At 48.5% G+C, this 70,457-nt stretch overlaps 3 protein-coding genes across 3 annotated transcripts; 2 read left to right on the top strand and 1 right to left on the bottom strand.

Annotated features, from left to right (window-relative positions):
• Positions 1-10,922: 10,922 nt before the first annotated feature.
• LOC141986407 (solute carrier family 2, facilitated glucose transporter member 1-like) lies at positions 10,923-16,403 on the top strand. The gene is made up of 3 exons (XM_074950881.1): positions 10,923-10,995; positions 11,797-11,999; positions 16,245-16,403. Exons 1-3 carry the CDS (start codon positions 10,923-10,925, stop codon positions 16,401-16,403), a joined length of 435 nt encoding a protein of 144 aa, XP_074806982.1.
• A 12,625-nt stretch (positions 16,404-29,028) lies between these two features.
• Positions 29,029-37,146, top strand: LOC141984936 (homeobox protein NANOG-like). The gene is made up of 4 exons (XM_074948517.1): positions 29,029-29,206; positions 33,628-33,902; positions 35,996-36,085; positions 36,646-37,146. Exons 1-4 carry the CDS (start codon positions 29,029-29,031, stop codon positions 37,006-37,008), a joined length of 906 nt encoding a protein of 301 aa, XP_074804618.1. The 3' UTR covers positions 37,009-37,146.
• A 5,165-nt stretch (positions 37,147-42,311) lies between these two features.
• Positions 42,312-46,491, bottom strand: LOC141984932 (homeobox protein NANOG-like). The gene is made up of 4 exons (XM_074948503.1): positions 46,305-46,491; positions 44,433-44,701; positions 43,416-43,505; positions 42,312-42,731 (listed from the first exon to the last, which is right to left on the bottom strand). Exons 1-4 carry the CDS (start codon positions 46,489-46,491, stop codon positions 42,312-42,314), a joined length of 966 nt encoding a protein of 321 aa, XP_074804604.1.
• Positions 46,492-70,457: the final 23,966 nt, after the last annotated feature.

Below are 70,457 nucleotides of genomic sequence, written 5' to 3'. Positions count from 1 at the left end.
GGTGGCTGGCCCCTGCTCCCAGCTGGGAGCGGAGAGGCAAGAAGCACAGGGTGCAGCTGGGCTCCTGGTGGGGAGCTGCGTGGAGCTAAGAGCCCTGGCTGGCAGCCCCCCACCCTGCCCCTCTTCAGTCAGTGGAAGCACTCCTGGTGAGGACACGCACCACTGAAAGAAGGAGGGTAGTGTGGACATGCATCACTGCAGTGATGGCCTAACATAGGTCGACTTAGGGCTGTGGTGTCGACATGCCCCGAGTCTCACTCACTTGTAAGGTGTACAGAGGGAGCAAGGGATGGGCTTTAGGGTGGCAAGGAGGAAACCCCATTGGATGGAGAAGTTACTATTTATCCTTATTCCTGGGGCAGCTATGGCATTTCTGACATATGTGAGTTGGTGTAGAATGCCATGCTCGCCCCACCAGTCCCTCTGCTGAATGTGAAGAGCAGATGTGAGATGATGCAACACCCTCACACCTGCAGCAGATAGACTGCACAACAAGAACCGCCTGGAGCAGCTGAGAACTAAGTAAATCCTTTCCTACCTCAACAGGCCCAAGGTAACACCAATTTCTCTCCAGACTGGGCCTTCTAAAACCTTATGTTTTGGAGTGCTGTGGTTTTCCAGCTGACGTTTGTTTCTGCGGCTGCGGGCATGTACTTAGCGAGGAGATGGTTTAGGGGTCCAAGAATCAGCTAAGGAGCATTCACTGGGCAGAAAGCCCAGTTGAAATCCCAGCAGAGTTGTCTTGGCCCTCTTCTGAGATGGATCATTCGCGTTCCATGCTGCGTGCAAGTGTCTCAGATGCAACCTTAAAAACTGAGCTCATACCCTTGAATATTAAGTGTCTCTCATAATATGTTGTAAGAGCAGGGATTAGCAGTGGGGATGCCTTTTTACAGCTAGACTATCCTTCATTCCCTGTTGTGCAGCATGGTGAGCTCTGGCTGCTTGCTGCCTTCCACCAGAGCTGGTTGCATATCAGTGCTGGTAGAGTGCACAGTCTTTGGGATGAACAAAACCAGGGAAGCATTACATGGTGTTACCTGGGAGAGAGGAAGGAAGGATGAACATCCTCCCCAGCCTCCTGTGTTGTGGAACCTTGAGACGATCAGAGCCTTTTGTGATGTCATAGGGCAGGTGATGGCAGAGTCATGAGAACATAGGGCCAGCCTTGATGCCAATCCCACCTGCTGGCTGATGGGCAGTGATGATACCACACACAAATAAATCCCATGTTGCCAGAAAACCGGGATCTGCTTTCTCTCCCAGGAGGCCCCAGGGGGTGGCTGAGTGAGCTGACCACCGAAGAATCCTTTTAAGGGGAAAATATCCAGAGAGAAATTCCCTGCCAGGGATTGACAGGGTCACACACAACCCCATTGCTTCACACATCGGCCAGGACTGAGGGTGCCGGCACCATTGTATGGGTTGGAACAAGGTAGATACGATGCAGATTTACTGTGTGGTATAGGGATCCTTACATCAGACAAGAAAAGTAGTTCCTTTTATGTGAGACTGAATGTGAAACTGGATTGTACTGGGGCTAAATGCCCTCCTTTCCACCTTCTGGAGACTGGGGATATCACAGGAAATTAACAGCATTTTTTGGGGGAGTAGAGGTGTGAGGGGGCAGAGTCCCAGGCAGGGCTAGATTAAGGCAATTCTAAGCCATAGTAGGCATACCCTTCAGTGAGGCCCTCAAGGCCCCATGCTGCTTGGGGTAGTAGTGGCAGGAGCTATCCAAATGAGAGCCATGTTTTGGACTGCCACCACTCCCTGTTTTCAGGTGGGCTTCTGCAGTCCATCCTGGGAGGGGAGAGGGCTCAATCCCACCCACACAAAGAAAAGGTACTGTGTGGGGATCGTTGTTGACAATACCCCAGCAGAGCTGTGATGGGGAGGCAGCAGAGAGGGCTCCCCATTATAGCATCCTCTACTGGGGTAGAATGAGTGAGTAGGGCCCCCACCCATAGCTGGTTTCAGACTTAACACCCAATTGAGATGCATGGAGCAGCTCAAACCTCTCCGAGTATCGGTTCAGGCTCTCCTGAATCAGGCAGGGATCACTGCATTAATAACACTCAGGTCACATTTTCAAGGTTTTGGTTCACAACCAACAGGGCTAGAAACAAAACAGCTGAAATTCTGACTCGAAGAGCTGGGATGCTAGACACAGGCCTGTAATGCCTATGCTTTAATCTGTCCCTGCCCTCAGAGGCAGGTGTTATGAGAAGGGCGGAAGTACCCTGCAGAGGGTGAGGCTTTGAGGTAGCAGAGCTTAGAGATGGGGGATGTCTGGCATTGTCTAGACTAGAAAAAGAAATTGTGTTTTAAAAACACATTTGAATTAAGTACTGGTTATAAACATATTAGTATCTAGTGTAGACAGGGCTTAACACCTTTAAAAGCTGGTCATGGCTGACCCTGTGTGTTCACTATCTATACTACAGGACATTGAGATGTGTTAAGTGGTATATTTTAAAACCCATGCTTTCCCTCTAGTGTCTGGTAGACACATGACTGAAATGCTGAGTTCCTGTTTACTGACCATGTTGTGCAACTATTTTCTTGTTTAGCAAACAGTCACACGGACCCTGGTGCATTCAGTGATGGCCTCAGTGCTGGGATCGTTGCAAATTGGTTACTACACAGGAAACATCAATGCCCCACAGATGGTAAATGACCAGGAGAAGGAAATGTGACGTGGAGCTTGGAGAATGGGATGCGCAGTGCTGAGGAGAATAGAGGGACTGACTCCTGCAACTAAACGATAGGAAAACCATACATTAGGCCTCATCTCAGGCCCACCTTGTGAAAGGTGGGCGCTAGCACACTCTGAAAAGCAGGAGAGAGTTCACTCAATTTCTTGCATTATAATAAAACAGTTATTTAATGTTCACCATTGCAGGAAAGGACGTAGGTCTGCTCTGAGCAGAGCGCCTCCACAGAACTTCTCATTTAACAGGACATTCTCTCTGTAGTACTTCTCTGGCCCCCATTACCATATTTATCTGAGCGCCTCACAATCTTTAATGTCTTTATCCTCACCACCGCCCTGTGAGGCAGGGCAGTGCTATTATCTCCATTTTACAAATGGTGGCCTGAGGCAAAGGGAGACTAAGGGACTTGACCAAGGTCACAGAGGAAAACCAGGGACATGAACATAGGTCTTTAAAATCCCAGCTTAGTGTCTTAATTCTTGGACAATCCTTCCTCTTCATTACATGATATTTTCTTCACTGACGGTGAACTTAGGCCAGCAGCTTTAAAAAGCACAGTATTAATTTATCTTAATAGTGTTATCTAGAACAGTCCAACCCACCCCCACCAACCAGGACAGGGTGGTTCCCTACAGTTGTTCTCCAGGGCTTTGTCCAGTCCTTGTTTTAACTATCCCAAGCAATGGGGCTTCCACCTCTTCCCTTGGGGAGACTCTAGTCTCACAAACGCCTCACTGTCAGGAAATGTTTCCTGATGATCCAGTCTGAAATCTTCACACTTGGCTCAGTTTCATCCTGTTTGCTTCCTTTGCTTTACCCATCCCTGAACAATTTCTCTGCCTCCTTGGTGTCAACACTTTTCAGTCACTGAAAGCTGAGGGGGAGTAAAAGGGGGGCTGATGTGGAGGAAGCTGGGGAATGAGGGGGTGAAGGCTGAAGGGAATTGAAGGAAGATGGAAGGAAATGGAGGAGGCTGAAGACTGTGGAGATGGTGAGGAGTAAGAAGGTATGACGAGATGATCGCTGAGAGGGGGCTGGGGAAAGCTGAGGAGGAGTGATGAAGATTGAGTGAAGGAGGGATGGGATGAAGGATGAGGAGAGGAGAATTAAGGCTGATGGAAAATTGGAGACATTGATAAAGTCTGAGGAGAAAGGAAGGTGACTGAGAGAGGAGGATGGAGTTGGAGGGGAAAAGGGGCTGAAAGGAAGGAGGGATAAAGGTGGATGGAACAGGAAGAAGGAAGATGAAGAGAGAGGGAAAAGATTGGTAAGAAATATGGGGTTGTCCTGAGATGAAGGGGTGGAGGCTGAAGGTTGGAGGAAATGGGGACTGACAGGAATGGAAGGAAGGCTGAGCAGAGGGGGATGTGAGCTGCGTGCAGTGATGACAATGGCAGGTGGCAGCTCGAGTCCTGCCTGAGATGTTATCGCTAAACTGATCAATGAGGAAGTGAGTGGTGTCACCAGCAAAGCGGAATGCAGATTGGGCATAATGTAGGTGCAGGGACGACTGCTGAGAAGAAGTTGGCATGAAATGTTTCTCTCCTACACAGGTGATAGAGGAGTTCTTCAACCAGACCTGGAAGGAGCGGTTCAAGGATCCCATGTCTCTCCATGCACTTACCATGCTTTGGTCCTTCACCGTCAGCACCTTGGCTTTGGGGGCCACTGTCTCAGCACTCACTGTGGGCATAGTGGCTGATCATTATGGAAGGTACATGCAGTGGGACTGTTTAATCACCACACAAAGGCAGAGAAAGTGCAGAGTCAATATTAGAGAGAAACAGGGTATTCCCAGAGCAAGTACCAGAATGGTACCAAGTATCCAGGACCGGCTCTAGGCACCAGCAAAGCAAGCACGTGCTCGGGGCGGCACATTTCCAGGGCCAGCGTTCCGGCCATCCTTTTCTTTTCTTTTCTTTTTTTTTGGCTTGGGCAGTTGTGCTCTAGGAGCTTGGGGCAGCAAAAAACTTAGAGCTGGCCCTGCAAGTATTTACAGGGGCCATGTCAGAGAGGAGCTGTATATTTTCAGAGCCTGGGTCAGGGAGAAGGCTGGGCATGTTCAGGGTAAGAGCCAGTGTCTTTGTGCCAGACTTTAATGTATTCCCTTCCTCCATAACCCACCTTGCTATCTCTTTGCTGTCTCAGATGCAATTCCATCCTGACTGCTAACTCCCTCTCTCTCATGGCCGCGGCATTCATGGGCATCTCCAAGATTGCAGGCTCCCTGGAGGCACTGATTGTGGGGTGCTTCCTCACTGGACTCGTCTGTGGACTCAACATCACCCTGATTCCCCTTTATATCCAGGCGATATCCCCAACCAGGGTCTGTGGGGCCTTCTCCACCATGAACCAGCTGTCTCAGACAGTGGGCATCTTCATTGGGCAGGTAAAGAGCTGGCCCTGGGCAAGGATTACAATTATAATTTCCATCTAGAATTTCACAGCAAAACTCAGATCCTTCTGCAACAGAGCCCAGGCCCCTGACTAGCTGAGCTAAAAGAGAAATAATGGCATTTCTGTTAGCTCCAGCAATGTGAGGGCTTATGACTCATAGGCCTGAGCCCATCAGAACATGAGGTGGGGAGCAAGGAGGGAGCATGAGGAAGGATATATCCAGTGATGAGCTGCCAGAAGCTGAAGAACTGGTTCCTTCAGTCGCTCCAAGCCTTCGGCGGCACTTCGGCAGCACGTCCTTCAGTTGCTCCGGGTCTTCGGCACTGAAGGACCTGACGCTGAAGTGCCGCCGAAGGCTTGGAGTGCTGCCGGGTGAGTAAAAATTCACAGGGGAGCCTCCCCAGCCAGGACGGACAGGACGGTCCCTCGGGCCGCAGTTTGCCCACCACTTTAACAACCGGTTCGTGCGAACCGGTGCGAACTGGCTCCAGCTCACCATTGGATATATGCCTCTATAGGACACACTGAATGCCTTTGCAGACCTATGCATCTGAAACAGAGCACTGCTGGTACAAAGGCCTGGCACACCTAGCAGCATGACTCTCACCTCTTGGTCCAGACAGGTGCTGGGTTTGGGTCCCTCAGTCTCAGGGTTTATGACACAGGGTAATGTTGGTGGGACAGAGATGGCTACTGCCTCCCCCTACTGGGCATGAGATAATGTTCTCTGGAAAGTTTCTCTCTGTCTCTTGGTTTCAGATCGTGAGCCTGGAGAATGCGTTGGGCACTAGCCGATGGTGGCCACTCATGCTGTCCTTGTCTGCCCTACCAGCCATCCTCCAATACCTCACCCTCCCTTTTTGCCCTGAGAACCCCCGTTACTTTCTCATCAATTGCCACGAAGATGAACTGGCTGCCAGAGGTAAGGCACAAAATGCCCACTGAACCTCCAAAACTGCAGGACTGTGAAACCTAGATCCACAGGCATCAGAGAGATGGGATGTAATGCAGTTGTTCCTTACAGCCTATTCTTCAAGCTGTTACCTATTCCCATACATCAGGGCATAACTGATTTCCAGCTTGCTGGAGAGTCAGGAATAAATGCCTTCTCAGAGGACAATATTGCACAATGAAGGAGGGCTTTGTCTTCTTCTGAAGCATCTGGCATGGGCTACAGTCAAAGACAGTTTGTGGGACTAGACAGAACAACGGTGTGTTCCTGAATGGCCATGGTTGTGTTCTTATGGGTCATTTGGAACCAGGGGAGTTTCAAAGGATATCCATGAAAGGTTCAGAGGTCTCATTAACTCATTTGGCACTGCAGATCAGTTGTGGAACTGTGTCACACTCAGAACCAGGGAGGATTCCAGAGACACCGTCTAGTTGTTCTTCCTGTTCTCTGGTGCCTTACAGAACTCCAAAGGCTCAGAGGTACCCAGGACATCTTGGAAGAGATTGAGGAGATGAAGGAAGAAGCAGCCAACCTTAAGGGAACAGAGGATGTCACCATGCTGAGACTATTCATTGTCCCCAGCTACAAGCAGGCCATCCTGATTGCTCTCATTCTTACTGCCAGCACCTAGCTGTCAGGGTTCAATGCTGTAGGTGGCTACAGAAGGAGCAGAACTTCCAGGGGCAAAGAGAGAGAACAATGATTAAGGGTTCTGTACAGTGTGAGTGTGTGGGACTGAATGTAAATACAGGGGAATCTCTGGGAGTGGTTTAGCTGGCATTCAGGATGAGCTTTGAGGGGCAGACCCTACAGCTGATTTAAAAGGGGAGGAGCATTTTCTCATCATGTTACTTTGTGTCTTTTTCTCCCAGGTAATCAACTATTCCACAAAAATATTCCGGCTAGCTGGTGTTGCCCATCCCACACACACTACCATGGGAATTGGGGCCATTAACATCCTTTTCACAATATTCTCTGTAAGTGGGCTTCACACGGGGCTTTAATTCTGTTTTCTGGCTGTTTGGCTGATAGGCAGTCAGTCTGTCCTGGCAGACATGCCAGCCAGTGCACAGGGGGCAATCAGAACATAGGACTTGCTCACCCTATAGATACAAAACAATGGTCTGTTCATTTTGATATCCCACCTCCTGCCAGATGGGAACAGACCAATAGACTAGCTAGTCTGAAATCCTGCTTCCTGCTATATCAGATCCACACTGCATCTATCCCGTCTAGTATTCTACATTCTGCCTTACCATCTCAGATCCTCTGGTTCATCTAGTCTAGTATCTCACCTCCTTCTAGTCCTGTATTCTACATCCTACCACTCGGAAACACACCAGTTAGCCTGTCTGATCTGTTATCCACCCTCTTTCCATATCAAACCATATTACTCATCCATCTATTCCAACAGTCCTGCCTGCCAGAGTGACTAGACCAATGGGTCTAATGTTGGGTACTTCATTAGAAGGAATAAAACCCTGTAACAATTTTGCATCACTACATCAGAGTATTGGAGTTGGACAGGGGGTGCGAAATGTCTTCCTTTCCCACTGCTGGTGAGCAGTCCATGCCCTGAAGCATGTGGGTTGACACCACTCGTAATTTTCACTCATTTATACCAACATATTTTATGCATTTTTTAAAAGTATTTTCTTCAATAATATCCCGGTAAGGCAAGCACCACAGATTAATTATAATGTATATCCAAAAGTATTTGCTTGTATCCATTTGAAATCTGCTGTCTTTTAGTGCCCTCTTCTTCTTGCATGAAGGAGAAAGGGTATAGTGGAACACTCATATAACCTTCTCTCTACCATTCATTATTTATAGTCCTCCATTATGTCCTGTCTCACTTTTACCTCTTTCTATCGCTGATCTATAATGCAAGGTCAAGGCCTGATGAGCAAATGGAATCTTTCTTGGTTCTCCACTGAAATTTACCCTGGTTCTGAGTGACCCATTTCCCGGGTTCATCTTTAACACATCATTGGTGCCTGCTAAGTGCATGGTGCTGTTCAATGTATCATTGAGAGCATGGGTGTTTATGGGTTAGATCAGTGGTTCCCAAACTGAGCGTGGCAACCCTAAATGGGGTCATGCCATCAGCAGATGGGGTTGTGGGGATCCCTAGTGTGTGGAGAACACCATTTTGCTCCACACGGCATGACTTTACATTAGGGTTGCCAATTTTGGTTGGACGTATTCCTGGAGGTCTCATCACATGACATAATCTTTAATTAAAGATTAATCTTTCGTTCCTGGAGACCCCAGGACAATCCTGCAGGATTGGCAACCCTACTTCGCATGCATGGTGCATGCGAGGTCACGATGCATGGAGGATGCCATTTTGAAGAGCAAAATGGCATCCTCCATGCTGTCTGGGGTCCTGGGAGGATATAATTCATTAAAATGCGGTCATGCCAGTAAAAAGTTTGGAACCCCGTGGGTTAGATGCTTAATACAAATGTGCAAGGGCTAAAATAAAATAGCAGAAAGAACCTCAGGACTGTAAGAAGGTTCTTCTCTTTCCTTTCCAGGTCTCCTTGTAGAGAGACTAGGCTGGAGGACCCTGCTCATGTTTGGCCAGTTTGTTATGGCTTTATGCAATATGCTGCTCACCCTTTCCATTGGTACGTTGGTTAAGTCGGTACTCTTGCATTCTTCTGGGTTTAAACAAATGAAGCCATGTTCCATCTTCCATCACCACAGCATAGTGTCGAGGGTGATGGGCTACTGGGGAGATGTTGCTCTTCATTTTCTTAATATAAAAGCATGGTGTTAGGAGTTTACCACACTACTGGAGGTGGTGTCTTTCCTATCCTACTTGGACTTGCTCCATTCCCAGGACCTCTGCATGGAGTTAGGAGGAGCTAATTTGCTGGAGGTGCCATTCTTCATAGTCTCCAGCTGCCAGTTTCCCAGCATGGAGTGTAGTGGTTGGTTGTGCTGCTGGAATAGCCTTCCTTAATAACCAGGCCATGCTGCATCCCCTAGCACCTTAACATGGCAGCAGGGATGTATGATGCTGCTAGAGGCGCTGTCCTTTATATACTAGCTATGCACACTCTCCCAATGCCCTCCTCCCCACCCTCCACAGCAGTAGGGGATGCTGTCCTGCTGCCCTTCATATCCTATAGTATAGTCCATCTCCCCAAACCTACCAGGGTATTGGGGGCCCAAAGTACTGCGGAGGTGCTGAGCCTCATAATCTTGACATGCTCTGTCTCCCAGCATGCCTGCCTGGTGGCTGCATTTCAGTGGGTGGGTGACTGGTCTTTAGAGCTGCAAACCGTGGATCTCTAGGATACTTCAGGGTGAAAAGTGCTCTGGAACCACCGATGCTGCTATCTCCCTCTCACTGGCGTGCTTGAATGTGGATGAAGTGGAGAGTATCCCACTCTGAGGGGCAGAGCAGTCTAAAAGCTACCGGTGCTCAACAGCAGTCTCAAGAGTAGAGCAAGTACAGGAAGGTAGTTTTTTTTAACTATCCCAAGCAATGAGGCTTCCACCTCTTCCCTTGGGGAGACTCTAGTCTCACAAACGCCTCACTGTCAGGAAATGTTTCCTGATGATCCAGTCTGAAATCTTCACACTTGGCTCAGTTTCATCCTGTTTGCTTCCTTTGCTTCACCCATCCCTGAACAATTTCTCTGCCTCCTTGGTGTCAACACTTTTCAGTCACTGAAAGCTGAGGGGGAGTAAAAGGGGGGCTGATGTGGAGGGAGCTGGGGAATGAGGGGGTGAAGGCTGAAGGGAATTGAAGGAAGATGGAAGGAAATGGAGGAGGCTGAAGACTGTGGAGATGGTGGTAAAATGGCTGGCGCAGGGGAGTGGAAAGCAATGTACTCTATTGACTGGAGCATGGAACTGGGCAGCTGGCAGTGTGTTTAGTGGGTACAGCCGGGAATTGGCAGGCGGTGTCTGATGGACAGAAGGGGGCAGTCAGGGACTGCTGTATAGTGAATACATTAAGTGTGTGAGAGGCAGTGTAGTGCAGTGACTGGCACAAGAGTTAGCCAGATACTGAATGTAGTGGTTAGCGCAGGTGACAGGGAAGGGGTGCTGGCTAGTGGTCAGGGCAGAAAGCTGACAGGCAAGGTTGTCTAGTTATTAGTGCACAGGACAGACCTGCAGCGTGTCTAGTGGTTAGAGCAGGAGACAAGAGGAAGTTGTGCGTGGTAGAGAAGAGAGACAAGAAGGAAGTATGTGGTGAGAGGAGGTAGCTGGGAGGTAGCTGGCCTCTGAAGTGCAAATTGTGGGAGAGACTGTTACAGAAGAGATGTGCGGTTGTGATTACAGCGAGGCAGTCAGGCAATGTGGCTGTTACTTAGAGAGGGCACCGGGGAGACGGTGTGCTCTTCAGCCCCATCTCTCAGTCTTGGGATCATGACTTTAAGGGGGACTGTGAGAGGCTGGCTGTGGGGTAAGAGGCATCCTGCTCTCACTCTTCTCCTGCTCTGTCTCCATGACTAGGGGGTGGGCACAGGGCAACGGGGTGTATAAGCCAGAAGGAGAAACTTGCTTCCTCCTCCTTCTGCTGCTGCCCCACTCTGCAACTTCCTGCCTAGCCTTTGCTCTGGCCAGAAAGGTGCCCGCTGTAAAGGTGGCATGGTGCTCAGGTGCCTCATCACTCTCATGAAAGGGCCCCGTCCCTGGAGCTTAGCAGAGAACACGTGGGGAGGAAGAAGGAGGTATTGGGGTCAGCCCTGCCTGCTATCCTCATCTCGTCTCTCACCCTTCAGCACCCCCACCAAAACCAGCCAGGGCTTACTTGCCAGGCTCCCAATCCCACAGTCCTCAGTGGCCACAAATGATTATGAGATACAGCTGCTAAGGATTGTGGGAGTGCAGTCATGGCAAGAGACCACAGGGCTTTGGTGCGGAAGGGCCGAGACATCATGTTCCAGTGGCTAGATCAGGAGACTGGTAGCCCCTGGGTACCTGGGGGCAAGCAGTGTCCTCTCAAGGTGAAAGGACGGGTCCATAGGGCTCTGACCTAGTGGTTACAGCAGGATGCAGAAGGATACAGGATACAGCAAAGATGTGGCATTTGGTGGTTAGAGCTGAGGCCAGTGAGACAGTGTGTCTAGTGGCTAGAGTGAAGGAAGTGGGTGGTGCTCATCTAATTGTTAGAGCCCGGCTTAAGGAACGAACATGGCTACTGATCAGAGCAGGGCACAAAAAGAAAGTGCTGGGGAAAGCCAGTTAGTGCAGAAGGAAGTGGGAGGAATTTGTCTGGTAGAAGAAGAGGCAGGCCGGGAGCATGTTTAGGGGTTAGAGAAGGGAACAAGACAGTTCATCCAGTGCCCGGCTAGGGAGAGGGAAGCGGTGACGTATAACGGTCAGAGTAAAGGACTTGGAGGCACTGTGTGTAGAGCTAAGAGCACAAGCAGAGCAGAAGTAGGCTGAGGGCAGGATGTGCTACTACTTAAAGCAGGAAAAAGGATGGAGTGTTGTCTATTGAATAGAGAAGGGACTGGGAACCAGCTCTGCCACAGATTTACTGAGTGAACTTCACTTCAGTTTCCCTTTCTATAACATGGGGAGAACGTGTCTGTCTTGGGGAAGGCTGTGAGACTAACTCCATGAATGTCTGTATAACACCTTCAGCTCTTCAGATCCAAGGGGTAAAGCAATATAATGAATGGCAATGGTGGTTTGCCCGGTGGGGCAGGGCACCGGTGTATTTCAGTCCTTCCCATCTCTCTGCATCTGTGTGCACGCAAGGTGAAGTGCCATGGACAAAGTACTTTCTCATCTTGGCCCTTTTCACCATGCTGGCATTCTATGAGATTGGCCCTGGTCCCGTATCTTGGTACATCACAGCAGAGCTCTTCAGCCAGTCAGCGCGTCCTGTCGCCATGGGGCTCACCAGTAGTTGGAACTGGTTTCATAAATTCATCGTAGCCATGTTCTATCAGACGCTCCTGGTAAGGGATATGGGAAAGGATGGGCATAGGCAGCGAGTTATATGGGACCGTGGTGCCCGTACTCCACCAGTATTCAGAGCATGGGGGCCCGGATCCACCAATGTTAGGGGCCGAGCCTCTCCCCTGGCCTCACCCGCTGCCCCGTGCGCCTCCCCAGGAGTGTCCCTGTGCCTTGGGCAGCGGCTGGCTGCCGCTCCCCGTGCTGCGCTCCCTCGCCGGCCACTGGCTGGCTCCTTTCACGCTGCACCCATCGCGCTGCTCCACTGCTCCCACTCCAAGGGAGTGGGGCGGGCTGAGGCAGCGGCTGCTCTGGCTGCGGTCTGCGGAGGGAGGAGACACGTGGGACGTGATGGCAGCCCACCCCCGGGCCCCAGGGCTGGGCAGTGCATGCAGTGTGGCGCGGGGTTAGTGTGATGCCGGCGGCAGGCCCACTGACAGCAATTCTGGGCCCCAGGGAAGATCAATCAATGGGCCCCCTGCCCCACTCCCTTGGCCGGGGCCACAAGCTCCCCTGCCCAGAGAAGCCCCGAGCGCACGCTCCCCCACCCACTCGGCCAGAGGTGTCCCAGACCGGCCGCAGCCCCGTCCCCCACCTGCCTGGAGGAGCCCCAGGGCATCTGCAGCTGCACTGCACTGACCCAACCTGCTCCGGGGAAAAGCTGCAGTGTCTTTTGATTCAAAGACGCTTTTGATATGCCCCATGCAGGTTCCAGGGCGGCTGAGGCAGCCTTCAGCCAGAGCCCTCATCCCCGCACACCCCAACCCTCTGCTTTAGCCCTGAGCCCCCTCCCACACCCCAAACCCCTCATCTCCAGCCACACCCCAGAGCCCTCACCCCCAGCCAGAGCCCTTGTCCCGCCACATCCTCCACATTGTGCAATATAGGGAAACTGTTAAATGCTTACTCTTTCCAGTCCATTTTTACTTTATTTTTAAAAATATATATCGGCTTACAAGGCAGGTGTTGGGGGGGTGGGACTTGGACCCATTCTGGACACCATCAACAATTATACAAACCTGGTGCCCATGAGGATGGGTGACCTTTGCCGGTTTCCAGTGAGAACTCCAGAGACAGCAAACTATGTTTTCACCACAAAGCACTCAAGCAGTGTCCTCAAACTTGGTATATGCAGCATAGGCGCTGACTTCGCGGGTTCTCTGGGGCTGGAGCACCCACAGGGAAAAATTAGTGGGTACTCTGCACCCACTGGCACCCAAGCTCACCTCCCCACCTCACCTCATCTCCCCTCTGCCTCCTCCTCCTCCCCTGAGCGCACCGTGTCCACGCTCCCCTGCCCACCTCCCAGTGCTTGCCCCCACAAAACAGCTGTTTTGTGGTGTAACAAGCTCGGGGAGGGAGGGCGAGGAGTGGGAACACGGCGCGCTCAGGGGAGGAGGCGGGGAAGAGGTGGGGCAGGGGCGGGATTTGGGGAAGGAGTAGAATAGGGGCAGGGAGGGGGTGGAGTTGAGGCGAGGACTGTGGGGAAGGGGTTGGAATGGGGTTGGAACAGATTTCCACTGGAAAATTCGGTTTCATCTAAATCAAAATGTTTTGTTGGAAAATACAGAGACAAGGTGGGTGAGGTCATATTTTTTATTGAACCAACTTCTTCTGGTGAAAGAGAAGTTTCTCAGTTACACAGAGCTCTTCTCCAGGGGACCAACATAGTTACAACAACACTGCAAACAACAATTCTCAGAAATTCTCGATTTCAGCAATATTTTGGAGGGGAAACTGCCAAAACAAGTAATTTTGAAATTTTTGTTTGATTTAGATAATGCTGAAATGTTCTTTTTAATAATGTCGAAACATTTCCTTTCAACAAAGTATTTATAATTTCATTTCAACTTTTATATTACAATGTATTATTAATGTTAATATTATAATGCTTAGATGTTGATGTTTCTGAATTGAAAGTTTTGAGAATTTCCATTCTGCGACAAATTTCAAAATTTCAACTTTCTTCTTCCAATTTGGAACAAAAACCAATTTCAAAATGTTATAATTTCCCCCGGGACAGAAATTCCATCTCCCAACCAGCTCGACTGGTGAAGACAAGACAGTCTATAGTGTACACACTAATTAGCAAGTCAAGGTAAACCTTAGGCTCCCCTGTAGTCTTTAACTCAACCTGCAGACTCACATGAAAACTACAATCTGCCTTGTCTTCACTAGGATTTTTCCTCATGTTAGCTAACTGGAGTTCAGAATGCAGCCAAAACCAATCATTACAAATTAGAGCTAGAAACTGGGAGATGTAAGACCCAGGAGAAACCTGAGGAAGACTGGCTGCAGTCACTGTGATGGGAGAAACTGAGACATTTCCTGCATCTTTAAATGTCAAGTGCCAGAAAGCTGCTTCCTTGAGCTATGAGAAGCAGGACAGGACTTTCCACTCCGAAGGGAGGCAGGAAAGCACTGTAAAAAAAGTATGTGAGGGCAGGAAAAGGATCACAGTATGGCCAGCTGCCACTGAATCAGAGCTGGATGCTATAAAATCACATTAGCACAGAAAAGGATGCCACGTACACAGGATACCTGATGTATAACTGTCTTTGGCAGCGCTTAGATGCATGCTGATACCAATAAAACTATCAAAATTTACAGAAGGAGAAGCTTTGGGTCTGACTTACCACTGCCTTGCCCCTTGTGTTGTCCTTTACCCCAGTGCAACGTGGATGTGAAATGGGAACAGAATGGTAGCGTTTTATACCCACTTTGCACTGATATAAATGACTGCACAAGGTTAAGGGTGATTGACAAGCAGGCCCTATATTGCTCGTGGCTAATGGAGATTCTCCTTTAGTCCATGTACTCAGACACTGGGCTTTTGGAACAGGAGTGTTTGAGATCTGTCCTGGAGTGGAACAGTGACAACCACCAAGTTCTAAGTGGCCAGAGGTTTGTTATTGTATACAACCATTACCACTGTGAAACCGGCCCTAGAAACAGGTATGGGGTGGGGGGCTCATCATTCCCTTGGAAGCATAAATGTGCACAGGGAGAAAGATCTGCCCCAAATGTGCATGGCAACAAAGTAGGGCATGTTGTACCCAATCATGCCCTGTGAATGTGGCTCACAGCTGAGCTCCAGGCCTGGGCAAGGAGGCAGGAATGGATCTGAGGAACCAGACAGTGCCACAGTCCCCCTGATGGCAGGCTTGTTGCAGGCCAAGCACTGATCCCAGTCTGGGACACAGACACAGGAGCACTGTGCCCTGGGAGGTGTGGTCAGCTGGCATGGGATGCTCAGGGGCCTGGCCACTATACGAGAAAGGAGTGAGTCCAACTGAGATACTACTGAATGGGCTGGTATAGCACAGGCCATGCCCCTGTCCTGCCAGCCACCTTCTCCTTGCAACTGGGGTGTGGATCCCAGCAGCCACTGAGCCCTGGCTGTGGACCCTGCTTGGTGAGTGAAGCAAGTCCTGAGCACAGCCATACCCAACAGCCATACAGGCCATACCCTGATAGGCTTCTGTGCCAGAGGGGTCACTGGCCTGAAGGCCCCATTGCTCTTTATTTCTAAAGCACTTGTGACCTGCTTTAATGTGTGTGTAATGTAGTGCCCCAGGGTAGGGTGTCAGCAGCAGGTAGGGTGACCAGGTAGCAAGTGTAAAAAATCGGGACGGGGTGGGGGGTAATAGGAGCCTATATAAGAAAAAGCCCCCCAAATCGGGACTGTCCCTATAAAATCGGGACATCTGGTCTCCCTAGCGGCAGGGACTGAACCTGGATCTCTAGATCATAATACGTGAGCTTCTACTGCTTGATCTAAAAGAGAGAAGGCTATATAGGCAGCTCATCCACTTCAGCCTGAGGCCCAGTCACCACTAGAGGGAAACAGAGAGCCACAGTGAATGGGTTACATGCAGTTTCCTCCCCCTGGAGTCGTATGCTGGGGCTGGGGCTGGGTGTGCACTCCCCAGGCTTGTAGAGCCAGGTCCACCCTGGAATGCCTGTCCCTACGCTCCATAGGAGCCAGCAGTGCTCCTGCAAAGATTATAGGGCCCCTGATGTACTGTGCCTACTTTTGCAGCACTTGAAACCCTTGCCCTCCCGGTGCTAATAAAGGTACTGACACTGAGAGAAAAAAGCGAGAGAGGGAGAAGGCATAGAGAATAAAGCAATGGAGAGTTAAGTAGACTACAGCACCCTCTTACTCCCTTCCGTTCCTTTCGTGTCCCAGGGGCCTGGGGATGTGTGGTACCTTGCTAACCTGCTCTCCTCCCTTCCCTTCCTAGCACCTGGTGGGCCCCTATGTCTTCCTGCTCTTCACAGGCTTCCTGCTGATGGCCGTTCTCTACACCTACTTCCGAGTGCCGGAGACCAGGGGCCGCACCTTTGAAGAGGAAGCCGCCGAGTTCCGCGAGGCTGATGCCATCCTCACCAGCCGCTTTTAGCGGGTGGGACAGATGGACCAAGAGGGCCCATCTTGAAGAGCCTGGCAGACATGGCCTCTGCAGCCTCACTCCTGTCCTATCCCCCCAGTCACAGCCCTTCCTACTGCCCGCTGCAGGTTTCCACATTTTTACCGTCCCCCAATAACTCCTTTACACCTCCCTCTGCCACCTCCCTGGGGCAGCTTTACATACACATAGTACAAGGAGCCATGGTTCTAGAGCAGTGGCTCCTTACAGGCCCCCAGCTCCCTCAAAGCATTGGGAACAGAATGGAGGGCAAGAGGGAATTCACATCCCAGCTCCTCATCTGCCACTCTAGTGTGGTGCGGTCCCTGCCCATTCCACCCCTGGACCTCCCCCCATTTCTTCCCCTTCTCTCACTCCTACCCGCTCCACAAATTCCCTCCCCCAGCCTCTCATCCTGAAATCCCCCTACCCTGCCGAACACCCCTCCCAACCTCTCTGGAGCGCCTAACTCCTACATTCACCCCATGCCCTTGGGGTTCCCCTTTCCCTTCTCCATGTTGCCCCACCACCAACCACTATTTCCTCGCCCCCTCCCTGAGCTCCAACCCACTTCTCTTGCTCAGTCCCTGCCTTCTTGATCCCCCACTTCCATCCTTTTCTGATCTCCTTTATTCCCACTCCCTTTCCCCATCCTCAGTTTCTCTTCAGGCCTAGGAAGTGGCTGGGATGAAAATGCCAGGGGGAGGCTGTGTGCAAACAGCTCAGGGGTTTCAGAACGCACACAGTGGCGTGACATTGACACTGCATGGGTTACTAGGGAATGGCGTGAATCCCTCTTCTCCCCTCCCCTTTCCCCCCAAATTGTGTCCATGGATTTCTCTGTCCTAGGGGAGGTCGTGGAGGGCAAGAGTGTGTCCCCTTGTAGCCCATGCCAAGCCCTGTGCTGCTGGGTGACTACAATAGAGAGGATCCTCTTGCTGTAATTCCCTCATGCTTAGAGTGCCCTGGGCTGGCTGGAGATGGTGGGTGCGGTGGCCCTGCCGTTGTATTTACTATGTTAAATGGGGAAATGAGCTGACATTAAAGATTGTTTTAATCTGGGTATGAAGCAGTGTGCTGGGGTGGCACCTGGAGGACAGAGGGGTGCATTACATGGGTGTGGCCCCTGTGCAAAACTCCAGGCTGTTCTCTATTTTGAAAAGATGCAGTGGGTGGTGAATGGTGATGTGACTGCCAGGGGAGGTGTTCTCCATAAAGACCCCCAGGGACTGACCTGTGTTTACAGGTGAGGAGAATTCCAGGGCTGTGTTTGCTGTGGAGATCCCAGCTGATATACCCCTACTGCAGATCCACACACAGATATGCTTATTCTTCAACAAACAACATGGTATTTCTTCATTTTTGTTCAAATAAAGGTATACTTTTTGAAATCCTCAACTTGTTGTTCCTCCACCTTGAGAGCCTTGCGTACTCCTAGCATGGTCCATGTTAGCAGGCTCTTAGCCAAAGTCAGCATAATTAGTCTCTCCTCATAAATAATCCCCTTTTGGGCTATGGTTCAGTTTTGTTGCTTTTCTCTGAACTCTCTCCAGTTTGTCTAGTAGTGGGGTGCTTGGAGCTGAACATCACATTCCAGAGGCACTCACACCAGAGCTAGATGGAGGGGGGCTTAGCCCCTCCTCTGCGTTGGCCTGTGTGTATGCCACCCAAACCTGCACTGGCATTAAGCAGCCATATGCCACTCGAAACACATCTAATTTGCTCACAACTCTTGCCTTTCAGCATCCTGGCTTCCTAGGTTTCTCCTTCCCATTGAGTATTTTGTAGGTGAGTACCATATCCCACATCCTTCTCTGTCTTGGTTTGGCCCAGCTACAGATATTTAGCTCTTAATTTTTTTTCCTCTCATGGATCTTGAATCCATCCCCTCAAAGTGCAGTGCTACACTGAAAAGTGACTATCTACACCTGGCCCTAAATTTAGCAGCTCTGCTCCCTGTGTGGATTCAGCGCGAGAGCCACTGGCTTTAGTGACAAGTGTGTTTTTGGACAGCTTTCTGTTGCCTGTTTGCTCTGCAGAGCCAACACAGCTCAGAGAGAGGAAGCTGTGGGCCATTAACGGAATTGTTTACTAGGTTCCAATCTGTGACACCCCTTCGCATCCATTGGGGACACTGGAGTTTCACAAGTATCCCAGAGGCCACTGATTGCCCTGCGGAATCCTTATTGCTGGTGGTGACATGTGAGAAGGCAAGAGGCTAGTTTGACTTTCAGGCCAGGTCTACGCTTTGCCAGTACAGCCCTGTTGGTCAGGGGTGTGATCCCCAATCAAGCCAACTGTGCTAGCAAAAGCCACTAGTGGACCAGCAAATGTGTGCTTTTACTGGTATAGCTTGCTTCACAGGTGGGGGTGATTTTGCAATACCAGTACTAAGCTATAGCTACCTCCAGCCTAGGAGCACTTCGTGGCTGTAGTGTACTGGTATTCCTACACTGGTGAAGCACTCCTAGCATAGACACAGCCTCAGGCTTGTCTAGGTTACAAAACTGTACTGCATTTGAACAAGGTTATGAAGAACTAAATTAGCTAAAGTGATGCTGAACCCAATTTACCTTGATCTGAGCTGATTACAAACTGGTGGTTAGCACAGCGTCAGCTAACTTGATTCTCTCTTCCTGGGTTCTCGCAGGATTTTGTAGTGTGGCAAACCCTCAGAGTCTAGGCTGGCGGTAAGAAAAATCCCCCTTTAACTGTAAATGTAGCACTAGATACAAATGCCACTGGAAGACCATAACCACGGGATCCTATTATTCTGTCTTTACAGTCCCTTGGCAGAGAAGAACTGCCCTCTAATAGTGTTTGTTGATCCTTTCTGAGCTCCTTTATTCAAGCAATGCCCAGAAAATTGAACACCGTTCTCTTTGTGTGACCTCACCGCAGCTGTGCATAATCTCACCCCTTCGTTCTGAGATGGCCTCCTTCTGCCTATGGGGCCTGATGTTTTTTCCTAACTGTAGCTGCAGCACTTACTGTATAACCTTGGGCAAGTCATTTAGCCTCTTTATGCCTCAATTGCCTTCAATCTGTAAAATGGGGATAATTATGTTTATTTTGGTCACGTGCTTTGAGATCTATTGATGACAGCTACACAAGTGTAAAGTATTATTGCTGTTTCTTTAATTAGATTTATAATTATCATTTGCAAACACATATCTATTTTGCTGTCCACGCTCTAGGTCTCTTTCACCATCACTGCTTTCTAGAGATCTCCCTCCCATTGAGCAGCTGTGTTTGGGATTATTTCCCCCCAGATGTATTAGCTGTTGTTTTCCCCAGCTGAATCTGGTGTTATTTTCAGCCCCATCCCTTGTCTTTCTGCATCCCTTTTTGTATTATTTCTTTGTGCTGCCTGGTATTTACAATACCCTCCTACTTTAGTAGCATCTGTGAATTACACAGCTCTGGAATTGTGATTCCTCTGTGTATACAGCACCCCAGAATCACATGGGCTTTTGTGCTGTTGTTGTTGTTGTTGCCAATTGAACATGACACTGGAAGGAGAGAGAGGCTGGGAAAAATGCTCTGATGATTTGACCTTGGGGCATTGAGATTTGCTCCTTTGATATCAGATCAGAGCCCTGCTATGTGAGCAGGAGACATCATTCCTAGCACATTTGGTCTGGGGGACTCCCAGATACCAGAGTTGGCAACTGAAACAGGGGAGGGAGCCTAGCACACCACATTCTTCTCTCACTCTTAAATATGTGAAGGTGTTGGGGGGATTTGATCCACCAGGGCTTGTTAACCCTCAGGATACACTTGTCTGCAATACACTGAATGGAGGAACTGTGAGGCTGGTCTCAGACCACCCCACTCTTTCCTCAAGAGACCCCCCTTATCTTATCACTCCAGAAGTGCCTCAGCATGACTTCCCTTCTCCCTCCTCTTAGCTCCCTCACTCTGCTTTTCAGTTTCTGCCTGAACTGCATGCCTGATCTTCCTTAACCCTCGCCCCCATTCTTTGCACTAGCAGCCTGGTGCCCCTCTCTGACATGCCCCCCTTGCCAGATGGTCTGGAGGCAGGAGAAGTGAGGAGCATGGTGGGTGTCTAATAACAGGAAAGTGAAAAGTGTGGGGAGCATATCGTGGTGCTCAGCTACCATGGGCAAAAGCCAGATTAGTGGGATAAAGCAGTCAGTGAGGTAGCCAGAAGGTGAGTAGCATGAAGAGCATATGTGGGGATCTTGTGTTTGAACGGCCAGTCGAGGTTTTCAGAAATAGAGAAGTGGGTTATTTAGGAAGTGCACAGAGACCAGGGAGGGTAGAACAAGGGGGAGAGCTGGGGAGAGTTCAAGCCTTGGGAGGTGCCTGCTGCCATTTGGAGAGGGTTTCCAAAACAGCAGCGAAATGAGTCATACCAGGATCAGGGAGGGTCTCCAGCTGTGGAGAGAAGCTGGGTTGAGAGCATAAGGTGACTGACTCACCCTTTAGCTGCTGGCCACCATTCCCGGTCCACTAGTGTCCCCTCCCCAAACAACCTGCCAAACCCCTAATCACAGCTCATTTGCAGGTTCCACTGAGCTGTGCATTTCCCACAGAGCTGAGTTCAGAGGTTCCCTGGGCCTTTCATGTCTTCTCCATGGCAGTTTTCTCTTAATGAAGAAGAAAAGTGGTTGGTTGGGGTTTGGCAATAAGAACACTTCACAGGTATCCTGCCCTGCCCTTCTTCAAAGACCTTTCAAAGCATCACACCCCACCCCACTGCCCCAACCCCCTCCTCCCTTCCCAAAGAGAAAGACACCGGATTCTTTTCACTGTGGGAACTGATCCAAGTGTGATTCACGCAGAGGGTGTAGTCTTGGTTTGGGCCAAATACTATTAACTCTTAACTGAGACAAAGATTTCAAATCACTTAACCAAGGATGAGCATTTTATCCTCCCCATGTTACAAATAGGGAAACTGAGGCACAGGGCGGGGAAGTGACTTGTCAAGGTCACATGGTGTGTCAGTAGTACGGCTGAGAACAGAACCCAGGTCTCCTGACTCGGCTGCCGCTACATGAGGGATTTTCTGAATTTCTCCCACTACTGGTGTAAGGCCTTGCCTATGCTAGGAAATAGCATTCAACTGGTGCTGACCTGGAATTACCTTTAAATTGTGCTTCCGCTAAACCAGCTGCTGGCAACTAATTGCTGAAGGGGTGCTATGTCCGGGGCTAGACAGGGCCTTGAACTGGAGCAGCTCCACTGGAGCTAACTGCAGTGAGAGCATGTGGGTAGACCAGCTTCTGGCATTTTTAACCACTGTACTGTCTCACCCTGCCTTGTTTACATTAGGCTTGTCAAACATGTATGCACTTTTATTCTAGTCTAGGCAAGGCCAGAGGGGCCAGCTATGAATTTATGGATCAGTGCTTTCTCAAAGGCGGGGCATGTGCTTGGCCCTACCTATACCCTAATCCTTTATTACGAGAGGATTTTCAGCAAAGCCAGGAAGAAAGAACAGCAATGGACAAGCAAAGCATCTTGAAAGGTAATCTACTAGTTGTTTTATTTTAAAGGCAGAGCTGCTGCAAGGAAGTGTGAGAGGAATGCTCAATAAACACCAAACAGTGACCAAGCATGGTTAGACAGAGATCGTGAAAAGAAAAGAAAATGACCACTACAACCCATACAGTGACACTGAAAAGTGCCCTCCGGATAGCAAAGCTTTTCAAGGCAATGGTGTGAGCTCTTTCTCTTTTGGACTGTTGGGTTTCTGCATAGTCCAGATGGTTCAGATTCCTTTGTTTCTCTTCAGGAACTCCACACAAGAGGTTTGCTGGGGTCCTTAGTTCATGCCCAAACACGAGGAGTTCCGGGGTACACTTTGTACTCTCATTGAGTGCTGTTCTATAAGCCATCAAAAGGAACAGGACATGCTGGTCCCAGGACCTTTCATGCTGTTCTACAATGGTAGCCAGGCCAACCTCCAGAGCCTATTGATCATTGAGTGGTGAGGACACTAACCTAGACCTTAAAAGTCCTAGATTCAATTCCTGGCTCTGCTTCAGACTTCCTCTGTGACCTCAGGCAACTCACTTAGCCTCTCTGTGCTTCAGTTCTCCATCTGTACAAAGGGGATAATAGCTGTGCCCTACCTCACAGAGGCATGGTGAGGATACAGGCATTAAATATCATGAAGCACTTTGAGATCTACTGATGAAAAAGCACTGTCGAAGAGCTAAGTATTAGTCTTCCATATATTACTACTAATGAAAGGATCTCAAAGCACTTTACAAACATAGCTCAGACTCAGGTCCCCCATTCTACAGATGGGGAACATGAGGTATAGGGAGGTGAATTCAAACTGACCCAGCAAGTCAGGGAATCAGACCCTGACCCCCAGAGTTTACAGACCTCTGTAACCATTCAACATTGCTGCCTCACAACATTCAATAAGGAACTACAGAGGTGAAGTGGCCTCCCAGCCCTTTGCTATGAATGCTTTATTTGTTCAGTTCAATACAAAGGTAAGTAAACAGGTTTGTTGCTGATTAACCACATCATTTGGGAACTTTTTCAAAGTACATTCCAAGGCTTTGGGCCTGCACTGGAGTAGAAGCCCAAACTGCTATTGTCATCAACAAGAGTGGCCTCTTTACATGTGTTAGACAGGGACAGTGCATGTTTTTTCAGCCTCACCCAGCTCACGAATGGCTGAAGGGATTTTGTTCAATCCTTCAAAAAATCTCCTGTCAGAAAGCAAGCCCAGAAAATATCAAGCCCCCCAGAAGAATGTTACTGGACAGCTGTGAGCATCTGAAAGGAGTAGAAAGGGTTTTGCAGCCATAGAGTAATTAACCATAACATATAGCCACTGTCTGGCACCCACCCCAACAATGAAAAGCCTTCTGCTAATCCCTCGGTGACTTTAGCCCCTCTGTGCTTCAGTTTCTCTACCTATAAGGCTGGGATAATACTTCCAGCCATCTGAACCTTGGCAGTTTTGGGTCATAGAGATATTCATCTGAATATTTGCTCCGGGTAGGTCCCTTCCCCTTCCTGAATTTCATGTTGAGTTAGGGGTTTGAAGTAAACCTGAAATTCAGAGCAAAACTCGACTACCAGGGAGAATAACTCTGGACAATCCTAACGGAAATGCAGCATTAAATATTAATAATCTTCATGCGCTGTAATAAAAGTATGTCACCACTTCCCTCCGAGGCATAGAATTAGAGCCGCTCATCTCTCTGTGTTATAGGACCCGCACTGCTCATGGAGATTCTCCTTTAGCTGAAGTGTTTGGTTTGGAGCCTCTGTTTTTGTAGGATTCAGAGTAACAGCCGTGTTAGTCTGTATTCGCAAAAAGAAAAGGAGTACTTGTGGCACCTTAGAGACTAACCAATTTATTTGAGCATGAGCTTTCGTGAGCTACAGCTCACTTCATCGGATGCATACTGCGTTTTTGTAGGAGGAGCTGAGTTCTGTTCCCTCTGTCTCTGTGATGACAGCAGCAGTTCACACTTACACATCACCTTTTCTTCAAAGATCTCAAAGCACTTTCTGAGCATTAACTCAATTAGCCCTCTCAGCCCATCTGGCAAGCAGGTCTGTATAATTAGAGCAGGGTGACATTTTTGTTACAGCCCCTGAAACTGGTCTGGTTTCACGCTTGCTTCATAATAATAATAGGTTTCAGAGTAACAGTCGTGTTAGTCTATATTCGCAAAAAGAAAAGGAGGACTTGTGGCACCTTAGAGACTAACCAATTTATTTGAGCATGAGCTTTCGTGAGCTACAGCTCACTTCATTGCATCCGATGAAGTGAGCTGTAGCTCATGAAAGCTCATGCTCAAATAAATTGATTAGTCTCTAAGGTGCCATAATAATAATAGTACTTTATGTGTCTAGAGTATTTTTTTCACTTCAAGCTGCTTTACAAACAATAACTAATCTGCTCAATGCAGTTACAAACGTCACCGTTTGGAGCGAATCTTGGCTCAGTTTAGAGCTAGCCCTGGCCTGGCTGCAGTGATTTTGAGCTCAGTGCTCTGACTGAGTTTCAGACGAGCCAAAGTCCTGCATCACAGAAGTCAGAACCCAAAGCCCCGTGAATATGGCCTAACTTGAAGCAAACTCAACCCCTAGGCCCACTGGGGACCAATCCTGGGCTCAATATCTAGCAAACCCGGGCATGGTTCAATCAAACCCAGGCCTGGATCAGAACAAAGGTTTGGCCCATTCTGAGCTGAACTTGTGCCCAGTTTGGAGTGAACCTGAACCCAGGCCTAGTGTTCAGCAAGCCAAAGTGTAGTGTTCAGTGAAACTGGTTCCAACTTGGTGAGATACTCGACTTAGATGTGTGGTTTTGCATTTAAACCATTGTGGGGATGGGGGGGAGCCTATTGTGTTACTTCCCCTTTGCCATTTGGTCCCCTTCTCCCTCCCTCCCCCGTTGAGCTGACTCATTCTCTGCTCTGCTGGACTTTCTGCCTGTCCTGACAGTTCCAGTTCCACTGGTGGTTCTAGTCCCAAGGGCAGCTCCTGTTTCCTCTCCCTTCTTACGTATCCGTAGTTTCTAGTACAGGCTGCTGGGCTGGTTTTCTACTGGCCTGTAGGCACTTTGCACTGAAGAACTTGGACATCTGAAGAAGTATCTGGAAACAAGGAGAGCCAGCACCAATGCCCAGATCGTCAAAGGTATTTAGGCTCCTAACTGGAAGGATCTGGGCCCAACTGACCGGCCAGCTCAACTCAGACCACCAGAAAGTGCTCTGAGGCTACAGACCCCATAGCTCTGGAGCCAATGTCTCTGGGTTTTGTCTAGTTTTACTGTGGGTTCAAATGAGTCTATTGATAAGTTTCAGAGGAGCAGCCGTGTTAGTCTGTATTCGCAAAAAGAAAAGGAGGACTTGTGGCACCTTAGAGACTAACCAATTTATTTGAGCAGAAGCTTTCGTGAGCTACAGCTCACTTCAGCTGTAGCTCACGAAAGCTTCTGCTCAAATAAATTTGTTAGTCTCTAAGGTGCCACAAGTCCTCCTTTTCTATTGATAAGGCTTCTAATACTTTCTTGGGGATATTTTCTCACGGTCTGCTATATGTTTTTTTCTTCCTTACCCATACCGACAGTCAGTCTAACATTAACATCTAAATATTTCAGTGGCTAGTAGGTGTGTGTGTATGGATACAGACCATTGCCCTCAACTGGATGGAATCAGAATTGCTCAGCTGTGTGACATAGGCCCTATACTTCTCAGAGAAAATTGGAGATTCTCCTCTAGCTCAGGTGGCCTGAGGCTTGTTTTGTTTATATTTTGGTTTGTGTGTGTATGGGGGGGGGGGGGGGGGGATGTGGATCTGGAGGATCTGAATTCTAGCTCTCAGAACTGTGTGAAGTTATTCTGGGGTGCAGCACCATGACAATCATGATGTGAACCTCAAGGTGGATGTACAGCTGTTAAATTATGTTCAGCAGAGCCACGTTCTGGTTGCAGCATTTTGAATTTCCATCACTTTTGTGCATTTAAAATTTCAAGTGAAAACCTGCACCCAACATTTTTATGTGCGCTGCACTTCCCCCCCCCCCATTACACTTCATTTTTAAGATTGCATTTATGTATTGCCCTAATTTAAGATTACATTTATTTATTGCATTTATTGCATTGTTTATTTTACGACTTACACAATGCACCGGAACAACATTTCAAACCACGCGTACAATTTAATAAGTGTCAGAGTAAACAAACTACAACCCAACCATTAGTTTTTTACGAAAAGAAAAGGAGTACTTGTGGTTAGTCTCTAAGGTGCCACAAGTACTCCTTTTCTTTTCGCGAATACAGACTAACACGCCTGCTACTCTGAAACCTGTCATTAGTTTTTTACACGCACTTTACTCTTGGGAGGGCGGGGGGAGCTGATGGCCTGTAGACTATGCCCTGGGGGATGAGAATCAGGCTGCAATGAAGCAGCAGAGGATGTAAATTCCAAACTTAATGAAAATCCCGGCTGTCAGGCCTCAGATATTCGTGGCGTCATTTTCAAAGGCACTGAGCACCCTTTACTTCCATGCTTGGCCCCTTTGAAAAGTTGATCACTAGGGATTGTCAGTTCTAGTGTCTCAGGTGATCTCAATTGTCTTGGAAGCAGTTGGGCAGAGAGCTGGGGCTGTCATCAGGGAGCCAGAACCCAAAACTTAAAGACGCAAAGACTGCAAATTGCATAGGAAGCTAGCGCAGTCTGTGGAGAACTGGAATAATGTGCTTTCTTCCATCAATGCCTCTAAACAAGCAGGCACTTGTATTCTTCTCCAGCTGTCGCTTGGAAGAGGTCTTCCAAGCATCATGTAAGAATCAGCTTTGGAGGTGACAAAGGCCTGGATGACAGTGGCAAGATGGATGACAGAGGAAAGGCCTAAAAGAAGTGCTTCTCATCTCCAGTGCCACCTGGGAAGTCAGGAGCCTCCTTGACAAATGGTGGGCCAACCCCCTCCCTCTGGGGCAGGTATTGTTGCTGCTACCTTCCCGCATCATACCTAACTGGTCTGGACTGAGCGGTCTCAGCCAAAGTGTTCTCACCCATGTCCCAGTTTCAGCCAGACCTTGGGAAAACAGAGCAACTGCACCACCCAGCTCTGATGAAGAGATGAACTTTGTACTGATGGCACCCCAGCTCTCACCATCCCCCACCATCCCCCACGTCCATGTGGCACAGGAGAGGTAAGGGAAGGCAGCCCACAGAGACCTGATGAGCAGTTATCCCACACAGACAATAATAGCGCTTTGCTCTTACAGAGGGGTTTTCATAGAGAGATCTTGCAGCACATTACAAGAAGTAGCGTTGTCCCCATTTTATAGATGGGGAAACTGAGGCCGAATGATTCACCCCCAGGGCACGCAGCAAGTCAGTGGATGAGCAGTGGTTAAAACCTTGGGCTTCTGACATCCAGCCATTTATGGGTCCTCGTCTTTGAAACATGACAATGCTTTGACTGACTCACTCACTAATGTTTGTAAAATGCTTTGAGATCCTCAGAAGATCAAGAGGATCTGAATACACTTTACGAACATTAGTGGCAGCTTCCCAATGCCCCTGTGGCTTAGGTTACTAGCATTATATCTTCCTACCTCTGGGGAAGACCAAAACAGAGAGGTGAAATGACCTGAACAAGCTCCCAGAGCAAATCACTGGCAGAATCACGAAAAGGAAGAAGGTCTCCTGACGTGCTGGTCTGTGGGTGAACTACAGGACTCTCTTGCCTGTGATTATTTCATGACTGCTTTTGTAGGTGCTCATTCCCTTAGCCTCTGGGTGTGCAATATACTGGTAAATGAAATGCCACAATGCATTACATGAGGCTGGCCATAAGAGAGGACACAAGCTGCCCCTGTCCTTGGATCACCTCATCCAACCTTGAATAGTCCAGCAACAGTCTGCAGCCAAGAAAGTGCTTAACTACACAGAAGTGTCTCTGAAGGAGAAAGAAAAGGAGTACTTGTGACACCTTAGAGACTAACAAATTGTTAGTCTGTAAGGTGCCACAAGTCCTCCTTTTCTTTTTGCGAATACAGACTAACACGGCTGCTACACTGAAATCTGAAGGAGGGGTGACTACTACAGCCAGGGATCCCTGCCCCTACAGCTCCCCATCCTGCCCCTCTCCCCGACAGGTTGTATCTCTAGCTCCCAGCACAATGATACCAAAAAAATGCCTCATTCATTCATATGTGAGCGGAGAGCACATGTGGAGAGCGGCCTGCTCTACAAAATTGGATCTGGGGCCTGATATGAACTTCCCCTAAGTTGAGGGCTTCAGTTTAGCACCTGGCACTGGGAGACGGGCTAGGCCCCTTCCTGGCACTTCTCAGCTGGCCCCATCAAATTCCTATCAAATTGGAAATTTTATTTGAAAGAAGAAAAAAACACCCCAATGGGTTCCAGCCCCTTGGGCCTGATTCACTGTTGTCCTGCCACCTGCGTTGTCACTTCCCCCAGCGCAGAGGGTATCGAGGGCCACCATTCTGCCTTGGTAGCATTTTATCCTGCGCTGGTGTCATTGTGTCTACAAGCTGCAGGACAGCCGGGAATCAAGCCCTCTGCTTGCAAACCCCCTTTGGAATGGGCTTCGGTGTGCCCCATTATAGAGCTATGGGCCAGGGGTGAAGTTCACCTCCAGAACCAAACGCCCATGGATTTGGAAGTAGGGAGGAGGGTTGGCTGGGGCTGTGAGCATTTCTCCTCTATGGCCTCCTTTCTGGGATGATTTTTACACACACAGGGCTTGAGCCAGAGCCCAGTGGAGTCAGTGGGAGGCTTTACCTTGACTTCCCTGGGCTATGGACCCATGCAGGGGTGGACTGTAGAATGCCAGGAATTCAGGGAGACATTTTTTAATCCTGATGCCACCATGTGTCACTTTCCTCCCCCACCCCCTCCTTCTCTCACACCGTTCCCTCCCCACCAATCAACCCTCTTTAACATGACAATGTGCACTGAAGACCTGGCTGATGCAGGATATTGTACTCCTTTGAAGGGAACTGCTAGCTATAAAGGTAGACTTTCTAGGGCACCCTCATCCTGGGTGGTGAGCTTCAGTCCTTGAGTGAGGTGCTGTCTACTGGGAGGTGGGGGTGGGGAGCACCCGGGGGGGAGCACCCCTTCAAACCAAACCCACATGAGTGCTCACTTGGCTGTGCCCCCTTACCAGCCTTACCCAAGTGGGACTGGCATGGGCTACGGGGAGTTTTACTGGAACTCAGCAGGGGGCTCAGAACGTGCTATATCATGCCCGGGAAGGGGAGCAGAAGCAGATGGTGATGCCCAGTTTCCAGTGGAGGAAAGCCAGAACTCAGGTAAGCCATCAAAGTTAAGTCAGAGGACTGAGATTCAGGACACCTGGGTGCCAATCCTAGATCTGTCATTGACTCAGTGAGTGACCTTGGGAAAATCACTTCCACTCTTTGTGCCTCTCTTTCCCCTTTATAAAATGTGGATATGAGCCTAATTCATTCAGACTTGCAAAGCATTTTTTGATCCTCAGGTATAAGCACTGTAAAGGCAAAGTATCCTTGTCTGTCTGTAACACTTTATCCTGGCAGGCTAATGGCCAAGGGGTGTAGGAGATGATCAGGCCTCACTTAAACCAGAGCTGTCATATTTATGGAGAGAGGCAAAATCCATGTTTGGTCCATGGGCCGGAGCATGCATTTAGGGTTCTGTACACCCATCACCCACAGCACCGCTCCCAGTGCTGGCAATGGGGGCATTGCAAAGATGACAGCCTTTACACAGTGACTGAATGTGTAATTGTCATTGTTATACTTGTTCAGGTCTCATTCAGTATCACAGTGGGAGGATGGGGAATCCTGTTAGGATCCACTACTGCTTCTGCCCTCTGTTTCTCTCCTTTCCCCGTCCTCCTTTCTCTGCTTGTCTCTTTCTGGGTTTCCCTGTCTTCTCTCTCCATTTCCTTCAATTCAGCAGCTCCCAATTCCCACCCCATGGGCTTCACCCCTACCTCCTTCCCATCCCATCTGCTCAAATGTTCATCAGTGAAATAGTTAATGCAGACAGGTCTTTGCCTAGTGCTATCCTTACACTCTAGAGTCAATGCCCCAGTGAGATTAATGGGAATTTGGGGGTGGGGATTCCACCTCTCTTGAGTCATTGTAAAAATCAGCATTGTTGTTTCAGGCTATCTGCAGGCAAGGGGTTACATCAGTACACAGTGGGCTCTCATTTTGTAGGTTAACTTCCTGACCGTAAGGACTAGAGACGTACCCTTTGTTTTAAATGAAATCTTAGATTCTTTATGCTCCATGGGCCACAAATACATCAGGCAGGCTGGGTGTTTCCCCCCACTCCACCCCAGGGGAGGGTTTGGATGTAGAGCTTTGAATGTGGACTCAAAGGTCTGCAGAGATGAAGAGCTGTCAAGACCTGGGCCTTTCTCAGTTTTTAGTGTGAGGGTTTGTTTAGCTGCCATTCATGCTTCTTGCTGACTCTCCTGTTCCTACTCCTAGTCCTCCTAACCCTTCAGTCACTGGCTAGCTCCCCATCAGGGCTTGGGTGGCGAGTTGGGTAGCAGATGCTAGCCTAGGTACTGAGGTGTGTCTATGACTGTGTGGAGTTAGGAGCTTTTCTTTGAATGGAGTTGTGCCTTTTCTCCAAGCTGACTGAAATCCCTTCTAACCCCACACCCATGTCCCACTGGCCGCCTGGACATACCCTCCTCACCTACCCTACCTTCACCATTGCTGCAAACTCACAGATCCCCCCCACCAGACATGCAGAGCCCAAGCCCCACTCACCCTCCTGCAGCCCCTCTCCAGCCACCCTTGTATGCAGGTCTCACATGGGCCAGTTCCCCAATGGGTCTGTAGTAAACCTGCCCTGCTCTCCCCACCCCCCACCCCCACATGAGCACCGACTCCTTCCCCACCCCCACCCCAGACCAGCATTCCTTATGCAACCTGCCTCCTTGCAGCCACAACTTCTCCCTATCCTGCACCACCCAGCTCCCCACAGCCAGGAACCTGCCCCACTCCCCCCCCCCCCCCCCCCCGGGGGCCCTCACAACCCAGGCTCCCCACTCTCAGTTCTTAGGGCCAGGAAGTGGCAGTTAGGAGGCAAGTCAAGCAGAAGCAGAGGGGGTCAAGAAAGGGAGGGAGGTAACATGGAGAGCGCTTGTCTGTGGGGAGTGGAATCAGCACTCGGTGAGTGGGGCCTGCTGGAATAGCTGGTGGAGGTGGGGGTCTGGGGAAAGGACGAGAGGTAGGTTGGCATTCTCAGGGGAAGGCGATGGCTCGGCAGGGCTGGAGCGGGCAGTGGAGGGGGCTGGGGTCTAAAGAGAGTGCTGGCTGGGGCATGTTACAGACTTTTCTGTGGCGCTGCTCCCTGTAGTCCCTGGGCACTTCACTGACATCAGTGAATGTACCCTCGCCCCTGCGGGGAGGGTAGGTATGATTACCTCCATTTGCACCTGTGCAAAACCTTAACCTCCATCTCAGCTGGTGGCGTTTTACATGGGTGCAAATGACTACCCAAGGTGCCAGATGTAAGTCACACAGCGCAAGCCTGAGGCGCTGCGCAGAATATAACCCACAGCTGAATTTCAAGTCTCTTTTTTAACCACACAACCATTTTTCCTCTCAGCTGGGGAGGGATTGGTAGCATGGAGGAGCCAGTGACCTGCACAAGAGATCAGTAGCTTACATGGGGGAGATGGAGCATTAGGATTTCCCAAAGTGCCTCTTGATTCAGACTCTTTGGGGCAGGTGCTTGGGACCAAGGATGGGTTAGGATGGTCTCTAAAGATCTAAGGGGGTAATTCCCTTATTGGCCCTGAAACTGTCCTCCCCACAAGTGGATGTTAACTCTCCCCTCTCCCTATGGGCAGACAGGTGAGAAGTTGGGGGGCTCAGGGAGAGGGAAGAAATTGTCCGAGGGCATTTGGCTAGGCTTGCAAACCAATACACCCCTCCTGGCCCCCACTGCTGCCCGCATCCACACGTGCCAGACACCTAGGGGAGAGCTATCTGTGTAATCTCACTTGTTAACATTTTCCTATTCATGCTGCCTCAATGGCTTTGCATGTTGGCGGCTTTTGTCTGGATTAACAGCCCAGATTGCTTAGGAAGCTTTTTCTTTAGATCTCAATCTTGGCTTTGTCCTTCAGGCAGAGACCCCCTTAGGATATTTCCCAGGACAAGCTGGAAGGGTCTTTGCGGGTTCCTCTATCCTCTTGAATACTGTCTCTGGAGTGAGTGGTGCTCCCCAACCTGTCTCTGTGTCCTCTGTCTGTGCCTTTTCTCCTCCTGTAAACTCTCATCAGCACAATATTCTATTCTAGTTCTCATGTGCTTTGCAAAGGGTAGTGGCAGCCTAGTGGTTAGAGCAGTGGGCTGTGAGTCCGGCAATCTGCGTTCTTGTCCTGACTCTGACTCACTGGGTTGTTCTGGTTGTCACTTTACATCGGTGGTGATAATACCTCCCTCCCTCCCTCCCAACAGTGGGATGGGGAGGGTTAATTTGTCAGGGTTTGTGAAGTACATTGAGATCCTTGGGTAGAAGGAGCAGAAAGTAACACTACTGGTGAGAGACAGTTTGGTCCAGTGGCTGGAGCACAGGACTAAGGGATCAAAGCCTAAACTTTCACTTGTGACTGGTCATTCTGAGTGCCCCAATTTTTGGGTGCCCAACCTGAGACCTCTTAAAGGGGCCTGATTTTCAGAGAGTGCTGAGCGCACCTGCGCTTTGAGCACCAGGCCCCTTTAAGGTGTCTCAGTCTAGGGACCCCAAATCAAGCCTCAAAAATGACCGGACTTAAGCCCAAGAGTCCAGTGCACAGATTCGCTGTGTGCCCATGGGCGAGTGATTCACCTCTGCACCCCAGCTTGTCCATCTGTCAAAGGGGTGTAATTATGCTTGTCCTGAGCAGAACTGCTCCTCTGTGCGACAGAGGCCCTGCACTACTAACAGCAAACAGATTCTCCTTTAGCTCAAGTGCTGAGCGTCTGAGCTGTCAGAGCAAAAGGATTTGATAGCGATCCGGGCTGCCCGTGTCAAGTTAGCGGCCAGATTAAGCTGTGTAGTGGCAACCTTAACATATAATTATGGCGCTTTTCATCCCTAGGTCCCAAAGTGCTCTGCAAAAGGACAAGCTATAGAGGAAAAAGAAAAGGAGTACTTGTGGCACCTTAGAGACTAACCAGTTTATTTGAGCATGAGCTTTCGTGAGCTACAGCTCACTTCATCGGATGCATCCGATGAAGTGAGCTGTAGCTCACGAAAGCTCATGCTCAAATAAACTGGTTAGTCTCTAAGGTGCCACAAGTACTCCTTTTCTTTTTTCTTTTTACGAATACAGACTAACACGGCTGTTACTCTGAAAGCTATAGAGGATTATCCGATGAAGTGAGCTGTAGCTCACGAAAGCTTATGCTCAAATAAATTTGTTAGTCTCTAAGGTTCCACAAGTCCTCCTGTTCTTTTTGCCCATCCAGGGTGTCACCGTGAGGCTTAATCTGGCCACTTGCAACTTCACACTGGCATCAGGGATACATATCAGATTCTTTTGCTACAAAGGCGCAGATCCTCAGAGCTTGCGCTAAAGGAGAATCTCCTTTGCTGCTAGCAGTATATGGCCTATGTCACACAGATAAGCAGTTCTGATCTCACCCAGCAGAGGGCTCTGCATGTGTGTGTGTGTGTGTGTGTGTGTGTATTTACACACATGTGGGTTCATTACAGCATATATCCCCTTTGTCTTTAGATCTCTCCCCTGCTTCCTCCAGCTCTGGGAATTTCAGCCACTTCACACCAGATTCGGCCACCAGCCCCCAGACAGAATCCTTGTCCCCCCAGCCTGCATCCAAGCCCCAGAAGAATGGGAAGGAAAGAGAGGGAGGGATGAAGAAGGCCAAGATCCGTACAGCCTTCTCCAAGGAGCAGCTGCAAACCCTGCATCAACGGTTCCAGAGCCAGAAATACCTCAGCCCCCAGCAGATCCGGGAACTGGCTGCAGTCCTGGGGCTCACTTACAAGCAGGTGAATAGTGAGGGCATAGAGTTGTCTGCCTTGTAATGGCTGGGCTGCACCTGAATGTCACTTACTGAAAGAGGAGTCGTGGAATAAAGGTGGGGGTTGATTAGCACAGAACAGTGCTAGATGACAATACTAGTATTTATGTCCTATATTTTTCCTCAGAGCAAGTACAGGACATGGCTGTGACAGAGCAAGCTCCATACACACACATATAACTGTCCCCCTCCCGCTCCCAAATGTGCCTCAGTCCTGCCCCAGAAAAACCCTTCTTGGAGGGAAAATTTCAGCAGGAAGACAGTGTTGCCTAACGGATAAAACACTGGACTCAGACTCAAAGAGACCTGGATTCTTTTTCAGCTCTGCCATTGGCCTGCTGGGTGACCTTGAGCAAGTCACGTCCCTTCTCTGTGCTTCAGTTTCCCCATCTGTAAAATGGGGATAATGACACATCCATGGATGGAATGTGCTAAAACCCAGTCAGTCCTTGGCACCTCTGTTGAGACTCACGATGAGGGGGCCTGCTACTGCCGGTGTTGCAAACTCCTGAGATTTTACTGTGAATCTGCCAATAATTGCTGATTTTCCTGAAGGCCTTGAGTCACGAAAACATGAGGAGCTCAGCTTTCATTTTAAAAAAAAAAAAGGTTTCTAGCTCTCCTGGTTTCAGGGAAAAGCTTGAAAATGTGACCCTCTGAAGGCTCCAACATCAGGAGGCAAAGTGAGCGAGCAAGAGAGAGACCTTTTGTTCAAATCTGGCTTAAAAAATCACAACTCTCATGATTTTCAGGGCCTGATTTGTGATTTTTGAATGCCAGGAGTTGGCAGCGCTGTGATGCCATGGTCTGTGGTGTGGTTGAGCAGTAAGTGGGTCACCATAGTTCCCTGCACTTTATGCTCCGCATCAGTTCCCAGTCCTCTGCTGGGTGCAGTTCCAGGCACTGGTGAATTTCCCCATAAGGCGCTGAGTGGCCTGGCATGGATTAGTTCACAAATCATTTCCTCCCCACCCCCTCCCCAGTGCTCCCATGCAGCACCTGCAGTAAGCTGGGACGCTGCTGTGAGCTCTCCCCAGGGCTGAACTCCTCCCACCAACCTGTCTTCCCGCACCCATGCAATGCGCTTGACACAAGGCCTCATGCAGGTACGGCAAGCCCCCCACACAACTGCCATCCCTGCAGATTTATGAGCATCACTTGTGCCACCGCTGCAATGCCTGAGATGAAATCGCTAGCCCAGGTCCAGCTGAACTGGTGCCGTCTATAATGGTCTCTCCTGAGAGTGGATGAGAAGCCACAAGCATTGTAGCTGCTATGGTTCAGCCATTCTTCGTAACCCTATCCCACAATGCAGTGCATATGGAGATTATCCTAATGAAAGTGCTGGGCACTCTGGGCTTGGTGCCTCAGGTATCCCAGGATGCACTGGGATAACAAACACAAACACACACCCCACCTACCCACCCCCAAACCGGTTTTGTCAGAAACAGGACAAGTGAGACAACCAGCTATTTGCTGCAATCAACATCCTTGCAGCACTCCCTATTAGTGCAGACACAGCCCTGGGGGAGTGCGCTTTGGAATCTGCCCCCGTCAGGGATCTTGATTTTGAGGACTGATAGGATGCAGGGCAGGCCTTCTGCCCTCTCTGCACCCCCACAAACACACATTTCCTTAATTTTGGCCTTAATCAGGAGGGATTTAATCCATTCTATGGGTGGGACTGTAGAGACCGTGTTGGGTTTGATTTGTGCCAGTTTTTGGCCACACTCATTCATTTGTCACATCTGTAATGTGCCTACATGTCACAATGATGGGCACAATGTGGACAATGTAGGTGCTGGCGACAGAGATCCACTGACACAATTTGCATAGGCCACTAAACAGGCATCTGATGTTGAACTGGGGCCAGACTTTAACCAGCAACCACTCAGATGCTTTATACTCCACTCCCTGATTCCCTGAGCCCTCCAGTCACCCCACCCCTGACCCAAGAGGCTCATTGTAATTGGTGAGTCAGAGGTGAAAAATGTCTTAGCCCATTCCATATTCCTTTCTGACTATCCATTCCCCCGGGAACCTTCTGACCCCTCACTGCAGGTTAAGACCTGGTTCCAGAACCGAAGGATGAAGCTGAAGAGATGCCAGAAGCACAACTTGTGGTCGGAGCGGGCTCAGTGCCTCACTCAGGTAAGGGCATTCCACACAAAGGGGACCAAGACCATTGGTCCAGAAAGCCCAGTGTCCTGCCTTCTCCCATAGCCCAGTGGTATATTCCCTCTGCTATCCCATTTCCTGCTGTACTGGATCAGTACCATGGTCCAGCTAGTTTGGTAACCCTGCCTCTGCCATCCCCAGTCATGCCGAAGATCCATCCTGCTTGCCTTCTGCTGTTCTGGTCTGTTTAGCCCACTGACGTGCCTCCTGCCCTAAGGCAAAAATGGTAGATAGTTTGGTGTCCCCCAGCCAACCAGGGCAATGGTCCAGCTTTTGTTAGTAGCTCTCCTCCTGTTCTACTGGATCAAGCCAGCGGTGAGTCTGGTCTCATGCCCCAGTTGTGAGAGTGGCCTCACATCTCCCATATCACCTCATATCAGACCTATGAAGTACATTTCTTCTTGTCCCTCCCCACCTCCTCGTGCCCCATGGATACGCCTGAAAGCAAAAGGATTGATATAGCCCTTCTACATTTTAGCCCGGTGAGTGCCAGTAGAGATGCAATTGGTTTTGATTCCTGTTCTCTCTTTCAGACCGGGTTCCAGCCCAGCGGGTACCTGGAAGTGCACCCCAAATTCCACCAGAGCTATCCGATCAGCGCAGCTGGAAACATCCAAGCTGTGGGCAACCCCCGTCAGAACTACTCAGCAGGGCAGAACCCATATGCATTCATAGCCAATGAGGAGGGGGGGGTCTTCGGCAAAGGTGGGGCCACCTGTAGCGTCCAACAGACAGTGGGATTCATTGCCCAGCACAAAGTAGACTTTTATCATGGCTTCCCTGGGACCATGGAATACACTGGCGCAAAGACAGGAGATGGTTATAGCTTCCACCATGCCTCAGCCACTGTGGCACCGTTTCCGGGCACTGCTGGCCACCATCTGTACCACCCCTAAGCAGGGTTAATGCAGAGAGCCCAAAGCAATTGTTACTGAATCTCTTCCTTTCCCTGCATCTCTCACGCTGTCTCCTACTTAGGGTAGTTACACAACTCTGTCCCTATCTTACATTCAGACACATGAGCTCACTCACACCCACCCAAACTCTCATGCAGTTACTAACAAAATAAACACACACATCCATGCACACACATGTAGGTGTACCCATACATTTACCCTACAGTGAAACTGGGTATCTTTCTAAAAAAATATGATCTGGCTCCATCACAACATATGGGCTTGCTACAAGAATCACTAGGTGAAATTCTCTGGCCTGTGGTATGCAGGAGGACAGATTAGTTGATCATATTAGTCCCTTCTGGCCTTTAAATCTATGACCCTATTTAGGCTGTTTACACTAAACCTTGCTGGGTCTAGTGTTGGTGAAGTCTAGAGATCCAAGGTGCTTTTAATATTGCAAATAAAATAAAAGGTGATTTTTCTTCTCCCATAAAATATTTCTATTTCTCTTTATTTAACACATTGGACAAACTGCAGGACACTGCAATATGTGAAAACACAGAACCACCATGTAAGAAATAGAAAAGCATGTCTAACATTGCATTAGTACTGATTTGTATTACAGTGGTGCTGTAAGGAGCTTCCCACCAATGCTAACACCAGTTCAGAAGTTTGCAATACTAGAAACCATGCTACTGGGGGCTGGTACCATTTTTGGGGCAGGCCTGCTCTGAGCAATATTAGATGACACTGTGGCCAGTTTAAGAAGCATGGTTCCATACCTAGAGTACCAGCTTCTGGTCATGTGACTTACATCAGCATTTCATGGAGGGAGGGGTTGGTTTTGGCCTCTTTATTTAAAAAACCCAAAACAATAGCTCTGAAAGGCATGACCTGCCCTGTTCATCTCAGTGGGGTGTTAACTCCACTGGCCTGGGAGTTCTTGTTAGCACTACCCCAGCAGAGAACTATGGAGGGGCAAAAGGTGTGTTGCTTAACTGTATTAGTCTATCATGATTGAAAAGCTCCATTAAGATGCAGATTAACATGTTTGAAGATGGGTTACAAATTAAACTAACTCAATTGAGCTAACGCCTTTAAAAAACAAACAAACAAAAAAACCCTGACATCCTCTGCCATCTCCACTCCACAGCTGGGGATGGGGCTGCAAGCAAGGGCTGCCACCTGACCAGGTTTTCCAGCAGTTGTCTTTTAATTGAGGTAGCTGCCTCAGAAAATCCAGTTCACACTGCTCTCTAGTTTTATGGGCTCAGGCTTTGTTGTGGGCTCCAGAGCACAATTGCTGTGCAACCTCAGTTAAGGGTTTGTCTACACTAGAAATGCTACAGCTGCAGCGCTGCAACTGGAGCAAAGACACTACAGTGATGGAAGGGGTTCTTTTGGTGCAATAGTAAATCCACCTCTCTGAGAGGTGGTAGCTAGGTCAACAGAAGAATTCTTCCACCAAGCTAGTGCCTACAGTGGGGCGTGAGCTGGTTTAACTACATCACACAGGGCATGACATTTTTTCCACAGCCCTGAGCGAGGTAGTTAAGCCAACCTAACTTCAGGTCAGGCCTTTGTCATTTCACCCCTCCCATGCCTTAGTTCCTCGTTTGGTGAAATGGAGAGAATGATGCTTATTTACCACACATATATTCTGAGGTGCAATTCATCCATATTTGCAAAGCGCTTTGAGATCTTTGGTGAGAAAGGCAAAGCATGTAATCCTGCTAAAAACTCTTAATGGCTAACCCACAAAAATCACCAAGGCCCTAGTTATAATTAGCCCATTATTATTGTTTGCTATTTATAGCGCTCGGCAAGGGTGAAGACTGAGTTCCATTCTCATCCCCAGGGTGAGTCACGTGAGGGGTGAAGGCGTGGGGATGGGGGAGGAGGGAAGCTTGCCCTGCTCGTATTGTATCTGAGGAGGAACAGGATTTCAGTTCTCCTGGGTTGTCACCTATCTGGTACCTTAATGGACCAGCATTCAATTTGCTTAGGGAAATGAAAACACAAATTGCAGTTCTCTTGAAGGTTGCCAAGCAACTGATTCTACATTCCACTTCTAGAGCCTACACTTTACAGTCTAGCTACGAGGCCTCTGCGTCTGCAGACATCCAGGTGAAGAGAGACAATGATGGTACAGAGCAAGCAGGACAATTCCTGTAATGCTGCAGGGCTAGAGTTGAGCCAGAGGAGAGAAACTAGAGAGACTGAAAGCACAGAACCTCCCCCCTCATACCACCACAGTGCATGTCTGAACTGGGGAGCAGAGCACAGGGGGAGATGGGAAAGCAGGGGAGCACATGTAATGCATCAGCACGTTCACCTTGAAGTGAATAATGGGCACTATTCCCAGTTCTTTGTGGTATATTCAGAACGATAACCGATTTGTAAAAAGGGTTTCCTGGTTCTGCTTGCAGGCAAGGGGTTTCTGTAGGGAAGGAGCTGGGACTTTCAGCGGCACCCTCCAGACAGTCAACAGTAAGGTGGGGTGAATGATGCCCGTTTTGGGGAACGGGCTGCTTTGTCTGTTTTTTGGGTTGTGTGTGTTAAAAGTCTGGATTTTAAGAAATAAAGTAGTGTGACTTTGCAACCTTCCTGAAAGATGTTATGTTCTTATCTGATTTTTGTTTGTCCCATTAACATAACATTCTTGTATCAAGAGATTACCCAGCTTTGTTTTGTTTCTAGCCCTCACGGTTGCAGAGAAAAGCTGGAAAACAGGAAGTGAATTCAACCTAAAGGCTCAGAAGCCAGCAAAGAAAAAGCACCCAAACATTTACTGTTTTTGAAAATTCTCATGATTTTGGGGGTTGGCAAAACTCATGATATTTAAACTCTTGGGGTTGGCAAGACTCAATGCTTTTTCCTCATCTCTGTAGGTGAAGTTGTCACCATAAAGCTCTTTTCATCCTTTGGGATGAAAGAAAGTGAAGTTATTACATCACTGAACTGACACCCCATTAAAATAAATCCAGTTTATTTTTCCATTCAAATGTAAAACACGAGTTTATAAAAACATTAGGTAGAAACAAAAAAAAGTGATAAAACAGACGCAGCGTAACAAAACACCAGTTAAATTGCATTGCAAGTACAAAGTCTTTTTTTAAAACATATAAAAAAAAAGAAAAAAAAATATACCCAGCAATCCATGATAGCAAACAATTATCTGCTTTGCATTAAAAATGTAAGTAGGACAATGCCCTTGTGCAGATGTTAAGATAGCATTGAGATAAAAATCATACATTAACAACAAAAACTACTACCAACACCACCTGCTATTCAAACAAAACAAATCTTTAACATGTCATTCATTTTTCACCATTGATGTCATTTGTTTACTTTTTTTGCACTTGGCTTGGGACAGTGGAACTGGTCTGTTTCACTTCCTTTTTTGCGTCAGTTTCACAAGCCGCAAGTTGCGCATGACCTTAAGTTCCACAGCACTGCGGGGGACAATTTAGTTTTTTAAAACCTGTTTTTATTGAAATTTAAAAGACATTTATTAAAACAATTGTATTTATAGCAAGTTGGGGTTTGGTTTTTATAATTCCCACCTCTCGCTTTCCCCCTCCTCCCCACAAAGCTTAAACATTGAGTCCAGGAGAAGCTGACAGCGTCCCACTTTAAATACAGAAATAGATAAGTAATCTAATTAGCCTGTGGCAATGTCTCCCCAAGGAAAGTGAGGGAAGCCCCATTAACAGAGTCACTTAAAACTAGAATTGGAGAAGAAACAGTAGGGAGCAATCCTGCACTGGCCCTGGGAGAATGGGATAGATAGGATCTAATGGTCTCATCCACCATCTCTAATTTCTAGGTTAAGTGATCTAAGCATCAGGTTTGAAATAACTAGAATATTTTTGCCTGGCTGCCACCCTCCACCGCAGAGTGGCCTCATTCCAGGGGTGCTGTAGTTGTAATTTGTGAAGTGCTATGGGATCCTTCATGTATAGATATTATTATTACTACTATAAGAGAATCAGATGGATACCTGAGGACATCAGTTGCTCTCACAGTGCTGATGACTTGCAATGCCATAGCCAGAGTCATGCTGGGCTGGGAGCCTGCCGGCAGAGTAGAGCAGGGGAGATGTGGAGGGAGAGCAGTTAGAATGAAATTTGGGCACACCCTAAACAGACTGACACAGTTAGCCACTTTGTAAACACTACAGGTAATTTTCTTGGATTAGGATATTAACCTAAATCCACCACATTTGCTTACATTGTACTTTCTCCATCTTTCTAACCCTCCCCTTTTCCTTCCTCTACTCCTCTTTCTCGATCTCCTTTCTCTCTTTCTCTTAATTACACAATGAATTGAAATTAGAATCTGAATTCCATTCACCCCTGTGGTGGTCCAGATGCTTAGCTGGTGCAAATGGTGATGTCGATGAAGCTATGCTGCTTTGCACCAGCTGAGGATTGGGCAGTCTCTTGTCACTGTTTAGTAGATATTCAGGTCCTAATTAAAAAGGGATTGCAGTTATTTACAATCATAGTAAATCTGAGATTTTTTTTAAAGATTAGATGACCAAATCTAGCTCCTGGTCAGGGCTGGAGAGCGTTCCCTGTTGAAGGACGTATTAGATGTTCAAATGTTATGGAGGTTGGCTGGTGGAGGGAGGGAACACACAAAAGGGCGGGGGGGGGAGGAATTTCAGGTTGCATAATCAGGAACATTTTCTAACAGTGAGGGGTCTGCTGAAGGGTGGAAGAATCTTACCCAGGAAAAACCCCATGCTTGGGTTTTGTTTATTTTTTTACAGTGCAAATATTTGCAATTAAAAGTAATATTATAAAGTGAGCACTGTACACTTTGTATTCTGTGTTGTATTTGAAATCAGTTAATTTCAAACATGGACTGGATCAAGCCCGGGAAAGGGTCTACAGAGGGGATACTGCTGTACTGGGGACACTAGGATAGGGAAAGGACTCACTGGTGCAGACTCTATCATCTCCAGTTCCAACATTCACAAACTTCCCTGCATGAACATGGCTTTCCATACACATACAGAGCCTCTTCCTGGAGCCAGCCAGGGTCAGTATGAGGAAAGCCAACTTCAGAGCCATGCAGCACCTCTTGAGTCAGACACAGACAGGTGCCTCTTAAAGAAGAGAAGGAGAGAGAGGCCCCAATCATCCTGCAAGGTGCCAAGCCCCTCCAGTGGAGTCAGTGGGAGCTGGGGGACTCCACACATCTCAGGAGTCAGGATCAGGGCCCTAAAGAACTGAGAGGCTGGATAAGAGAAACTGAAGAAAGAGTGGGAGAGGGAAAGGAAAAGGAAAGGCCTAAGAGTTATAGTTGCTTTGTGTCCCTTGAGGGTGCCATGCTGACTGGTACTGCTGGTACCCAGCTGTGCCCGGGAAGGACGTTGCATTGACAGAGGCATTCTGGAAGTGGTAGCCATCTTCTGTCTCCATGCTGGCATAATCCATGTTCGCCGGGAAGCCATGATAAAAGTTCATCTTTTGCTGGCTGAAGAAGCCCATTGCCTGCTGGGTGCTGCAGGCTCCCCCAGCTTTCCCAAAGAACCCCTCCTCCTCGATAGCCACGAAGGGGTACAGGCTCTGGCCACTCCCATAGGTCTGGCTGCTACCATAGCTCTGATGCACATTGGTCACAGTCTGGATGTTCCTGCTGGCACTAACTGGACAACCCTGGTGATAACTGGGGTTCAAATCCAGGTAACCTGCCTGATGAAATCCATTGAGAGAGAGAGAGAGAGAGAAGGCGGTTCAATACACGGGTACAAGCAAACAGTACTGAGGCTCCAGTAGCACAAAGCAGGAAATTATAAACTTTTGGGGAAGGGACTACCTTTTCGTTACATATATCGCCAGTGCACAATGGGGCCCTAGGATCTATGTGCTACCACAATAGGAGTAACAATATCCTAGAGGGGATAGCTCAGCGGTTTGAGCTTTGGCCTGCTAAACCCAGGGTTGTGAGTTCAATCCTTGAGGGGGCCATTTAGGGATATGGGGCAAAAATTGGGGATTGGTCCTGCTTTGAGCAGGGGGTTGGACTAGATGACTCCTGAGGTCCCTTCCAACCCTGATATTCTATGATTCTATGATCCCCTGCTCCTCCTGGATTCACTGGATTGCAACTGGTGTCCATATGCCATTCTCTGATCCAGCCAGTCCCCCGACGTGAGATCCTAGAGCAGAAAGTCCTGCTCTCCTTCCCCCAGATCTATTCAATCCCCAATGTAAGCTTAAATTACATGATACAATAAACAGAGAATGAATGAATGCTGTACTGGAAACACTGAGCAAGGGCTGGTTACTAAGTCCATGAGCATCCCATATTAACCAGATAGCAAACACCTATACATTAGATAGATATTATAGCTCCCCTTGGTAACTGCCCATAATGAAACCTCTTCTTACTTGGGATAGGCATGTCCCTTTTTCCATCCACTGAGTTTCCTTCTGGCATCGTTTAAACTTCATTCGTTGGTTTTGAAACCATGTTTTTACCTAGAGGTGATGGGGGTAGGAGATAGGGCATAAAAATCCCCTTTTAGACAGAGCTCACAAAATATTTTTTAGACAATACATAAAGGGATTGCTTCACCCAGCATTGAAATGCAGCCACTCTGGGCTGGAACATGGCAGGCCAGAGCAATTATAAACAATAATTTACAAAGTGAAGACCACCACTATATCCAGCTGAAAATGGGAGCATTTAGGGAGGCAAAATATAATTACAGTCACTGGGACAGCCACCTCTACTGCAAATTACCACAGAATCTTTCATGATCACAGTCAGAACCTGCATTTTTGTATGAAAGATGGGTCAGTCCTAAATCAGAGTCACCCACACCACTTTCTGCAACACAGCACCCAGCAGGATGACACTATACTGCTAGGTTTCAGAGTAACAGCCATGTTAGTCTGTATTCGCAAAAAAGAAAAGGAGGACTAGTGGCACCTTAGAGACTAACCAATTTATTCGAGCATGAGCTTTCGTGAGCTACAGCTCACTTCATCGGATGCATCCGATGAAGTGAGCTGTAGCTCACGAAAGCTTATGCTCAAATAAATTGGTTAGTCTCTAAGCGGCAAAGGGGTCAGCAGTGACTCCAAGAGCATAGTGAATATTACCTATAGAACAAGAGGGACCGGACTCTTCATTGCCTGCCCCTTGTTTAGTCTTGAACACCTGTGCAAAGCGGATGAATAATCCCAGGTGAGCAGGAGGAGAATTCTGACACTGGTAGCATTTCACAGCCTCCTTGCACAGGTGTAAATTACAACAGAAGTGGCGAGACAGTGAGGAATCTGACCTTGCCTTGGAGATCTCCCACTGAAAAACCGACCGTGTTTGGAAGACCACCTCAAACCAGGGATGCAGCCCAGCCATTAGGATGCCAACACTCTACAGAACCAGATCTCAGTGTTCACCTGCTTGTATGTGAGCCCCAGGGCTGAGCCCAGCTCCCGGATCTGCTGGGGGCTGAGGTATTTCTGGCTCTGGAATCGCTGGTGCAGGGTTTGCAGCTGCTCCTGGGAGAAGGCCGTGCGGCTCTTGGCCTTCTTCACCCCTCCCCCGCTTTCCACCCCCCCCATCCGGATCGCAGGGTGCGGGGATGGGGGCTCCGTGTTGGGGCTGGTGGCTGAGTCCGGGGTGTACCGCATGCGTGCGCCCGAGCTGGAGGACGCTGGAGAGAGCTCTAGGGAGGGAGAGAGGAAAGTGGCCCATGAAGGGAGAGCGGAGAAGTTAATTCCTAAGGGATAACGATTTGCTGCTGGACGGTGCCCGATCTCACTGCTCGGGAAACAGGCCGGCTGCATTTAACGGCAAAGGGGCACACGACTTAACCGGGGGCCCGGGGGGGCTCAGCCGAGCTGTGTCCACACGCCGCTCAAACAGCAGCGGCCGGGGAGCGAAGGAGCCAGGAAAACCGACGCCCTCTCTGCTGACGCCTGGCGGGGGGTCCCGGCACTGCGGGCTCTAGGATTAAATACGCCGCCGCCGCTGGGCATTCACACGAGAAGTAAAGGCGGGGGCCGGAGCCGGAGCAGGGCAGGGGAAGAACGTGCCCTCGGCAGTGCCGCCAGGGATGAGGCCAGGGACGCAAGACGCAGGCCAGCCGTGGGGAAGGCGCTGTACACAGCAATTCCCGGGTGGCCAATTGTCTCCCTGCGGGCTGGGGACACCCTGAATTCGCTCTTTTCTCCTCGGTGTTGTCCGCGGGGGGGGGGGGGGGGATCCGGAGGCGCCCCGGGCGTCTGCATGCGCCTCGGGAATCCACAGGAGCCAGGCACAGACTCGTCCGCGCCTCCCCCGCGGAGCTACCTGTCCCCCCCCCCCCAAGCCTTGGGAGCCGAGCCCTGTGCAGAGATCGCACCCCTCCCGTGCCCCTGCTCGGGCCCTTTTGCCCCCTCCCAGCAAGGGAGCAAGGCCTGATTCGGTCCAGAAGCGGAGCCAGGACAATGGCTAGAGCCTCCCCCGGGTCTGGGTCACCCGCGGTGCCCTGGCGCCTTCCCCGCGTCCTGAGACCTCGACCCCCGTCCCCCCACCTTGGGGGCGGGGGGGTTATTGCTACTTCTCCCTGCTTCCCCCACGGGGCTCTCGCGCCTGGTGAGCCACAGGCGGGGGTCACCGCGCCCCCGCTTTGCATGGCTGGATTTGGTCCCAGCAGGGCCGCCCGTGCTGCAAATGGCGAGAGGGCCCCGGGAGCTGGTTTCCCATCCCGGGCCAGACCCCCATGGGAAAGCGGGTCCCTCCCAGCCCTTCACACCCCAGTCCTCCCGCCACCCCCCCCAACTCGGATTTTTAGACATGTCTCGCTTCCCCCCATGAAGGCAGCGATGGCCTTAGCGTCCAGGAGGGCAGGATCAGGCCCTTAGCGAGAGCCTTCCCACCACGTGCCCAAAGGGCTCTGGCGACCAACCTCCTTCTAGTTCTGCTCTGGGTCCGTTCCGGGGGGCGTCCGCCCTCCCACACCAACTTGCTGCCGGACAGGACTGCTTATTGCACCTGTGGGTGGGTGCTTAAGACCCCTCCCCCCCATGAAATGCCCTCTCAGCTCTTCCCCCAGATCAGACAGCGTTTAGGACTCCCTCTTCCTCCCTTAAACCCCCCCCCCAAGGCAGCAGCGTCTTTTGGGGAGAGGGGGAGGTCACTTGGCTATGGAGCTAGGGGACAGCTGTCGAGATGAGCTCTCCCACACCCGCCCCTTGTTGAGTCATTTCAGGCAGCAAGACTGATAATAATAATAACAACCACCACTTTTCCTGGAGTTTCCTTCAGTCATTCCAAAGTTGGCCTACCTGGGTTACGGAGGGTCTTCTCCTCTGGCTCTGGCTCTGGGACCGGGACATCAGCATCTGCTGCCTCTTTGTGGGGGACATTGTCCATCTCCCCTGGGCAGTTCCAGTAGTAGTCTCCATACCTTATTCCAGTTCCTACCCCGGCTGGGTAAGGCTGGTAGGGGGGCATTGCCAGGTGGGCACTCATGGATGTTTGTGTTTGGGGGACGTTACCCCAAAATAAAACCCTAATCTCAGAGAAGACAAGGTGGAGATGGACAGGGGCAGACTCTATCAGACAAACATACAAACAGACGCCTATAGCGTGGGGGTAGATTTATGCCCTTCCTAACTTTGCCTTGATTAGAGAGAATTTCCAAGGCCATTGTCATGTTAAAAGTAAGTTGATTGGAGGGGAGTGGCTATGGATTGGGGGGAGGAGGAGGAGAGGATAGAAGGGTGAGGGGGATGGGGGGGGAGTGAAAAAAATGAGAGCTCAATTTGGATAGTTTACAAACACATTTGCAAAATTTATTTGTAAAAACGGATACCCAGAAGTCTGTTCTCCCCTGCTGTGTCTGAGCTGTACCGGATACGGTCGCTATGATTCAGAGATCTATGATCCATTGCTAGAGATACAGAGCTGTATGTATACATACCTAGGTATGTTCACAATATTATATCAACAGCAGATGAGTTACATGGATGGATAACTAAGACAGATAATTAATAAGAGATAAACAATTATTGATTCCCTTTCCTCTGATGTGTAATGTATTATTAAATAAAGGTGAGGTAGACAAGCCATTAAATGGCCAACACTCAGCAACAGACTTGCTCAGATTGGCAGAAGGATAGCCAAATTGTAGGCACCTCTTATGCAGCAGTGGAAATATTTTACTCTTCAAGGAAGGCTAACTACATAACTTCCTTCTCACTTTAGCAATGGGTAGTAGGCCTTGCATTATTTCCACTAATAAGTCAATGGTACCTCCCCCCCTTGACTTCAGTGTCAGGATCAGGTCCTTTTTGAGTATACATTTTGGAAGCATAGGGAGGCATCCCCTGCGAGTGCATACAGCCCCCTCTTTTCCCAATGCAGTTAACTCAGACCCAGAGTTTCCCCTTGGGGCATGCTTTCCTCATGTATGTCCCTACTGCAGATTTAAAAACAGAAAACTGCAGATTTAAAAACAGATCTATAATTGCAAACAGTTAAGCACTCAGCCCCCTTGCAAATTAATGCAATAATATCTTAGAGGTTTTTTTCCTCTCTACCTGTTATCTAAATATATGAATTGTGGGGAGGTGAGTTCAAAGCAGAGCAGATTTGCTCATTTGTTGTACTTTTTGGTATTATCAACATTCCTAGGGTTGGATTTAGAGGGAGGCAACCTGTGTAGATCCACCTTGCACTTCTTACTCCTTTTCATATCTTTTGGCAGACTACAGAGTAACAACCGTGTTAGTCTGTATTCGCAAAAAGAAAAGGAGTACTTGTGGCACCTTAGAGACTAACCAATTTATTTGAGCATGATGCATCCGATGAAGTGAGCTGTAGCTCACGAAAGCTCATGCTCAAATAAATTGGTTAGTCTCTAAGGTGCCACAAGTACTCCTTTTCTTTTGGCAGACTGTTTCCCCTCATTTTTCAAACCTTTTCCCTAATTTTTGCTCTTAAAAAAAAATCTTATGTTCTCTCCTCCCCCCCTCTTTCTGCCCCCCAACCCTAGTGCAAAAAAAAAAATCCACTTAAAAATACATTTCCAAACATCTTTGAAGCACAAACAAAATTGTATTCATGTATAAAAACATTAACTAAATCTTAATTTGGGGGCCTTAGCTTTAAAGGTTAAGAATCCTTATTTTATTTTGGAGTGGGAAGAAGGCAAAGTTGCTATTACATTTTCCTTAAAAAAAAAAAATAAAGAAATGAAAAACAAACACTGGGGAGATCATTCCTCTTCTTCAATCAGTGGATTAAAAAAAAAATCTACAAATCTGATGGGGGGAGGAGGATTGAGGAGTTTCTCTGCCGCACGTTCACTGGTGGGGGGAGGGAGAGGAAGCCTGCAGGATGGATCTGAAGACTGGCTAGTTTAGAAGGCACACCTGAAGAACATGTGCAGGACAAAATAAAGTTACTGCAGAACCACAAGCCTGAGCTGCCGGATCCTGAACCACTGAAGTTCATCCGATGAAGTGAGCTGTAGCTCAGGAACGCTTATGCTCAAATACATTGGTTAGTCTCTAAGGTGTCACAAGTCCTCCTTGTCTTTTCACTGAAGCCAACAAACTTTGCAAAAATGGCTTTGACTTCAGTGGTTCAGGATCAAGTCTCAAATGCCTTTGATTGGTGGAATTTTTCCCATGCCCCTTCTCCCTGCAAAATAATCCAGAGAAAGAGGCAATAGCTCCCCCCCCCCCGACACCTCCTATGAAATCTGTCAAAGGAAGGGGGAATGAGGCACAGCAGGCACCAGACACCCCCTCCTAAAAGAATTCAAAGGTAGGAGGGAGGGAATCCCTTCTGGCACCAGACATAAACACACCCCTCTCCAGCGAAACTACCGGCGCAAACTTATTGTGGAGTTGAGCCAGCCTAGATCCGCAGCCCATTCACTTGCAAACCAAGGCACCTGGGAGGTGTGTTCGAATCCCCCACCCCAACGGGCACGGGCAGAGGCTGCCTCCCAGACCTAGGTGCGAAGTGCATTAGGTATGTCGCCGTGGCTGGGAGAGAGTTCACAAGCCTTAAATAAGCTCCAGCAGTGGTGTGCTGGCCGCAGCAACAGTCCACTCTTAATGCATTGGGATTTTGCTCCCAAATTAGATTGTTAAAGGAAAACCCTGGGCGGTCAGGCAGTGAACTAGGAACCCAGGGGAAACCTAATCAGGCTCAAGGGATGCATGAAATAAAGACACAGCACAAACCCTGGCTGCCTCCTTCCCCTCCCCCGTGCCGGGTCAGTAGGGTCAATTCCCCATCAGGCATTCTTCACATTCCTAATTGAAATAAATAAAACTATTAGCGGGGGTTGATCTTCCTTTCTTTAATGACAGTGGCAAACCTCCGATTGACTCCCACAACTCCAGCACAAACACTGGGTAGTGTAACAGAGTCATATCACCTTTCCTATATTTATTTTCACATATTTGCCGTTGCCTTAAATAATAAATACTGCCATTGTGCTCTGTTATCATTTTAAAGTATAATAAAATAGTAATGGCAATTAATAATGCCAACGTTGCATAAGTCGCAGCCCCACTCTGTGCCTCAGTTTCCCCTGCTGTCAAATGGGGATAATGGCCCAGATCCACAAAGGTATTGAAATCAATGGATCTGGGCCAATGATGCTGACCTGCTTTGAGATTTACTGATGAAATACCCTATGGTAGAGCTGGGTATTATTATTATAAGTGTATCCCCGGCATCAAAAATAAGGCCCTGCAAAGAAGTATACACAGGCTTAACTTTATGTATATGGGCAGTGCCATGAAATTCTGGTGTCAAATTGAAACTTGTGCCTTTGGGATTGGGACCTAAGAGTTTAATTAATAAACAAAGAAAATATTATTTATTGTCATTGTTATTTTAATTGGCAAAACTGATCTATTCTGTCAATACAAATTAGACATATGGGTCCATATTGTTACATTCACATGCACATTTGGCTTTGCAAAGTGCACCACTCAGAATGTTAATTTTAATACTATAATAATATTAATACCTAGCTCTGCACATTGCTTTTCATGAGCAGGCCTCCCAGTGTGGCAGAGACAAAGGGGAAAGAGGTGTTTTCTAAAGAGATTTTAGAAAAGAGACAGAGGGCTAAATTCAGCCTGGGGGCAAACAGCTCCCACTGCCATTGTTGTCAGTGAGGGTAGTGCCTGCCTCTGCCAGGAGCAGAAACGGAGCCAGGTTTTGAGCAGTGGCAGACCCAGGGGGTGATGGGTCATTGACATGCCACCTTCAGTTATACCCATTGGCTTGAAAAGAAGCCACACATGCACCTAAAAGCCAGGAGGTGGGGGTCGCCTCTCAGGGCGGTGGATTAACTACAGCGATGGGAGAACCCCTCATCTCTGGGTAGATAATGTCTACACAGAAGCCGCTGTGCAACTGTAACATTCAAGTGCAGACCACCCGCCATCACCCACTGTTTGAGGTTCCCCAGTAAGGAATTCCATCTTGGCTATGGTAGGCCCTGGCATGTGGAAATTAGCACTGGGTGAATAACTGATTTTTTGGTTTGGTGACTGAATCTAAAAATTTGGAAAAAAAAATTTGTTTCAGATCAAACTGAAATAATGTTTTTTTTAATTGGTTGAAATGTTTTGATTGACCTGAAATAAAAGGGTTTTGTTTTGTTTTTCATTTTCAGGGTTTTTAAAAAATGTTGTTAATGGTTTTTAAATAAAATGTAGGGAAACACCGAAACAAAAGGTATTTCTGAAATGAAAAGTCAAAACATGTCATGTTGGAAATGCTGAAATGAGCCGTTTAGACCCCCACCCCCACCCCGAAAAAAAGTTCTTTGGCTGTTTTTTTTTTTTTTTTTAAGAAAAGCTATTTACTGACATCTACCTGAATCCACAAATAGTTTCAGTTGCCCTAAATCTGCATTTTTCTGTGAAAAAACTATTTGCATGACAAAATCACCCAACTCTAGTGGAAATCCCTCCCTCCAGCCTTGGAAATCCATTTCAGTCTATCTGGCCTCCCTTTCAAAAAGCATCTTCCATACGTTTTTATTTCTCCAGCATGATGTTTTTGGGACAACCATTGTTTGGGCCTCAGGTCCATTACTACAGATTGGCTCAAGCTGCAAAATTCACATCTGGACTGGACCCTCTCCTATTCATGCACACAATTAATTAGCTCTGCAGCTCTGATTCACACCATTATAGAAAGGCTTGTCTATGTTACAAGTATGTCCGAGTCAGGGGCCTGTGTACATTACAAATATACCTGAGCCATGAGTTAGGAGCTGTGTAAACAGGATCTAACTCTGCTTCAGTATCCACACACCTTGAGTGTCCAAGGCTTTAGCTCGGTGAGCTTGTCTACATGAGGAAGTCCTCCTCCCCTATCTGAATGTGACTGGGAGCATTCAAATAAGCTGACATGATGCTGATCATGACTTTGCAGTCAGTGTAGGCCAGGGCAAATCATGTTCAACACTGTGTCAGCCCATGTTTTACCCTTGACTAGCTGATATGTTGTTGACCATATCAGCGAACTCAGGTGCTCCCAATGGTGTTCAAATACCACACACTTTTGTAATGGAGACAGTCCCCCTGTGGGGACCTGGTTAGGTCTTAGCTACAATAGACCTTTTAACCAAGCATGTTTCTCCTGACTAAATTGTAGTGTGCCCATGAACAAAGACAGAACGGTGTATTCTCAGGCAGAGGATACCATCTTGCAATAGAGGCTTTGCAGCATAGTGGGACCATACACAGCTCAGCAAGCAGTTGTCTGTAACACAGAGTTTTATTTTTCTAACATGTATCTTAGACAAAAAATGGCCCTTTTCTACACTACTGTAGAACACAGATATGGGCTACAACTGTTGTGGCCCACAGGACTTTGCCTGGACTGTGAATTGGGCCCTATCAGTCAGAACAGAAGTCGTTTCTTTGATTTTGTTTTGATCTTGTCAAAGGCAGGAATACCCCACCTTGCTGAGCTAGGGTTGCCAACCCTCCAGGATTGTCCTGGAGTCTCCAGGAACGAAAGATTAATCTTTAATTGAAGATTATGTTGTGTGAAGAAAGCTCCAGGAATACCTCCAACCAAAATTTGCAACCTTATGCTGAGCCCCCCTGGGACAAAGAATGTTACAGCTTGGGTGTTGGGGAATTCAAACCAGTCATAGCCTGGCCTGCCTGCTGAGTCTTAAAATGGGAGTTTGGCCTGAGTAAGGAGTGGGCTACTCTCAACATAGGGTTGATGCATTCACCTATTGTGCTTCTGTGGGAGCATAAAAACATGCTACAAGGTGGGGCATAAAATGATGTAAAATCAAATCAAATACATCTGGAAAGACAAACCATGCCTCTCATAAAAAGAAAAGGAGTACTTGTGGCACCTTAGAGACTAACCAATTGATTTGAGCATAAGCTTTCGTGAGCTACAGCTCACTTCATCAGATGCAACTGTAGCTCATGAAAACTTATGCTCAAATCAATTTGTTAGTCTCTAAGGTGCCACTAGTACTCCTTTTCTTTTTGCGAATACAGACTAACACGGCTGCTACTCTGAAACATGCCTCTCATAGGCTGTGGAGAGCCAACCAAACAATAAAGATTGAACGCTCTTAATTTTAATTTAGAAAAACATCTCAGTCCTACTCTGAAGCACGACCCCCCCATTATTCCAGTCCTGGGCTCCCACACAGCCCTGCCAATGCCCCTCAGTCCTGCCCTGCAGCCCCCCTACTATTCCAGCGCTGGGCTCCCCACACAGCTCTGCCAATGCCCCTCAGTCCTGCCTTGCAGCCCCCCTGCTATTCCAGCCCTGGGCTCCCCACACAGCTCTGCCAATGCCCCTCAGTCCTGCCCTGCAGCCCCCCTGCTATTCCAGCCCTGGGCTCCCCACACAGCCCTGCCAATGCCCCTCAGTCCTGCCCTGCAGCCCCCCTGCTATTCCAGTGCTGGGCTCCCCACACAGCTCTGCCAATGCCCCTCAGTCCTGCCCTGCAGCCCCCCTGCTATTCCAGCGCTGGGCTCCCCACACAGCTCTGCCAATGCCCCTCAGTCCTGCCTTGCAGCCCCCCTGCTATTCCAGTGCTGGGCTCCCCACACATAACTGTACCCAGTGCTAACGCAACACTCCCCAGCATTCCAGTGCTTGAGCCACCTCCCACTGTCTGGCTAGAACATCACAACCTGAGCAGCAGTGATTGTGGATGGAAGGCAGTCTTGAAAGAATAACAAAAATTAGCCTGTCATTCGTATTATAATCTCATTTTCCTTTCCCTGGACTCCTTGGGGAAGCAGGTCAGAGAAAGGACAAAGCTCTCCCCTCCAATTAACATCTCAGGCTCCTGATCACCTGAGAACTGCAGGATAATTGTAGCCCTTTGTTAACAGTGGAGATGCAGACTCACGCCAAAGCAGTCACTGGCATGTACTGCTTCCCTGGGCAGAAAAGTAGAGTGTGAAAATATGTGGGCAGGAAGGCTAATGAACAAACCACAAGGTCAAGAGTTTGAGGGGTCTGTTCTTTCATTACCACCGGTTCCTGAGGCACACACTGACAAAGTGTTTTAATTCCACATATTCATATCAGGAACCATGTCCTAATGGCAGGATTGATTAGCTTGTGGAATAGCCATCCCACGGGAAGGCGTGGAAACAGCATTATTTGGAACTAGGACTGGACAAAGTCTTGCGGAATAAAGTGTAGGCAACAATCCTCCACTAGCTGTGGGCAGAGGGGCAAGAAGTGACCTTGAGGGCCTTGGCTACACTGACGATGTCCTGAATTTCCCCCACCTTCTCTCTGGCACCAGTGCAGCTCCATCAGAGTTGCAGATTTAATAATTGTATTAAGATGATATTAAAATAAAAAGAAAACGGTACAGAGTTTAAGCATAGAAGTTTCTGGTTATCAGGGAATAAGGTACAGATTTTCAAGGGGTGCGAAGTTCGGGTTAGGATCGGGTAGCGTAAGGAATACATAATCTGCAATATCCCCGATTGGGGCTAAAAGGTTAACAGGTCAAAGTACAAACATCGAGATATGAGTGTATGTTGTTCATACAATGGCTATGGTCAGGTGTGGAGTATAATGTACTACAGCTTCCACCACTAGCAGCATGAGTGGAGCTGCCCCAGTGGGTAATTATAGGTCCTAAATTTCCTAGCGTAGACAAAGCTCCAGAGGGACTCCCCTTAAACCTAGGACACGATCCATTTCCCAACCCACTTCCATGATGTTAGGCATGCTGAGCTGCTGGAAGTAGTGCACAATATACCCCAGACATGCTCCACTGAGGCCCTTTAAATATAGTCCTCCCCCCCGCCCCACAGTACATGGTCTTTATTCAACAATGGGAAGCAGGGGAAAGGGAGGAGGCAGCACAACCTTCATGGACCTCCTTACACAGAAGCCAGGAGAAGAGTTTTCTCTGAAGCCGTTCAGGTTCTGCATTTGGATGAATGAAGAGTATGGACCCCTCCAGGCCAGACCAGGCGGGAGACAGGTTTTCCCTTGTCTGGGGAGCTCCTACCCCAAGCACGTGGCCACCAGCAGCTCTGCACAAACCCTCCAGCATTGAATAAAACCAGAGGGAGGAGACAGCCTGGAGCTCCTGCTAGGCATGTAGAATTAAACAGGAGTGTATTCTCTTGGAGGTACATTGCCCTCCATTGCCCAGTCTGAGTATTGCCCACAGTTTCTTAGCGGTCTCCCAGTGGGAATATCATCTGCACAACTAACAGCTGTAGCAAACCTTCAGCCAAAAAAAGTTATATTTAAGTCACCGCTGGATTGCTGTGTGTGCAAGGAAGGTATCCCCCAGCCCTCCACAACCTCCAATGTCTCTCCCCAGAAGTGCTAGGAAAAGAAGAGGTTTAATTAGGCGAGTCAAGTAGCTGATTTGTTACACAGATAACCATATGGCACATTTCTCTCCTGACTTACATCCTGAAGGATCCCAAGGTGCTGTACACACTGGGATCAAGATCATTCGCTCACCACTGCCCTCTCTGTAGTGGTTTAAGAGCACACAGAAACACTAGACAAACAATTACGGGCAGATGATAAAGAATAGTTTATACTTATATCCTGTTGAAATACCAGGACGTTCCTACTCTTGTGAAAAGTACCAGGCTGTTTCCCAAGACCTCAAGTAGCCAGAGCCTCCATTTCATATCTCATTCAAAAGACGGTACAATGAACCCTATGTCCACACTGGGGCATTCGGGCTAGTGGTTGTTCGGGGGGAAGAGCGTCCCCTACTGAGTAACCCTCATACTCCCTGAAGCAAGGTATTGCTCTCAGTAGTGATTCAGGGGGAACCTGCTCCCTAAGGAGCCATCCACACTGTATTCTGCAGCACCCACATTTTCCCTACATCTCTACATCCAAGCACTGATCCAGGCGCATCTTATTTACCCTGTAGTGGCTGATGCAGATCAGAAAAGAACGAATGAAGAGCATGTGCTAAGTGAATGGTTTTGGCTCCTGTTGTAGTGGGCATAAATGGACACGGAGTCTGCAGGTGATGTTGTACCCACATATGCTCAGCACAGCACAGAAGCCAAACCCATGTACTTAGCCCATGCTTTTTGGGTGAGTCAGTCTGTCCCTTCTGTGCCACTCTGGTGCTGGAAACCCCAACAGACACATATATTCCCCTTCCCGTTCTTTCTGAGCTCATCCCTGCTGAGGCTGTTGTCTGATTTTGGGGGGCTCTGCTTTCAAACCCAGCACCTGCTGGGCTGGAGTAGGGTTCCCCATATTGCCCAGCCCTCACCCTCATTGTCTCTTCCCCTGGGGCTGGCTCCCACCTCGGCATTCATGGGTGATTAGCAAGTGCTAGAGCCTGGGGCTTCCTTGGTTCTCACCTGCTCTCCATCTGAATGGAGGCAGGGAGGATGGTAAAGCCCAAGGACTGTGGAATGGAATCAGCAGGTGTATGTCGTCTGGGACTGAAGGAAGAAGGAGATTTACCTGCTTTTGTTTACAATATTTAGGTGGGTGACTGGGGAGAGACAGAAAGATACGAGAAAACAAAACAGAGAGAGAGAGAGAGAGAGAGGATGTAGTTTGGTACTTGATGTAGCTAGTGAAGGTCAACTCCAGGTGGGGGTATAATGTTGGCCTTGACCAGCGGCATCAAATTAACAACTACATGGGCCCTGTCTCCACTAGGATTTTATAGTGAGAGCTACCTTGAGTTGTTATTATTATTATTTGTTATTTCCATACACCATGGTACCTATGAGTCCCGGTCATGGACTAAAGACCCTATTATGCTAGGCCTGGTGCAAACCCAGAACAAAAGATGGTCCCTGCCCCAGGGATCTAGCTATCTCGACAAAGCCAGATTGAGAGAGAGAGATTAGACGTGACCACAGACAGCAAGATTAGAATGTTGTCAAGCATGCCTTTTCCATGGCTGTGTGGACAGAAAAAGCCATAAAACGGCATAGTTAAAGCACGAGAATCCCCAAGCATGGATGCAGTTTTACCAGTATAGAAGTGCTTACACCCCTGTTGATTAGTGTGGGAAGAGGAATAAACTATACTGACTTAACGCACTTTATACTGGTATAACTGTCCACGTCAGGGGCTGTACCAGTCTGGCTATTTCAATAAAAAACTACAGCCCTGACAAAAATCGTTTTTATCAGAACAAAATCTGTATGTAGACCAGGCCCCAGGGAGTCATGTTTTCACTCCAGTCGCACCTAGTTGCTACCATTTTACATGGCTGCAACCTATCCACAGAGGCAAAATAACCCAACATGTTATAACATGTTTTGGGCACAAATGTGTATAACCAGGCTTATTTTTGTAGCGTAGACAGGATCAGAGGGAGAAAGAGAAACAGACATGACAAGATTCTGCTGTCAGCTTCACCAGTGTAAATCCAGAGTAACTCCGCTGACTGTAATGGGGTTAATCCAGATGCACATCAGTATGTTTATGTTTACACTAGCATTCCTCTTCAAATTTCCCTCTCTTGCCCAGTCACCACTGCAGCTCCACCAGCAGTAGCAAAGGTGGCAGCACTATTGTAGACCACTGGTATTTTGATCACTGTGTCATTTAACCCTAATCAGAGCAGATCTACATGACTCAGTGGTTAAAATGCCAAAGGCAGTTGGCAGCCTGCCTACATTAGCGCTTCCATTATTGCTACTGCAGCAGTAATAATGCAAAGGTGGGAGAGTTGAAAAATGCTCCTGTAAGCAAGGCCTGTGAAAGGAGAATCTGCCAAATTGTGTATAAAATACCATTCCTATTCTGAAATCCTGTCCCAGGTACAGAGGCCCAAATGAATCCCTGTGGGAACGCCCACTGCAAATTAATGGAGTTACACCAAAGATGAATCTGGCCCACTGGGCCAGATTCTGATCTCCATTACTTGGGTGTCAATTGGGAGCAACTCCTCAGTGACAAAGAGAGTTCCCCATTGCCTTTGTGAGATCCGGATTTGGGCTCTACTTTGGGCTCACAGTGAGTGCAGCATCTGCCCTCAGATATTTGATGTATTCATTCTGGCAATACTTGCACATCCAGGCACACAGCCACTCAAAGAAGGATAGAGACATGCAAAGAGAAACAAGGCCACAGAGAGGAAAATGGAGAAAGCTAAAGAAAGAGAAAAGGCAGCATGTCTATTCTATTTTATTTCTTATACTGGCTTAATCATCATAGTAGTAGCTGAGCGCCTTCCAGTGGTGTATTAAAAGACATGGCTAATATTTGCCATGCATGGCTCATTCTCTCTCTCATCCTCTCCGTGGGGGAGAATTGTGCGGGGAGTGGAGTGTTGTGTTTTGGTAGGGTTTTGGATTCAGGTTTTTTTAAGATGCACATATGTTTCTCTCGGAGAAGGCAGGTTGAAGAAGCGTTCCTTGTACTTGGAGCAGAAGGGACAGGCAGGGAGCAAATCAGAGCTGGATGAGCATCTGCATTGGAAAGAGGAGCAAATCCCACTCCCACCCCTATTCATAGAGCATGGACTATCCACAGATATAAAATGGATATCCGCAGAGCTGCAGGGCTCCACCAGGAACTGCAGCGGTGGAAGCAGCAGCATGTGAGGCCACTGGGGCTGGCACCAGGCTCACCGGCAGCTGTCCCTGGTCGTGCTAGTGTGTGCAAGCAGCTCCCACGCTCCTGGCCATGAGACGCACAGTAAACAGAGAGAGCACCAGTGTCCTAGCCCACATCACTCTCTCTCGAGCTGAAAAACAGTCTCCATAGACCTATCTCCCAATAAAACCAGGCACTGAGCTGTATCCACCTGGTATTTAGTTGTGACAGACTGAGTACAGTTCCCAGATCTGAAGAGCGTCTGTGTACCATGGGTGGTGGGGACACAGAGATCTGAAGAGCTCTGTGTACCATAGCCCACTGGCCCCACCCGTTCCACTCAAGGCTCCACCCACCTGCATGCCAGAGCCTTGGACCCTCCCCCCCGATAAAAGGAAAAGCCCTGAGGGGCCCCCCCGACCGGAGGAGCCACTGACCCATGGCCCCCACCAGCACCAGACCAAGCCACCGTCCCCCCCCCGAGCGCCGGGCCAGCCCCCCCGCCCCGGGCAGAGTCAGGCAGAGTCGGGCCGGGCCGAGCCACCAGCAGCCTTCCCGAGCGCCAGCTCCTCCCGCCCCTGAAGGCCTGCCCAGGCCGAGCGGGGACCTTCGGGGGTGAGGGTTGGAGTGGAGGAGGTGGTGTGGGTCTCCGGAAAGGGGGAACGCTGCGGCCCAGTTGTCCGTCGGCAGCGCCAGGAAAGCAAAGCCTTCCCTGGCCTATTATACCTGCCGCCCATGCTGTGTACCTAAAAAGCTTCCCTCTTTCACCAACAAAAATTGCTCCAATCAAAGATGTTACCTCACCCACCTTGTCTCTCTAATAAGAGTGTCCACACAGCCTTCTGCACCAGACGCTGCCCAAAATCAACTTCATATCACACCTTACATCTCTGCATGTAGACATGCCCCAAATCTTGGTGGGTACCTTGAACTCAGTACCTGTGGCCCTGAGATGAGAGAGGCCTGTCCTTCTGAGAGTACAGCTCCAGATGGGATTACTATGGGGTAGAGATCACTGACCTCAAGTTCTTTGTCTACTGGACACTTCTGAGAAGCCAGGGGACCTCCCGGGTAGTGGCGAAAGATTTCTGAGTCTATTTAAAGAGAACTTTTCAGACACACAAATGGGTGTGCACACAAACACTTGCACAGACCACAGAGACACAATTTCTGAAGTAGCCAAGGTTGGCATCACATTCCTTTAAATGGCCACTAAGGGGCAGCAGACAGTGTTTAATGTGAGAGAGTAGGAAGAGGGTGGGAAGAGAGGGAAGGAGGAATAGAGAGAAAGAGGTAAAATAGTTTGCCTCACCTCCTACTTCCATCCTTCCCGCTTTTTCTCCCTCACTCTTCCCCTTTCTCCTTCACCTCTTCCTCTCTTGCTTCCCACCCTCCTCTTCTCCCTGTCTCTCTTTACCCCCTCCAGCTACCACACGTGGAGATTGGGAGGCTTTGCTAATTCATGACAGTAAATCACTTGAGATCCCCAGCCGAAGGGGCTGTGCTAATGAAAAGTGTTCCCATAAGTGGTTCCTTTACTGCCCACATCAGCTGGGAATGAGCCAGATGAAACAGAATGTTCCTTCTGACCTGCTCACTCCCTGAGCCACATAACCCCTCTCTGCCGTTACCAGACCCTGAACCTCTCCACCTAGGACTGGCTCTAGGCACCAGCAAACCAAGCATGTGCTTGGAGAGGCACAATTATAGGGGCGGCGTTCCGGGTGGTTTGTTTTTTTTTTTTTTTTGCTTCTGCAGTTGTGCTCTTGGAGGTTTTTTTTTTTTTTTTTTGCTTGGGGCGGCAAAAAACCTAGAGCTGGCCCTGTCTCCACCCAAAGCACCCTGGTTAACTCACTAGCTGTACATGTCCTGGAAAGAGCTGAGGGGTATGTAGACATTGCCTAGTGCAGAGGGGTGAAACAGCTGGCCGGCAGGCCAACTCCAGCCCACGTGATGCGTGCATGTAGCCCATGGCATGTGGCCTGATTGTGTTAAACCTGGTTCCAAAACACGGTTACCCCCATGGGGTGAGCTGCACCGGCACGGGACCCTTTTAACACTGGTACAATGGCTTCCATATAGGGTGGTGGGTGGTGGTCGCACCCATCTCAGATGCACCAGTGTAGGTACAACCTTTAAAACCCCCCCGGTGTAAAAGTGCCCTTAGTCTGTAGACAGGCTGAAGCAAGGATTCAGAGAGGTGTGGGCTCCTTGAGTCCCACTCATCTCCCCGGGGCACTAATGCTAAAGCATGATGGGGACGCTTTAAATGTCAGTATTAACTATTTCATTGCTGATCATTTGAGATGGACAGGGTTATGTGGTATTGTTTCAACGCATGGTAAACTGCACCCGTGCAAATCCTGGTGCATTAAGGTAAAAGGTGGCTCAAATCCTGGTGCAGACATGGCCCCCGAGAGAAGAAAGGGAGGCTGCCCCGCTCTCCTGACTTGCATGATATGCCACCCAGGGAAGACCCTTTCCCCTCCCCTGCCTAGTGGCTACGGGACTTGTCCCCCAAGCCTTGCGGCATGAGCATCACATTTCTTAGCCCCACAGAGCTCACCTCTATTTCCTTCTTCCACTCATCACCTTCCCAACAGCAGCTGGGGTGGCTTTGGGATTCAGTTTGATTCAGCAAAGAGAGAGGAAAACATAGCTGCGGCTGGGAGAGAAGGTGACTGACTGTACCTGCTTGGAGCTGAGTCCTAGTTCCTCACCAAGTACTGATACCTCCTGGATGCTCAGATCTTTCTGTTTCTGAAAAGATGCCTCCAGGCGCTGGCGTTGAGCTGCACTGTAGAGATTCTGTTTCCTCTTCCCAGTCACCTGTGCTCTAAGCTGCTCTTCCCCCACTTGGACCCAGCTGGGGGCTACAGCCTGGTCAAGGCTCCCAGCAACACTGGAGGCAACCGACAGAGACTCCAAGGAGCTCTCAGAGTTGGTCTCTGCTATAAAGAGGAGAAGCCTCAGGACAGGTCTTAACTGTGGGGAAAGAGATTGTTTGGGGGCGGGGAGGGGGAGGTTGTTGGGGAGGAGGAATAAAAGGGGAGCGTAGATTGAAAGCTCTGCGGTGCAGGGAACACATCCCCATATCAATCCTGACTGGATCCCTCGGACACTACTGCAATGTTTATTAAACAAGAATAATAAATAACATGGAACAAGAGGTGGGAATTTCAGGCTGGAAAGGGGAACTTATCTGCCAGTGATGAGACTGTAGCATAGGCTCCACATGTGAAGGGATGGAATTCCCACCAGTCCAGTCTATTAATGACAGGCCAAAGCCCTGCTGCAGAATAAACTGTGGCGATCAATCCTGAATTGGCCCCTCAGCTCTGCTCCCCACCCCTACAGTATTTTACCAAAGTTGTGGAGGGGGTTGCTTCCTGCTGTCTCCATCCCTATATAAAGGAAGTTGCCGGCTGCTGTGAAATTGGCCTGGCTTCTGCTGTGGCACAGATGACCCGGGTCTTCCTCTGAGGCCATGGGTTGGAAAGATCCTTGGGAGTGAGGAACAAAAGCCATGAGGAAATGTGTGATGTCCTGTCTGTCCCTTCTCTTCTCTGCTTCCCTCCGGCTCAAATGCTATTGTGTGAGACAGCTCCATCACCCAGCTAACTGCGGAGGAGTCTTCAAAAGCTAAGCCTATCTTCCTGGGGGGTGACTCCCTGGCCAGCTAGAGAGCAGAGAAGCTGCCAAACAATAGATGATGCATTTCTCTGATGAAAGGAAAAGGAAAAAACCTTCAACTCTGCAAATGTATGTGGTTGGGATTTAAAGTCAGGAAAGGGAGTGTCCAGTTCATATTTCCCTCCTGCAGGTATCAACCTTCAAGACACATTCAGTCTTAGCCATTCCCTTGCTGGTCAGAGTACAGCCAAACCCAAGTACTCCAAACCCATGAAGCAGACTTTAAAACAAGGCTTTCAAAAATAATAAATGTTGGGTCTTTTTTTGCCTCCTGGGCCTCTCCAGGTTCTCTCCTCACCCTCCGGGCCTGGAAACTTACTTCAACAAAAATAAAACCCCAAAGTGAGATTCTCACGTCATCTCTCTAGGTCCTCACATCCAGGCTAAGTCTAAATCTTGTAAATTCTTTCTACATAACATCTCTAAGGTACAGCCTTAACTTGACAAATGCCATCTTGGCCTGCTCCTATCGATTCAGAATGCAGCTGCAGAGATCATTTCCTTAAGCTTGCCATGCTGACCATGTCACCCCTCTCTTTACATCTCTCCACCTCCGTCTTTTCTATCCCATCAAATGGAAGCTGCTTGTCTTCACTTTCAAGGCCCTTCACAGCCTATTCCCCACTCTCCCTGTTACCTGTCATTTACAATTGAGCTGTGGATGCTCACCTCTGATCGGCCCATGATGCCAGCCTCCATCTCCTGCAAACAACACTTTAGTTCTTTTTCCCATGCTACCCCTCATGCCTGGGAGGTGCTTCCTATGACCATCTGCAAAGCTACCTCCTAATCCTCCTTCAAATCATCCTCATGACTCTTCCTTGCTGGGATGCCTACAAAAAAATTAACAATGGCTAGGTTGCTGGTGTGCCCAATATTGTCTCATTTTTCCTTGTGCTCCCCTGTCCAACTGTATCCATCTTTTGTCTCTGTCCAATACTTTGACTGTAAATGCTTTGTGCCAGGGACCATCTTTCTCTTCTGTGTTTGTACAGCACCTAGCACAGTGGGGTCCTGGTCTATGACAATCTGGTAATACAAATAATAATAATTAATAACAATAATCCAGTGACTTCAGGAGCTGGGGCTTTAAGGCAATCACCAGATATTGAGAGACTGGCCATACACTCCTTAGAGTTGACATCACTATGCTGTGGAAACACATTATGGAGCAGGGTCTGGGAGATACAGAAGGAACCCAGTGCCTGACTCCCCTGGGGATGGAGCGAAGGCTTCTAAGAGGCGTCACCACAGCTGTGGGTCTGGGCCTGATTCTGTCTCACTAGTACTGTTGTAAATGAATTTCCCTTGCAGTCAGTGCAGTTATTCTGGATTTTGCCCTGTCTGTCTTAGAAGAAGCTCTGGCCTAGATCTATGGAATAAGGATGTACCATTATGACCAACCGGATTGCCTTCTATGATGAGATAGCTGGCTCTGTGGATATGGGGAAAGCTTGACTTTAGCAAAGCTTTTGACACGGTCTCCCACAGTATTCTTGCCAGCAAGTTAAAGAAGTATGGATTGGATGAATGGACTATAAGGTGGATAGAAAGCTGGCTAGATTCTCGGGCTCAACAGGTAGGGATCAACGGCTCGATGTCTAGTTGGCAGCCGGTATCAAGCGGAGTGCCCCAGGAGTCGGTCCTGGGGTCAGTTTTGTTCAACATCTTTATTAATGATCTGGATGATGAGATGAATTGCACTCTTGTTGGATCATATTAAAGAAGTTCTTTATTAAAATCACAAATGAGTTTGATTCCCCATAGTTTAAATTCCAGGGTATTACTAATTAAGAGGTCTCTTGGTTTTTGGTGCTGTTTCTCTCCCTCTATGTGTGAAACTTGCAAGCTGCTAATTGCGTTAGTACATTAGACAGAGTCTGTTCTCAAAGCAATTCACACAGAGAGAGACTCAAAGCAATACTCTGTAACAACAGAAACAGCACCCAGAGACTCCCCGCCCTTTTGTTGAATTAACAATTGTGATTAAAATAGAGATAGAGGATGTATGTGGAAGGATGCTTGGTGTGGATAATAACTGAATGATCAGGGAGGTGCCAGCCTAAGAATCCAGTGTCCATCGGCTGAAGAAGGCGTCAAGTGGAAATAACCAGAGGACCCCCGGAGGGCAGACTGGAATCCACCCAACAGCCTCAAGAATGGGAGAACCAAAGAACAAGATAACATCTAGCAGCACGGAGCCGTCAGGAATGTGCTATGTGCTGATTGATTCAGCAACAGCATGATGAAGCAATTCCCATAGACTGGCATAGGAAGAAACTCCTATAAAAATGGACTCTAGAAAGTGAGAACTTTGGGGGGGGGGGGGATCTGATTCTGCAAACCAACTTCCAGGAGCATCAGACGAGCATCTGACAAGGCCCTGCTCCCTCCTCATGTCCAGGCCACCTGGCCAGTGGCTTGGCATGAGCAACTCTAAGGCTGGTAACTGTGATAACAACCTTGCAGAACCTGTGTGTGTGTGTGTGTGTGTGTGTGTGTGTGTGTGTGTGTGTGTGTGTATGAATGAATGTGTGAATAAATATAAGATTGAATGGAATGTTGTAGCTATAACTAACTGCTTACTATGATTCTGTCTGTATTCACAATAAATGTGGTATTTTGCCTTTTCCCCTTTAATAAGATCCTGCTGGTTTTTATTTTATTGGTATAACACCCTTGGCAAGTTCGCAGATGACACTAAGCCGGGGGGAGAGGTAGATATGCTGGAGGGTAGGGATAGGGTCCAGAGTGATCTAGACAAATTGGAGGATTGGGCCAAAAGAAATCTGATGAGGTTCAACAAGGACAAGCACAGAATCCTGCACTTAGGAAGGAAGAATCCCATGCACCGCTCCAGGGTGGGGACTGACTGGCAAAGCAGCAGTTCTGCAGAAAAGGACCTGGGGATTACAGTGGATGAGAATCTAGATATGAGTCAGCAGTGTGCCCTTGTTGCCAAGAAGGCCAATGGCATATTGGGCTGTGTTAGTAGGAGCATTGCCAGCAGATTGGGGGAAGTGATTATTCCCCTCTATTTGGCACCGGTGAGGCCACACCTGGAGTATTGCATCCAGTTTTGGGCCCCCCATTACGGAAAGGATGTGGACAAATTGGAGAGAGTTCAGCAAAGGGTAATGAAAATAATTAGGGGATTGGGGCACATGACTTACAAGGAGAGGCTGAGGGAACTGGGGTTATTTAGTCTGCAGAAGAGAAGAATGAGGGGGGATTTGATAGCAGCCTTCATCTACCTGAAAGGGGGTTCCAAAGAGGATGGAGCTAGGCTGTTCTCAGTGGTAGCAGATGACAGAACAAGGAGTAATGGTCTCAAGTTGAAGTGGGGGAGGTCTAGGTTGGATATTAGGAAAAACTATTTCACTAGGAGGGTGGTGAAGCACTTTGGAATGCGTTACCTAGGGAGGTGGTGGAATCTCCATCCTTAGAGGTTTTTAAGGCCCGGCTTGACAGAGCCCTGGCTGGGATGATTTAATTGGGGATTGGTCCTGCTTTGAGCAGGGGGTTGGACTAGATGACCTCCTGAGGTCTCTTCCAACCCTAATCTTCTATGATTCTATGACACAGCTCTATTTCAGGACAGTAACGCGCTGCAGTGAAGCCATGTCTACTCTGTGTCTGGACTGCACTGTCCATTCCATCAGGCCCTGGGTCCTTTCAGGCTGTTCCTGGGAGATAGCAAATGTTCCTCTGAAACACATGCAGCAGAATCCCCAAGCAAACAAACTGTTTCAGCGTCAACATATAGAGAAAATACCATTGTTTGATTACATATAAACCGGAACGTTTGTGCATGTTCACATTTAATTTTCTTGTTTGAAAAACATAATGAAAATAGGGGGAAATGGCCTGAGCATAAAGTTAGCATGTGAATAGTCATAACAGGGCTGGGGATCCTCTCCTGAATGGGATTTTACTGGGGATGAGGGGAAGCAGGGCTTAAGTTGTCACCTCATTGATTTGAATGAGACAGTAGAGTTTGCCCTGCATTCAGGTGAATATGGGATCTGTTCTCACCTATTGTTTGGCCAGAGACAAAAGTTTTCTGCAAGGCTGGATGAAGAGGGTAACAGCAGAACTGGCTCCAAAGTGGGGGCTGAAAATATAAACTTCCGGGTTTGTTTTTTTTTTAAAAAAAGCTTGCAGTTGGCAGAAGCAAGACAAATCCAGAATTGCAGAGGCAGAAATGTTACATCAGCACTTCTCTGGATTGAGCCCTTACTTACGACAGTCATTCCAGAGCAGCCTAAATCCCCCGTCTAAATCCTACGTATGATCCTCTTGAAACAGCCACGTAAAGTCCAGTGGGACTGAAGAGAGGGAGCTTCTGGGACTTGGGCAGAGATTTTCTACTGGGTTGCTTAGGACCTGAACTGGGGGCTCAGGAGCTGCACAGGCAGGGACGCAACCCCATGCTCTGGGTGTCCCTAGGCCTCTGACTGCCAGAAGCTGGGACTGGACGGCAGTGGGATATGGATCACTCAATAATTGCCCTGCTCTGTTCATTCCCTCGGAAGCACCTGGCATTGGCCACTGTTGGAAGACAGGATACGGGGCTAGAAGGACCATTGGTCTGACCCAGCAGGTCCATTCTTCTGTTCAGTCTGTCAGGTGCTTGCACAGTCATAAGGGATATGGATGGCATTTTGGGATGGAGAAAGTTTCATGGTGGGAACTTGACCCCTGGCTCCCACAGATTCCTGCGCAACTTATTTCTACCCCAAAATACATTGCAAAAATTTCACAAAAGGCATTGCAGTGACCGGTGGCATGAGGCACACTGGGATACTACCCATGGCGCAGCACACTGTGCATTGCCACAAGCGTTCCTGCTGAGTACATGCAGGGCTGATGCAAGCAGGCAAGTATGCACGTGCATGAGTGATATACTAACCCCAGAGGCTTTACCCTGATGAAACTTGTGTTGATTACAATCTACATATCACACAGACTATGCTGACAGCTTGTGCCACACGCTCTCAAAGAAACTGCGAACCACCTGATCAACATCCTCTACAGCAAACAGGGAAAGATTAAGAATCAGCTCTCAAAACTGGATACTCTCATAAAAAACCAACCTTCCACACAAACTTCCTCGTGGCTGGACTTTACTAAAACTAGACAAGCCATTTACAACACACACTTTGCTTCTCTACAAAAGAAAAAGGACACTAAACTCTCTAAACTACTACATGCCACAAGGGGCCACAACAGTGGTTCCCTCAACCCACCCAGCAATATTGTTAATCTATCCAACTGTACTCTTAACCCAGCAGAAGAATCTGTCCTATCTCGGGGCCTCTCCTTCTGCCCCTCCACCCCCAAGAACATGAGACAGTTCTGTGGTGACCTAGAATCCTATTTTCGACGTCTCTGACTCAAGGAATATTTCCAAGACACCTCTGAACAACATACTAATCCACAGAGACCTTCCTACCAAGACTACAAAAAGAAGGATTCTGGGTGGACTCCTCCTGAAAGTCAAAACAACAGACTGGACTGCTACATAGAGTGCTTCCGCCGATGTGCACGGGCTGAAATTGTGGAAAAGCAGCATCACTTGCCCCATAACCTGAGCTGTGCAGAACACAATGCCACCCACAGCCTCAGAAACAACTCTGACATCATAATCAAAAAGGCTGACAAAGGAGGTGCTGTTGTCATCATGAATAGGTCGGAATATGAACAAGAGGCTGCTCGGCAGCTCTCCAACACCACTTTCTACAAGCCATTACCCTCTGATCCCACTGAGGGTTACCAAAAGAAACTACACCATCTGCTCAAGAAACTCCCTGAAACAGCACAAGAACAAATCCGCACAGACACACCCCTGGAACTCCAACCTGGGGTATTCTATCTGCTACCCAAGATCCATAAACCTGGAAATCCTGGATGCCCCATCGTCTCAGGCATTGGCACCCTGACAGCAGGATTGTCTGGCTATGTAGACTCCCTCCTCAGGCCCTACGCTACCAGCACTCCCAGCTATCTTCGAGACACCACTGACTTCCTGAGGAAACTACAATCCATCGGTGATCTTCCTGAAAACACCGTCCTGGCCACTATGGATGTAGAAGCCCTCTACACCAACATTCCACACAAAGATGGACTACAAACCGTGAGGAACAGTATCCCCGATAACGTCACGGCAAACCTGGTGGCTGAACTTTGTGACTTTGTCCTCACCCATAACTATTTTGAATTTGGGGACAATGTATACCTTCAAATCAGTGGCACTGCTATGGGTACCCGCATGGCCCCACAGTATGCCAACATTTTTATGGCTGACTTAGAACAACGCTTCCTCAGCTCTCATCCCCTAATGTCCCTACTCTACTTTCGCTACATTGATGACATCTTCATCATCTGGACCCATGGAAAAGAAGCCCTTGAGGAATTCCACCATGATTTCAACAATTTCCATCCCACCATCAACCTCAGCCTGGACCAGTCCACACAAGAGATCCACTTCCTGGACACTACGGTGCTAATAAGCGATGGTCACATAAACACCACCCTATACCGGAAACCTACTGACCGCTATTCCTACCTACATGCCTCCAGCTTTCATCCAGACCACACCACACAATCCATTGTCTACAGCCAAGCTCTACGATACAACCGCATTTGCTCCAACCCCTCAGACAGAGACAAACGCCTACATGATCTCTATCAAGCATTCTTACAACTACAGTACCCACCTGCTGAAGTGAAGAAACAGATTGACAGAGCCAGAAGAGTACCCAGAAGTCACCTACTACAGGACAGGCCCAACAAAGAAAATAACAGAACGCCACTAGCCATCACCTTCAGCCCCCAACTAAAACCTCTCCAACGCATCATCAAGGATCTACCACCTATCCTGAAGGACGACCCATCACTCTCACAGATCTTGGGAGACAGGCCAGTCCTTGCTTACAGACAGCCCCCCAACCTGAAGCAAATACTCACCAGCAACCACACACCACACAACAGAACCACTAACACAGGAACCTATCCTTGCAACAAAGCCTGTTGCCTACTGTGTCCACATAAATTATTCAGGGGACACCATCATAGGGCCTAATCACATCAGCCACACTATCAGAGGCTCGTTCACCTGCACATCTACCAATGTGATATATGCCATCATGTGCCAGCAATGCCCCTCTGCCATGTACATTTTGGTCAAACTGGACAGTCTCTATGTAAAAGAATAAACGGACACAAATCAGACGTCAAGAATTATAACATTCAAAAACCAGATGGAAAACACTTCAGTCTCTTTGGTCACTTGATTACAGACCTAAAAGTTGCAATTCTTCAACAAAAAAACCTTCAAAAACAGACTCCAACGAGAGACTGCTGATTTGGAATTAATTTGCAAACTGGATACAATTAACTTAGGCTTGAATAGAGACTGGGAGTGGATGGGTCATGACACAAAGTAAAACTATTTCCCCATGTTTATTCCCCCCCTCCCCCACCCCCCACTTTTCCTCAGACATTCTTGTCAACTGCTGGAAATAGCCCACCTTGATTATCACTACAAAAGATTCCGCCCTCCCCTCCCCCCCGCTCTCTTGCTGGTAATAGCTCACCTTAAGTGACCACTCTCTTGTTACAGTGTGTATGGTAACACCCATTGTTTCATGTTGTCTATGTATATAACTCTACCCACTGTATTTTCCACTGAATGCATCCGATGAAGTGAGCTGTAGCTCACAAAAGCTTATGCTCAAATAAATTGGTTAGTCTCTAAGGTGCCACAAGTCCTCCTTTTCTTTTTGCAAAGTTTGTAGTGTAGACATAGCCTCATAAACTTTTTTTTGCTCATTGCTAACTCAAAAAGCGCACGGGCTACAGACATGAAGCACGCAGCCTGGACTCCTCTTGGTAGGCACTATAGCCTTTAATTGGATTTAGGAGCCCTCCCCCTCACCATAAAAAAAGATCCCAAGGAAGACTGTAAGATCTTTGGGACAGGGACTGTGATTTACTATATTTGTGCAGTGCCTGACACACTGGGGCTCCAACCTGCTTGAAGGTTCTAGGCTAGTCCCAATAATAATTAATAAGATATTTTAAGTAGGCACAGGAGGTGACGGTCCTGCTCTGCTTGGCACTGATGAGGCCTCAGCCAGAATACTGTGTCCAGTATACAGTTTAGGAAAGATGTAGGCAAACAGGAGAGAGTCCAGAGGAGAGCATCAAAAATGATAAAAGGTTTAGAAAACCTGACCTGTGAAGGAAGATTGAAAGAACTGGATATGTTCACTCTTGAGAAAAGAGGACTGAAGTGGAACTTGATAAGTCTTCAAATACGTAAAAGGTGTTATAAAGAGGGCTGTGAGCAATTGTTCTCCATGTCCATCGACTGCAGGACAAGTAGTAATGGGTTTAATCTGCAGCAAGTGAGATTTAGGTTAGATATTAGGAAAAGCTTTCTAACTGTTAGGGTAGTTAAACTCTGGAACAGGTTACCTAGGGAGGCTGTGGAATTCTCTTCATTTGTAAGAACAGGTTGGACAAATACCTATGAAGGATGGCCTAGGTTTATTTGGTCCTGCTACAGCCTTGGGGGCTGGACTTCATGACCTCTCGAGGTCTCTTCCAGCCCTACATTTCTCTGATTCTGTGATTCTTGGGGCTCTACCTGGGAACAATGAGTGTGAACGACAACTAGTCTAAACAGGCAGATGCCT

Source organism: Natator depressus, chromosome 1 (genome assembly GCF_965152275.1).
Source record: "Natator depressus isolate rNatDep1 chromosome 1, rNatDep2.hap1, whole genome shotgun sequence".
NCBI lineage: Eukaryota > Metazoa > Chordata > Testudines > Cheloniidae > Natator > Natator depressus.
This window is presented reverse-complemented; position numbering and strand designations above follow the sequence as displayed.

What these genes read in the sequence shown, in the direction of transcription:
- LOC141986407 (XM_074950881.1), top strand. Translation starts at nt 10,923, where the DNA reads ATGGCAAGAGACCACAGGGCTTTGGTGCGGAAGGGCCGAGACATCATG. An exon ending in GTGGCTAGATCAGGAGACTG is followed by an intron (nt 10,996 to 11,796) that starts GTAGCCCCTGGG and finishes TGTGCACGCAAG; the next exon opens with GTGAAGTGCCATGGACAAAG. An exon ending in TGTTCTATCAGACGCTCCTG is followed by an intron (nt 12,000 to 16,244) that starts GTAAGGGATATG and finishes TTCCCTTCCTAG; the next exon opens with CACCTGGTGGGCCCCTATGT.
- LOC141984936 (XM_074948517.1), top strand. Translation starts at nt 29,029, where the DNA reads ATGAGTGCTCACTTGGCTGTGCCCCCTTACCAGCCTTACCCAAGTGGG. An exon ending in TGGGGCTCACTTACAAGCAG is followed by an intron (nt 33,903 to 35,995) that starts GTGAATAGTGAG and finishes CCCTCACTGCAG; the next exon opens with GTTAAGACCTGGTTCCAGAA. An exon ending in GGGCTCAGTGCCTCACTCAG is followed by an intron (nt 36,086 to 36,645) that starts GTAAGGGCATTC and finishes TCTCTCTTTCAG; the next exon opens with ACCGGGTTCCAGCCCAGCGG.
- LOC141984932 (XM_074948503.1), bottom strand. Translation starts at nt 46,491, where the DNA reads ATGAGTGCCCACCTGGCAATGCCCCCCTACCAGCCTTACCCAGCCGGG. An exon ending in GAAGACCCTCCGTAACCCAG is followed by an intron (nt 44,702 to 46,304) that starts GTAGGCCAACTT and finishes CTCCCTCCCTAG; the next exon opens with AGCTCTCTCCAGCGTCCTCC. An exon ending in AAGGGACATGCCTATCCCAA is followed by an intron (nt 42,732 to 43,415) that starts GTAAGAAGAGGT and finishes TCTCTCTCTCTC; the next exon opens with AATGGATTTCATCAGGCAGG.